Genomic DNA, 71,732 nt, shown 5'->3' with positions numbered 1-71,732 from the left:
TGAATGAATCTTTAGCTTTAAAAAAAAAAGATTTTATTTATTTATTTATTTATTAGACAGAGGGGAAGGGAGGGAGAAAGAAAGAGAGAGAAACATCAATGTGTGGTTGCCTCTTTTGCACTCCCCACTGGGGGCCTGGCCCTCAACCCAGGCAGGCATTTGCCCACCTGGGAATCAAAGATGCTGTGGTTCACAGGCTGGTGCTCAATCCCCTGAGCCACATCAGCCAAGGATGAATCTTTAGCTTTAAACCAGGGGTGTCAAATTCATTTTCACCAGGGGCTCATGGCTGCCTTCAAAGGGTCAAAATAATTTTAGGACTGTATAAATGTAACTACTCCTTAACTGCTAAGGAGTTGAAATTACATTTGGCCTTTCAAAGGCAACCATGAGGCTGATGTGGTCCCCAGTGAAAATGAGTTTGACACCTCTGCTCTAAACATAAAGGTATTGGGGAAGGATTATTTTTGCCCCAGAATTCTGAGTGGTAACACAGTTGGAATGTGAAAAATTAGGGAAGACCCACCTAGTTCTTGTTTCTGGGTATGGCCTAGGAAAGAATCTGTTTTTCTCCTTTTACCTCAATCCCCATCAGAACTTGTTCCTTTCAGGTACCCTGAGAAAGAAGCAATTTACTCCTGCCTCATTATTTCCTCTTTGATCTTGACAGCGGCAGTCAATACAAAGAAATGAAACTGCCCCAGGAAAAGACTCACATGTTCTCACCATGGAGGACTTGCAGTCAACAGCATTCTTCTTCCTGCCCCCAACACTTCCACCTCTTAAGTACAACCAGTGATTGGACGGTGACTCTGCCTCCACCTCTCTCACTAATAACAAACTACAGACCATTATTAGGTTAGCCACATCCCAAAATAGCTGCATGCCTCATTGAGGCACCTGCAAGATAAGAAGAACAGAGCACCTAGTTGAGTTGTATTGTATTTATCTCATATTAAGAGATGACAGAAGAAAGGCAGGATTATTCCTCTCCTCATGGAACTTGGCATTTCAGCTGAAAGAATGAACAAAATACAGGGAAGAGAAATCAAAGGCCAGAAAGGGGAATGAGAAAAGAAAGAGTGTTATTTTGCTTTAAATAGAAGTATTTGAAAAGGATGTCCAAATTTGATTGTTGAACATTGTTAATATTCTAAGAGTTATGGAGATTGGGAGACGTGACAGAAAATTAGAGCCATGATAATATTTTCTTATAAAAATTTGTGCTTCATTATTTTCTCTTAAATTCTAGAAAGATCATTAACAGATGGTTGACATGCTATAAAAGGAGAGAGCGGTGATTAGTTGGAAGCAGAATTAATTCATTAAATTTAAATAATGTAAATTTTTTCACACAAGACTTTACTCACTTTTTTTCAGTAAGGGTAGTAAACAAAATCAGAGAAATACAATAGTTCATGGTTTCTAAATCTAAGTACTATTGACATTTTGGGCCAGATGATTCTTATTGGGGCTTGTCCTTTGCATTGTAGGATGTTTAGCAGCATCCCTGGCCTCTACCCACAGATGCCAATAGCATTCTCTTTACCACAAGTCACAGCAACCAAAAATGTCTGCAGAAATTGCCAAAATTTCCCTGGAAAGCAAAATCAAGGTTCTCAATTATGCATGATTGAGAACCACTGCCTTAGATTGAGAAAATCTCCATATAAATTAGAAATACCAAAAGAAAGAAAGGAAGAAAGGAAGAAAGAAAGAAAGAAAGAAAGAAAGAAAGAAAGAAAGACCTCACCCATCTGGAACTCAAGTATTTGAAAAACTCACTTATTTTGTATATATATTAGAAAACCAGATTAAGATAAAAAGATTTTCTCATGAGAGTTCAAAGCTTTGCATAGGAGGGCTCTGTTGGCCCCTCTCAGAAAGCACATACTCTTTCTCCTTTAAATTATTGTAAACTAATGTAAACATACAAAGCCAAATGTTAACATATGATACAGAGCATAAGTTGGTTACTTGATTTCTAAACCAACAACAGATTAGATAAAAATAAGAAGAGATATTGTATGCCACAGGAAGGTACCCTAACTAACACACTGATGACAGTGAGAACCTCCCCCCCCACCCAAATTATAAAAAGTGAACATGTTTCTGAAAAAAAAAAAAATAATAATAATAATACATTGGGGGGCAATCATCATACATTTAGGTGTGTTATTCAGATCACTTTAGTCCTTGGTATCCTGCTTTGAAAAGAATATGACCAGGATGATGAAGTATCAGGTAACAAGGTATGACGGACAGCTGGGGAACTATGGTTATGAGCTTAGTGAAGAAAAGACAATGCGGAAAAACATGATAAATTTCTTCAAATACTTAATGTGTTTCCAAAAATGTGTATTTTTCAGTAACCCCAGATGGAAATGGGCATCACATTTATATTACATTTGTAAACATATCAATGTAGTAAAAATGAACTTTCTGGTGATTTGAAGTATCCAAAATATAATGGGCTACCTTGTAAAGCAGAAGGTTGCTCACTGCTGACTTATCTCCTGATTTCTAGTGTCATGTAGTATAGCCTGTGTGATACCTCCACTTGAGCACCAAAAGGCATCTCAAACTAAACAAAGAAGTCCCGATTTCTCTTTCAAACTGCACCCCCCCCCATTTATTTCTTTGTTTAGTCTTCTCCCTCTCAGTAAACATCACCATTCACCTTTGTGCAAAATGCTAGGAGCTATTCAGGATTTCTCTCTTTCCCACACCACATCCAGCAGCAACTACTGTCAACTTTACCTCCAAAATGTACCCAGATTCCTTCTATTCTCACATTTCCACTGCACCACTCAATTAGGTTCCCAGGACCAATTCCACTGTATGTTGGCGGGGGGAGTTCCCCCACACCAACAAATTCTCAGACACCAGCAGCATGTCAACTCAATTCTGACACTATCTGGAGATAGCATCAGATTCCACGAGTTAAGGGTTCAGTCCTACAAGACTGCTCCCTCCACCCACATATTTCAGATGCCAGATGCAAGCCCAGGTTACGTGCACTTCTGAACAACAGGCCTCAAACTGGAGATTCCAACGTCCCCCTTCAATTCAGAATGCCAATCACAAGTCCAGGCTGTCACCTGTACTTCTGAACGACCGACTATAAATCAGAGGTTCCCACAGCCCCCTCCTTGGGTTTGATTGATTTGCTAGAATGGCTCACAGAACTCAGAGAAACATGTTACTTACTAGATAACTGGTTTATTGCAAAAGGAGATAACTCAAGAACAGACAGATGAAAGACGTGCACAAGGCAAGGTATGTGGGAAGGGGCGGGGAGCTTCTCCAGGTGTGCCATTCTCAGGCATCTACACTGTTCACCAATCAGGAAGCTTTACCAAACCCCATCTTAAGTACTTTCCAGAAGTCTCCTCATTAACATAACAAAAGACACTTTTTTTTTTTACTTTCAGCACTTACCAAATTCCAAGAGTTCAGGGAGCTGTGAGTCAGAAATTGTGAAAGAAGGCCAAATATAATGAGAAATATATTTTGGTCAGATGAATCTGATCATAAATCACAATATCACAACCATCTTTGTCAAAACCATCATAATATGTCACATTATCTATTGCCACAGTCTTTTAATCAGGCTTAACGACTTCATCCTTATTCTTCTACAACTCCTTTTTTCACAGAGGTACGGAAACTGCATCTGGTCCCTGTTTCCTTTCCTGTTTTACTGTCTACCACTGTTCCCTTGTTTCACTAAGCTCCAGCCATATTTTTCTGTCTCTATTATATTAAGTTCATTTCTGACACAGAGCCTTCCTGGAGATGTCTGCACTAGATATTCAAATGCCTGATTCCTTTTTATAATTCAGGTCTGAGCTCAAAGCCACTTCCTCAGAGAGGCCTCCTTGTTAGGCTATCTCTGTTGCCTTTCTACGCATCCACCCTTTAGCTCAGCCTACACAGTGTGAGAAAACATATCTGATAAAAGACATATTCCAAATATATAAGAATTTACAACTCATAAAAAATGGGCAAAGGACTTGAATAGCCACATTTCCAAAGAACATATACAAATTGACCACTAAGCAAAAAATATGCTCCATATCTTTAGCCATTAAGAAAATGCAAATTGGCCCTGGCTGATGTGGCTCAGTGAATTGAACACTGACCCACCTGCAAACCAAAGTATTGCAGGTTCAATTCCCAGTCAGGGCAAATGCCTGGTTTGAGGGCCAGGTCCCCAGTAGGGGGTGTGAGAGAGGCAACCCCACATTGATGTTTCTCTCCCTTTCTTTCTCCTCTCTCTAAAACTAAAATACATTAAAAAAACTTTAAAAAAAGAAAATGCAAATTGAACACATAATGCAAAATACCAATTTAAACCCACTAGAATGACTATAATAAAAAATACGTAATAACAATTGTTGATGAGAATATGGAAAAATTAGGGCCCACAGATTGCTGGTGTGAAATGGTGCAGTGCTTTGGAAAGTAGTTCTGTAGTTTCTCATAAATTAAACAGAACTTATCATATGACCTAGCAATTTCACTGCAGTGTATATACCTAAGAAAGCTGAAAACCTATGCCCACACAAAAAGTTGGATGAGAATGTTCATAGCAGCATTACTAATAATAGCCCAAAACTAAAGAAACCCAAATGTCCATCAACTGATCAGTGGATAAACAAATGCAGTATAGTCATCATACAACGAAATATTTGTCCACAGAAAACCATGCAGTACCAATATATGTAACAACACATATAAATCATGAGACATCAGGTGAAAGAGGCTAGTTATAAAAGGTCACATATTTTTTAATTCCATTCATGAAATGTCCAGAATAGGCTAATCTCTCAATACAGAAAGTAGTTTAGTATTTGCCAAGGGCTGAGAGGCAGTTAAGGAGGAATGCAGAATGACTGCAAATGGTTATGGGGCGCCTTTTGGGGCTGATGAAATGTTCTAAAATTAATTCATGCTTGCATCTCTTTATGGATATAGTAAAAACCTTTGAATTGTAACACTTTAAGTGAATTGTATAGTATTTGAACTGTATTTTAATTTAACTGTTATATTTAAAAAACAGTCCCTCAAATCTGTCTTCTATTCCTTATGCTCATAGCTACCACCTCAATTTACAGTGAATAACTGGTCTCATTTTCTTCAGTTTCCTCAGCCCCACTTTCCCCATGGTATGCCTCTACATCACTGTGGTTGCCTGAATTATAAAGAATAAAATTTACAAATATGACCACGTAAAATTGTTTATTGTGCTAAAACATCAAAAAAATTTAAGGAACTGGAAAAGTACGTGCAATCCATATGAGGAAGGCTTAATTTTCATAACATGCAAATAATTCTTTTGAAGTGATAAGAAAAGTGAACAAGACAAAAATAGACCAAACACAGAAATAAGCATTCATATAGGAAAAAAATCAGTAATGGCCCAAATGAAGACATCCTAACTTACTAACAATAAAAGAAATCAAACTAAAAAGTTTTTTCTCCTTCCTATAGATTGGTAAACATTACAAAGACTGGCAATACTCAAGATTCATTAAAGTTTTAGAAAAAGACACGACCTTTTTGAAGGCAGTTTGACAATTTATTAAAATTTAAATATTCATACTTTTTGAGCCATAATTTCTACTGTACATGCATCCTACAAAATAACTACCACAGTATATACAAATAAAAAGTACAAAGACAGTCATCAGAAAATTATGTCACAGGAAAAATTTGGAAATGACACACATGTCTAAGGAGACTTGTTTTTTAGAATGTTATCTACAATCTCACTTTATCGTCACTCCCTCTTACTTACCAGTTGCAACCACATTCATTTTTTTTTTTTGATTCCTCAAGAAACACCAAGATCTTTTGTACTGTAGGACTCTAGCTTTCTCCTAACTTCAATGCTAATGCTGATAAAAAGCCTTTCCTAACCGCCTTTCCTAAACAAAGTCCTTCTCTGTTAATTTCTGTTTTAAGTACTTGTCCTTCCCTCCAATGCCTAGCCTGACACCAGCTGTACAGTGAGTGGACTCTCAACAGTGGAGCATAAATAAATGGTGCAGCCATACAATGAAATATTACGTAGCTATGAAAAAGAATGAAATATAACTATGTATTTTTAACTGAATCTTTATTGTATTTTCCATTACCATTTAGTTCCTGTATACTTCCCTACCCCTGCAATCACCACACTGTTATCCATGTCCCTGAGTCCTTTTTCCTTCTTGCTCAATCCCTTCACCCCTTACCCTCACCCCCAGCTGTCATCCTGCTCTCTACCTATGAGTCTGAAATATAACTATGTATTGACTTGAAAACATTTCTAGTATATATTTCTTTACTGTACATGCAAAAAATGATAAATGTTCATTGTAAAAAATGAAAAAAATACACAAATGCAAAAGGTTAAAGACAATCACTTCATTGCTATTTAATTTCAGGATGGACCATGGTTAAAACCTTTGAGGGTGTATACACATATATGAACATGTCTGTTATACTTACACACACTGGTACACACATTTAGATAAACACACACACATGCACTCTGCTTGTATGCCTATATAATTTTGTAAATGGCATCATATAAATATATATACCATTTTAGCATCATGATATTTTTTTCACTCAACAATAAGTCATGGACATTGTTTTATATCAGTGCTTTTAAATATGCTGCCCAGTGGTCGCCAATATGATAGGGATGCCATACTCATTGTCCATTTAGAGTTGCTTCACTATTACAAATCATGCTGCAATATACACTGTTTTGCATCTGTCCTTGTGAACTTCTGAGAGCATTTTATGGGAAAAATTCATAGATAAAGAGTTGCTGGTTCAAAGGTACATATATTTTAAATTTTGAAAAAAGTTGCAGATTTTACTCTCCTACCAAACTAATTTTTATCTTACCAGTAGTGCTTTTTTGTTATATCCTCACCAAACCTGAATCTTGATCATTCTTTTTAATTTGTCCAATCATAGGTAAAATAGGATATTATTTCTATGTTGATTATTAGTGAAGTAGAGTAGAGAAGATTCCATTACTTTAAAAAAGGCAATGGCAAAAGTATGGTTAGAATGACCTCATTCTTATAAATAAATGATTACATATAAACACATACACATGTACACAGAGAAAAATATGCAGCATTATACCAAATGGTTAACTCTAATGAGTAAATTATAGAGACTTTTCACTGTATATAATATATATTTTTCTGGAATAAGTTTTTCAAAAAAATAAGCATTATTTGTTTTATAATAAAAAATAACAGTTGAAATATTTTTAAATACAGATCTGATTATATCACTGTTATGCTCAAACTCTTCAATAACTTGCTGCCTACAGAGTAAAATTTGTTTTGACTAATAAAGGCATTACACTACCTTACTTGCCATCCTCCTCATTCACTCCTATCTAGTCTGGTCACACAGAGTACCTCTAGATGCTTTTTATTATGATTTCTTCTGCCTGAAAAATGGTTATTTACCTTTTTCTGCCAGTTGCCATACCTTCAAGGCCCAGTTCAAATGTCCCTCCACTTGCACTCTTTCCAGTCCTTAGAAACAATCATGTTCCCCTGAATGCTTGCACAGTAACTTGTTTTTTACAATTTTATGATAGGGCTAACCATAATCTTGTTATGTATTATAGTGGAATACAAACATTAATTCCTTTAGTTTTCCTTTGTGTTCTTCCAGTACTCAGTAAAGGGCCTAGAATTATAAAGGCTGCAGTTATACGGGGGAGAATGATAATAGGCAATGTCACTATAGAGTATCAGAGACAGAGCATATATGGGACTCATAAAGTCCAGTGGAGACACTGCATAACATTGTGTAGATGGCGTCTGCACACTCCAGGTTAACATTCACATCAGAGTTTATGTGAATGGTGCTCCCTGGTAACCTGGTGGCGCACAGCTTCCTGTCTTGCACAAGATGAGGGTGGGGACTTAGGGTAGAAACTAAATTCAGGCAGGAGGAACGGGTGTGGTAGTGCTCGAAAAGTCTTCCTCTTTGAGAAGGTAAATTGAGAAAGACCTGAAGGCATAGTAGTACTTGCCCTGACAAAGTAGGAGGTAGAGAGATAGGAGAAAATACTGCTCTAGGTAGCGTGAGAAAGGGCTTGATCCCGCAAAACTTTCAGCATAGTTGAAGGACAGAAGTGAGAAGAGGCCAGGAAGTATGCAGGGATCATATCACAAATGGCCTGTCCTGGCTGGTGTGGCTCAGCGGATTGAATGCTGGCCTGTGAACCAGAGGGTTGTGGGTTCAATTCACAGTTGGGGCACACGCCTGGGTTGTGGGCCAGGTCCCCAGTGGGGGGCACATGAGAGGCAACCACACATTGATGTTTCTCTCCCTCTCTTTCTCCCTCCTTTCCTTCTCTCTAAAGTAAATAAACAAAGTCTTTTAAAAAAATGGCCTAATATGCTAAGTTAAGAAGTTTGGACTTTATTCTGAGGACAACAGAGAACTAGTAGGTAATTTAAACATAAGCAGATTAGAATTTTCAAAAGATGACTGACTGTACTAAAACTAGTTAGAGGTTTTTATATTAACAAGTGACAATGACTTGAATTGTACTGGCAGTGAGCTGAGACTAGCAGGTATCAAAAGATCTTAAAAAATACATCTTATGTAAATCTATGTTTTCAAGTAAATTTCCTTGAGAAGCAGATGTTATGATTCCTTGTTTGATTTTTGTTTTTCCTAAGCTATGAATGGGAAAAAATGAGACACAGAAACGGTTGTGACAAAGCAGGAAAAAAAAATACAGAACCTAATCTTGGGGTCTCCATTCAATAAACATTTATTGATCAGCTACTCCACACTGCACCCTGTTGGCACAATTCTTTGTGTGTTCACAGAGAGATATGCTGTTATGGCTTAAAGCCATTGTTAAGCTCCTAGATATGTGCTATCTGACCATGGGTAAGTGCCTTTCTGTAAGCTGGTAGCCCTTCTAGTAGGAGAGTCATTTAGAAAGTAGTCCAGCTAATCTGTTTGTTTCTCCAGAACAAAAGCAAGGTTACATATTCATTAGAAGACCAGGTACTGACTAACTTGGCATTTGCTCCTCTTTAGCATTCTTGACCTTGAGTCTATTGGTTTTAGAAGAATAAGCTTATGTTTACCCACCACAGGAAGCCCGCGTGGTTGACCTTTCTTTCTCTTTCTCCCGTGCTGGAATGAACTCTTCTTCCTCAGGCCTGGCCCGGTTTTCTCTAAGGGGCTTTTTCTATGTTTGGGGCTGTTCATTTCCGTGTCTAATTTTGTTCCATATCACGTTCTCTCTCCTGCTTAACTTTTATCACTGCCAGTTTGGAGCCATAGACATAACATTTTATAACCTAAGAACAAAAGATATTTGAAATGATAGGTAGTCAGACAAGGAGAGGCGTCTGGGGCAGTACACAGGCAAGAAAAGGGGAAAGGTGAGAGAGGTTCACCCCATTCCCTCCTGCAGTTGGTACAGGAATCCCCATCTACAAAGTCCTCTCATTGCCTGGAGACCTCTGTTCTAGGTTAAGATTCAGAGTTAGATTCTGGAAACTCTAAGAGTTAGATAATCTCTAAGTTCCTTCTGGTTTTAAAATTTTACCATTCTCACACAATTTCACTACTGTATCTATTCACAAGTGAGGATTCCTGAACCAGAGGTCATGCAAGTAGCTCATCCTATGGGCAGGCTTTCCTCAAAGGCATTTCACTATATGTGCAGCTTGGGAAATCAGTGAGCATCATTTGTCCAGTAAAACGACTTCATCACTTCCCAAGGTAAGCTCTTAACGCCCATTCTGGACATTAGGCAACCTGTCTTTACATTCTCTTAAGATAGGTCCATTTCTGTTCCTATTTGTTTTCTGAAGACTGGCTCCCCTTGCTCCCCAAATGGCTATGTTAGCAATGTTGGGACCAGGGGCGGAAATCTAAATCTGAATCGGTCATTCAGTACACCGGCAGCTTCATATTCTCTTGCACCAGGCTGTGCTGCCTTCCTCACCCTAAACTTTTACCATTGTTCCTTCCAATCCACAAATGCTTTTCCTTAAAAGTACCAGCCTAATAACAGGAAGTAGAATTTAAATATATGTTAGCTGTACCACTTTGCACACAATTTTACATTTTTAGTGTAAAATCTAGCATGTAAAATTTGACTACTTTGGTCTCATGTTTTTAAATCCAATACCCCCCCTTTTTTTTTTGGAACCACTATCAACATCCCCCCACAGACTGGTACAGTTGTTAGTTGATGAATCTACATTGGCACATAATTACCACCCAAAATTCATATTTACATCATGGTTTACTTCTGGTGTTACACATTCTGTGGGTTTGGACAAAAGTATAATGACTTACATCTACCATTATAGTATCATACAGTGTAGTTTCACTGCCCTAACATTTTTTTATGTTCTACTTAGTCAGCTCCTCTGTTCCCCTGACCCATTTTTAATGAAGTAGTTTCAATATCTTAAACTTTCATGTGTTGCCCTGGCTGATGTGGCTCAGTGGATTGAGTGCTGGCTAGCAAACCGAAAGGTCTCCAACTGGATTCCCAGTCAGGGCCCATGCCTGGGTTGCAGGCCAGGTTCCAAGTTACGGGTGTGTGAGAGGCAACTGATAGATAGAAATTTCCTCTTACACACTGATATTTCTCTTTCTCCCTCCTTCCCCTCTCTAAAAAATAAGTAAAATAAAATAAACCTTTCATGTGTTTTCTTTCCTACAATTGTTTTTCTAATGAATACGCCTGGTTTTCACTTCCCCCTAACCCCACCTTTCTTTTTACTACATTCTCCTACTTCACACACACACACACACACACACACACACACACACACACAAAGCTGATTCCTAACCCACCTTACATTTTTGCTACAGTGCAACAGGCACAATTGGAGAGTGCATAACTGAGGGAGCATGCTGTGAAAATCAACACAGCACTGATGGGCAATGTGAAAGAGCAGTGCCTTTGTATCTAGTGCTGCTCAGAGTGTGATTATCCATGGATGGGTGACAGCAGCATCTCTTGGGAGCTTGTTAGGCAAATTTTCAGCTCTGCCCCAGATATGTTGAGTCAGAATCTCTGCAGGGGGGGGACCAAGAAATCTATATTAACAAGCTTCCAAGTGACTCTTTATTGTTCTAAACTCTCACAGTTTTAAAAGCATCAACTGGTGCTTTTAAGACATCCTAAGCATCTGTATGTCTTAGAATTAATAAGTAGGATAGTCTGGGATGGGGATATATATTAACATTTTCATTTGAAGTAAAAAGAAAGTTAGACTTTTTCTGATAGAAAAGAAGTCTGATTCAAGCTTAATGGTTTGTCCGTGAATAGTGGCTTTGTCATTTCATTTATACTTCCGAAAATTGAATGAGCTATATCTGTATTCAAAGTTTTTTATATATACACATACACACACAAAACACACGAAGTCTACAAGAGTTTTGTGTGTGGTTGTGCAGCTTAAGGGCCAAATGAAGGCTGAAATCTAGTTGCATAGTTTCTTGGCATAAGTAGAGGCTAAAATATAGGCTGCATGCAACCCACTTGCCAGGCCTGCTACTCAGCTAGAAGGGGCTCCTTTTTGTTTGCAGTGGGTACGGAGGGGAAGCAGGGTTTGCTACCCCAAAATATGCCTTTTTGGGTTATTTAACCTGGTTGTTGTTATTATTATTCCTTAATTGTTTATTTATCAAGAGAAACTATTCCTTAGCTCAAATATTCATGTTTATGCCCTGGCTACTGTAGTTCAGTGGATTGAGTGCTGGCCTGCAAACCAGAAGGTCACCAGTTCGATTTCCAGTGAGGGCACATGCCCGGGTTGCAGGCCAGGTCCTCAGTTGGGGGAGTGTGAGAGGCACCTGGTAGATGTATCTCTTGCACATTGATGTTTCTCTACCTCTCTCTCTCATTCCCTCCCCCCCGCCACAAGAGGTACATAAATAAAATCTTTTTAAAAAATGATGTTTCATAGATCAGGAACACAGGTCAGTGACAAACTTCCATGGAATCCAACCCAAAGAAACTGTTTATATTTCAGATCATTTTGCATTCTGAAAGATACTAGTCTTCCTCATCTCCTCAAATTCTTCCATGGAATCATAATTTCTGTAGAAATCTGCAAATGCTTTCTTTCTTGGTTCAGCCACAGCAAACTCATAAAAAGCTGCAACCCCTAGGGATATGACGATGGTTCCAACATGACATCGCAGATGTGTGGCCAGAAGCCCAGGCATCTGAAGTTTTGTCAAAGCACTGGAAGCTACGGTAGTTATATTCTCCTCAACACCAACACCCTTCCTGTTGGAGAAATGGACTTAAGCTGGTTATTTTTAGGAAGCGAAGAACTCAGAACAAAACCTTTGACCATCCTCCCTTAACTGCCTAAAAGAATGTAATCTCTTCCTTTCTCTGCAGTTCCTACTTTCCGCCTTTACTTAAACCCTATCATACCCATAACGTGCAACAGCTTCTCTTTTATCTTCTTCATTTTTTGCCTCAATATTCTGAAGCTTATTCTCTTCATTTGAGGGTTATGCCACTTCATTGCTGGGACCAGGACAACACTTCTGGCCTAACTAAACATATCAATCCACACCTCACTTGCCGAACCTCAAATGAGAGCTATGGCAGTCTTATTTCCAGCTACAGCAAACCCACAGTACTAGGAAGGACGCCTCGAATACATGCACTGCCACCTGGTGGCCTACTGCTAAAGAGCTCTGGCTACACCAGGATGTTACTAGCATCAGCAACAGCAGGCCTGTAGGTGGAATTGCACAAGCACTAGATGTGGGCAGAACCCACAGCGTTAGCTTCCTTTTCTTTGGTAATAGCATTTTCTCTGGTTGAAAGTATCTTCCCAAATCTATTTCTCTTAAAATTCTTTTTGTCTTTCTGACTCCAGTGTAAATGTGACTTTTCCCATGATCCCATTTCTTTTTCTTTTTTAAATTTGATTTGATTTATTTTTAGAGAGAGAGGAAGGGAGGAAGAAAGACAGGGAGAGAAGCATCAGTGTGTGGTTGCCTCTTGCACACTCCCTACTGGGGACCTGGCCTGCAACCCAGGCATGTGCCCTGACCTGACAGGGAACTGAATTGGCCACCCTTTGGTTTGCAGACTGGCACTCAATCCACTGAGTTACACCAGCCAGGGCCTTCCCTGATCCCCTGTCTGATCTTCCTTAGGGTATATCACTTCTCTAAAAGTACCATAGTATGTAGGTTCAGTATTTCATTTTACCTCTTACAGAGCTTTTCACTGACTATTCCAAACTATTTCTCATCCTCTAGTTCCTCAAAAACTCAGCTCCTTTGAAGTATATGTCATCAGAATCCTGCAATCATCTGCTGCTGATCTCTTGGGTCACTTACTCTCACTCTCATTCCCTGGAAATTTAAAAACCTGATTAATTCTCTTAGTCATACCACTCCTACTGTTATCATCCATTGTGACTTCATCATTCATGGAAACAATTTGTCCCATATGCTGGCCTCTCAGTTTCTTGTCCATTCATTTCCAAACATCTTGCTTTTCAGTGTGTTCAGTAACTTATTTCCATGGTGACACCCTTACCCTGATCATTAATAATAAAGGTACTCCTTCTAAAACATCTTTTTCTTGCATCTCATACTGACCATCACCTCCTTTCCAACAACATGATAGCAGAAGTAGAATCTCTAAGCTATTAGCCATAAAAATTTTTCACTGCCCATCAACCTTCTTCAGTTTTTACTTTTCACATCACCCATCTTAAATTCTATGATTCGTCACTCTAAGCACTCATTTGCAAAAATTTGCAACTCTGTGGCATTTCTTTCCCTCTTGTTGCATTCCTTGATAAAATCCAACCCTTGGTTAGACCTAACCCTACTTACTCGGCTTGCACTCACTAACTATATAATTAAATAAACATAGCTGGAGAAAAATCAACAAATGTGCTAACTGATCTCATTAAATTTATTCATTTATTTATTTATTCCTTAAGGTTTTATTTATTTTTTAAATTATATTTTATTGATTATGCTATTACAGTTGTCCTGATTTTTCCCCTTTTGCTCCCTTTCACCCAGCACTGCGTCAGGGAATTCCCCCACCACTGTTCTTGTCCAGGAGTCAGGCATTAAGTCCTTTGGCTACTCCATTTTCTATACTGTACTTTACATCCCTGTGGCTATTCTGTAACTACCTATTTGTACTTCTTAATTCCCTTACCTCTTCATCCATTCTCTGCCTCCCCCCTCCCATCTGGCAACCTTCCAGCAACTTACTTCTTTACTCTTGTTTTTAAGAGTCTCTCTCTATCTTCAACCTTTGGCCTTTTAATAATAACGTGTCTTGGAGTGGGCCTCTTGGTGTCTATCATAATTGGGACTGTCTGTGCTTCCTGGACTTGCATGTCTATTTCTTTCACCAAATTAAGGGAGCTTTCTTTCATTATTTTTCAAATAGATTTCCAATTTCTTGGTCTTTCTTTTCTTCTGGCACCCCTACACTGAGAATGTTGGACTTCTTAAAGTTGTCCCAGAGGCTGCTTATGTTGTCCTCATTGTTTTGTATTCTTTCTTCTTGTCATTCAGCATGATTGTTTTTTGCTTCTTTATGTTCCAAATCATTGATTTGATTCTTGGCTTCATCCATTCTACTGTTGTTTCCCTGTAAATTGTTCTTTATTTCAATCAGTGTATCCTTTGCTTCTGACTGAGTTTTTTTATGTCTTTGAGGTCCTCACTAAGTTCCTTGAGCATTCTTGTAACCAATGTTTTGAACTCTGCATCTACTAGATTACTTATCTCTATTTCATTTAGCTCTTTTTCTAGAGTATTGACCTGGTCTTTCATTTGGGTCATGTTTCCTTGTCTCCTCATATTGGCAGCTTCCCTGTGTTTGTTTCTATCAGTTAGGTAGAGTAGCTTTTACTCTGTGTCTTGGTAGTGTAGCCTAATATAGTAGGTGTCCTTTAGGGTCCAGTGGCACAGCCTGCCCTATCACTCAAGCTGGGTACTTCAGGTTTGCCCTTCATGTAGGCTGAGTATACCCTCCTCTTGTAGTTGAGTCTTGGTTGCTGTTGGCAGATCAATGGGAAGGATTTACCCAGGCCAGTCAGCTGCAAGGATTAGCTGTGACCACTTACCACCAACCTCCGCCCTCCATGGAGGATCAGGTATGCAGGGACAGGGTGCTCCAACAGGGTCCGTAGCTGTTCATTGAGCATGTTGTTCCTGGGGTTTGCTAGGTGGTACAGGCCAAGTTCAGTGCCCATCTGAGTTTTGCCTGGGGCACCCTGCCTGAACTTTAAAGCTTTCTGAGATGTCTGCTACTTGTGCTGGGTTTGGAGATTCCCAGGTGAAGTCAACCTACGACTCTAAACTGTCTGCCCCTAGGGCTCACTGAAGCCAGTTGTTGCTTGTTTGATATGATTTAGGAGTCATTCATATGGAAAAGCAGGTTGGGTGGCCCCTTAAGTTGGTGGGGTAGAGCCTCTTTGGATCTCCAGTCTTAGCCAGGTTGATGGAGTCTCAGATATGGTACCAGCCTATTGGCTCTGTGGGGGAGGGCTCAGCACAGGGCAATGGTCTCTGCTCGCCCCAATGCCAGACACTTCAGTTTCTCCCTGTATACCACTGGTGCCCTTCAAGCTGTCACCCTAGTGCTAGAGCTCAGAGGGAGAGTGTCCTAGTAGGTGAATCTGTGTATGGGTTCCCCAGGATGAACTGCTGGGGCCCCAGCAGCCAGCCTCCTCCACCAACTCAATCCCCACTGGTTTTTGCAGTCAGAGTTGTGGGGTCTCATCTTCCTGGCACTGGAACCCTGGGCTGGGGGGCCTAATGTGGGTCCAGGGCTCCTTGCTCCCAAGATAACCCTCATGAATTTTTATCCACCTGGGTGTAGGGCCAGCCCATTCCACATCTGTGCCCCTCCTACCAGTCTGGATGGATGTGGTTTCTTCAATTCCATAGTTGTCAGACTTCCATAACATTGATTTCTGACGGTCCTGATGATGGCTGTTCTACATTTTAGCTATAATTTCGATGTGGCTGTGTGAAGAGGTGAGCCATGTCCTCCTAGGTAACCATCCTGACCAGACATCTTATTAAATTTAGGTGATAGTCTCAAGTGGGCTGTCAACACTGCCCTGCAAAGCTCTGTTTTCCCAAATCAATTCACTCCTTATTCTCCAAGAAAAAATTTCATACCTTTCCTCCCAAATTTCCAAGATCTCCTCTTCCTTTTTCACTCTTAGATGACATTCTCATTTCTTATTTCACTGAAAACCCTGAGAAATTTCTCTTCTTCCTTTTGTAATTTGACTCTCAGTATCCACACATTCCTGTCCCTATTGCTGAAGTGTATAACCTGTCTCCTATGTCCTGCTCACCCCAACTTGAGGCCAGCCCCTCCACTAGAGAACTGGATCCCTTTCCCTCTCACCTTCCTCAAGAATTTTGTCCTACAAATCACTGCAAGAGCATACTTCATAAGCAAAATACAGGGAAGCTCATGGGCAAGCAAAGAAAGGAAAAGGAGCAGAATGAAATTGAAGAAAGAAGCTCTAGGTGATTGGGGTATAGGGGAAAAACATTCATTAGAAATTTGTTGAGGGTCCAGTTGATTTGTGTATTTGTGATATCACTTACTTTGTAATTTTTGTTTTAGAAGCAAATATTCATTTTGTGTAAATTTCTGATTGCCCTTGATGTAGAGACTGATGGGGAAAATATGATGGGTTTGATTTTTATATCAAATCATTAGGCATAGAGAAATATCTTTTAGAAGTGTTAAAATAAATGTTCCTACTGTATATTTAAAATAAAAAAATAGAAAGAGAATTTTGTCTTAAAAGTATTTTCTTTATACCATTAATGTTTCCCTTTCTGCCAGACACATACCATAATGTCTTCACAAGACCTTCCCCTAGATAAAGATAAAATGCAGAAAAGTGGATAGGTCTGGCATGGTAAGATTCTAGATGAGAATCTTGCCTGGCTGGTGTGGGTCAGTGGATTGAGTGCCAGTTTATGAACCACAGGGTTGCCTGTTCATTGTGGGCTAGGTCGCCAGCAGGGGGCGCTCGAGAGGCAACCACACATTGATGTTTCTCTTCCTCTTTCTCCCTCCCCTTCTCTCTAAAAAGAAATAAATTAAATCTTTTTTAAAAAATGAAAAGAATAAAAAAGATTCTAGAGGAGAATCTTACAACATCTAAAAGATTCTATTTTTTAAGTAGAATGGTAGGTATCAAGGAGTTCATTTTAAACATTCTTGCCTTTTTGACAAAAATGGTGCTAAAAACAAAGGAAGCCCTTTGCTTTTCCCCAAGTTGAAGCCAAAGCAAAGGCTTTGAAGGTCAAGAAAGCAGTACTGAAAGACGTCCACACACTGCGGCTCGGAAGGCAGCCTAAATCTCTTCAGAGGGGCGCCCCCAGGAGAAACAAGTTTGAGCACTATGCCATTATCAACTCCCCCTGACTACTGAGCCAGCCAGGAACACAGCTGTGCTCCTTGGAGGGGTCTAGACCAACAATCACCACATCAAACAGGCCGTGAGGCAGCTCCGTGACATTGATGTGGCGGGTGTCGACATCCTGATCAGGCCCGACGGAGAGAACAGGCATGTGTTCTACAGCTCCTGACTACGATGCTTCGGACGTTGCCAATAAAACTGGGACCATCTAAACTCAGCCCAGCTGGACAATTCTAAATGTACATTTTTCACCATAAAAAATTATTAGACACATATATATTCCTTCATAAAAATGAAAGAAATAATTCTTCTCTTGATCTTAAGTCCTTCTAAAAGTGAGCACCCCATAGCTGTACTTCCTGCAAAGAAAAATTCCCAGCCCTGGCTGGCGTAGCTCAGTGGATTGAGCGCAGGCTGCGAACCAAAGTGTTGCAGGTTCGATTCCCAGTCAGGGCACATGCTTGGGTTGCAGGCCACCTCCCCCAGCAACTGCATATTGATGTTTCTCTCTCTCTCTCTTTTCTCCTCCCTTCCCTCTCTAAAAATAAATAAATAAATAAAATCTGGAAAAAAAAATTCCTCAGCGAGCTCTCCCTCTCAGGAATACATGGTGCCTTTCCCTTCGCCCTCTCTTCCCCCCAGGTGTGCTTGATATTTCCTTTTCTCTCTCCTAAACCCTAAGGGCATTTTTTTTTTTTTGCCTCTCTAACTTGTTTCCCTAGCCCATTTCTTTCTTTTCTTTTTAAAAAGATTTTATTTTCAGATTGAGGGGAAGAAGAAGAGGGAAACATCAACGTGAGAGAAAAACATCAGTTGGCTGCTTCTCGCACACCCCCACCCAGGGGCCTGGCCCGCACTCCAGGCATGTGCCCTGACTGGGAATCAAATCAGTGACCTTTCAGTTTACAGGCTGGTGCTCAATCCACTGAGCCACAGCAGCCAGGGCTCCTTAGCCCATTTCTTCTACGGCTTACTTTTATTACCTTTGTAACTTTCTAAGTAAACTTCCTTTTATAGTTTGAAAAAAAATGAAGTAAATTTCTTCCAGTTCCTTAAATCATTCTCTATTAAACTTTCTCCAGTTGTGCTTTTGTACCACCTGGTATGTTTGAACTACTTCCGTTAAAATAATCAACAAACTTTATCTTTCCAAAGCCAGTGATTAATTCTCGATTCCTTTTTAAATCAAGCACTCAAAAACATATGATAAACTGATCACCCCCTCCTTATACAAATACATTTCTTCCCTTGATTTTGACATACCCATCTGTTTATCTCACTGCATTTTCTCAGCATTCCTAAATGCTTAGTGTCCCCAAGGATCAATCCTTAAAGCTCTTCTATATATACTCACTTCCTGGGCTCCTCTCCAGGCCCATGGCTTTAATACCATCTGTCTCCAATTTGGACCAGCTCTCTTAGCTGCAGACTTGGATGTCTCCCCATGGGGATTAATGGGAATTTCAAACCCAGGAGCACTCTAGGCTTCTGGTCCCCTCATCCACTAACTTGTTTTTCCTCCTCACTTGCATAGACCAAAAACCGAGAACTAGTATTAATTTCTGTATTGCCTTCAAACTCCATGCTTAATTCATTAGCAAGCCCAGCCTGCTGAATCTGACTGCTTCTACTACCCCTGTTACTACCATATTTGCCCAAGTCACCATTACCTCTAAAAATATAATAGCTAGTAACTAATTTCTCTGCTTCTACATTTATCCCCATAGAGTGTTTCTTTAACCCACAAGGACAAGGATCTTCTAAAAACATAAATCTGCTCTTATTTCTTTTCAGGTCAAAACCTTTCTAGCCCTTCCATCATAGTTAGAAAACAATGTAAACATCTCATCATGGACTACTAGGCCATATATGACCTGGCTCTGGGTTGCCTGCCCAACCTCATTTCCTACCACTTTTCTCGATGCACCATACTTCATCTTTGCTGTTGTATGAATGGTCCATTGTTGGGAGCAGCCCTGCTTAGTTTCAGGAGCTGTAACACACATCCCCACCCCCACCCCTGGTTGGCTAAGGCTGAGTGAGTGACCTTGGGATCATAAGCGACTAAGAGGACAAAGCTTATTTCCCTGGCAGGGGCACTGCCTCTGCTCCTTTTACCTCACCCTGCCTGGTCCCCAATGCTTGATCAGTTAGCCAGTGACAGGTAAGATTCCTCAAGGGAGGGACAACCTAAGACAGGCACAATCACGGGGCCCCCAGAGAAGGACTTGGGGGGTTACGGAAAAATGGGTTATGGACCCTCGCCCCTCGGCTTTGACACAGCCTGAAACAATCACTTAAGCCTGAAACAATGCCAGTAGTGGGTGCTGCCCTGTGCTGTCAAGAGTGGGTTCCCTAGGGCAATCAGGCCTAAGAAAGAATGAATAAAATCCTAAGATACCTACTTTGCTAATACCCTCAATTTAAATGATAAGGATCCAAGTAGGAAGTGAGTTTGTTCCCTAGAGTTTTATGACCCTTTAGCCATCTGACCCTGGCTCAAAATAGGCCCTCAGAGTTCTTTGAATGTTATCTATTGTTTAATCATTTCTAACTGACAATGATTTCTGAGCTTTACATATATACCGTGTATTCCTATGCAAATTGAATCCAGTAAAAGCTTGTCAAGGTAAGGGTCGGGGCACTCTCCCCTTGAGAGAGAAGCCACACCATCCCTTTTCCTCCACAGGACTTGGTAGTTCATGTGAATTTGTCTCATATCTCACCCATAATGCTTCGGACACTGTGGGCTGGTACCCGCATCAGTCCATCAGCCAAATGCAGCCTACCATTTGTTTTATGTTGTTTTAACTTTTTATTATGAGGTAATTACAGATCCACATGTATTTATAAGAAATAATCTAGCCCTGGCTGGTGTGGCTCACTGGATTGAGTGCTGGCCTGCAAACCAAAGAGTCACTAGTTTGATTCCTGGTTGTGGCACATGTCTGCATTTTGGGCCAGGTCCCCAATAGGGGGCACACAAGAGGCAACCACACATTGATGTTTTTCTCCTTCACTTTCTCCCTCCTTTCTCCTCTCTCTAAAAATAAATAAACTCTTTTAAAAAAGAAATAATTTAGAAATATTACATATACAGAGATCCCATATACTCTGCACCTAGTTTTCCGATGGCAATGTGTTACCAATTTTATATGCACTCATTTGTGTGTGTGTTTAGTTCTATGCAGTTTTATCACATGTGTAGATACATTCATATACCACCATCACAGTCAAGATACAAAACTTCTATCAGAAAGATCCTTCCAAAAAGGATCCCTCGAGTTTTCCCTTGCATTTTTTATCATTTAAAAATATTTCATTTATTTTTATTTTCAGAGAGAGGAGGGAGAAAGAGAAGGAAAAACATCAAGGTGTGAAAAAAACATTGATGCTTGGTTGCCTCTCGCGTGCCTCCAACCAGGGACCTGTCCTGCAACCCAGGCATGTGCCCTAACCAATTCACAGACTGGTACTCAATCCACAGAAATACATTAGCCAGGACGTCAAGTTTCCCTTTTGTAACCAGTCCCATCCCCATCCCAGCCCATGGCAATCATTAATCTTTTCTCCATCTCTATAATTTTGTCATGAAAGAAAATGTTATATAAATGAAACCTATCTTAGTCTGGGCTGTGGTAACAGAATACCGTAGACTGGGGACATAAACAACCAGTTCTCATGGTTATGAAGGCTGGAAGTCTAAGGTCAGGTGCCAGCACAGTTGGGTTTGGTGAAGGTGCTCCTCCTGGTTTACAGACAGTCATCTTGTTGTGCCTTCCCAAGGTGGAGAGACAGCAGACTAGCTCTCCGGCCTCTTCCTATAAAGGCACTAATCTAGTTTATGAGGGCTGCACCACATGATCTAATCAATCACCTTCTGAAGGCCCCACCTCCAAATGCTACCACACTGGGGGTTAGATTTAAATATGTGAATTTTGGGGGATACAAACATTCAGTCCATAACAATATCACATAATATTGCCTTTTTTCCCACTCAGCTTAATTCCCTTGAGATCTATCCAAGTTGTTGTATGTATTAATAGTTTGTTCCTTTTTATTGCTGAATAGTATTCCATGGTACGAATGTACTATAGTTTGTTTTACCATTTATCTGGTAAAGGACAATGGGGTTGTTTCTAGTTAGTTCTTTGCTATGACAAAGAAAGCTGGTATGAACTCTCAAGTAACGGTTTTTGTATGATTATGTTTTTATATCTCTGGGAGTGCCATTGCTGAGTCATAAGGTAAATGCATGTTTTATAAGAAACTTCATAATTTTTACCAGAATAACTGTACCATTTTACATTTTATCATTAATGTATGAATGATTCAGTTTCTCTACATCCTTGCCAGCAAATGGTGTTATTATTAATTTTCATTTTAGGAATTCTGATAGGTATATAGTTATAGTCAAATATCAGTTCTCAAATGTCTCCCATCTCGGACTATTTGGTCCTTGACCAAGTTGTTCACAGAAATAATTTTTTGGTTGTTGAACAAAACTTCGGTTCTTGACCTGTCATTTTCATGCTGATACCCGTATGACCAGTCACACATCTCTCAGGTGACAAAGGAGAGCATGCATAAGTTATGATTTGGTTTTTAAACAAATCACTTCTAGAACAGCTTTCCAGAATGAATTAAGGTTCTACTGTATATCTTACTGAGGTTTCACTTTGCATTTTCCTAGTAACTAACGACATTGAACATCTTTTCACATGCTTTTTTGTCATCTGTATATCCTGTTCAGTGAAATGTCTGTTCATGTCTTTTGCCCATTTTTTTAAACCATTGAGGTTTTTAAATAATAGTTTTATTGAGATGTAACTCACATACTATACAATTCACCATTTAAAGTGTATAATGTGGTAGTTTTTTTAGTATATTTACAATTATGCAACCACCATGCAACCACCAAAATTATGAAAGTTTGGAATACTTTCATACCATACCCATTAGCAGTCACTCTCCAATTTCCCCCAAACTCCCGGCCTTAGGCAACCACTAACCACTTTTTTCTTTATGGATTTGCCTACTCTAGACATTTCATATGAATGGCATCATATATGAGTGGTCTTTTGTGACTGGCTTATTTTACTGAGTATGTTTTCAAGGTTCATCTATGTTATAGCCTGTATCAGTACTCATTTCTTTTTATTGTTAAATGATATTCTATTATATGGATATACCACATTTTATTTATGCAAACATCAGATGCTTGGCATTTGGGTTGTTTCTACATTATGAATTAACATTTAAGTACAAGTTTCTGTGTGGACATATGTTTTCATTTCTCTTGAGTATACACCTATGACTGGAATTGCTGGGTCACATGGTAATTCTATGTTTAACCCTTTAAGGAATTGTCAGACTTATTTCCAAAGTGGCAGTACCATTTTACATTCCCATTAGTAGTGTATAGGGTTCCAATTTCTCCAAATCCTTGCCAAAACTTTAATTAAACTTTTTTTGTATTATTGATTTTAGAGAGAGAAAGGGAGAAAGAAACATCAATTTATTGTTCCACTTATTTATGCAATCATTGGTTGCTTCTTGTAGTATGTGCCCTTACTGGGGATCAAACCTGCAACATTGGTATATCAGGATGACACTCTGACCAACTGAGCTACCTGGCCAGGGCACCTTGCCAACACTTTTCAATGTCTGTATTTTCAATTACACACAACTTAGTGAGTATAAAGTAATATCTCACTGTGGTTGTGATTTGCATTTCCCTAATAGCTAGTGATATTGAACACCTTTCCGTGTGCTTATCAGACATTTGTATATCTGCTTCTGGGAAGTATCCACAGAGATCCTTTGCCCATTTTTTAATTGGGTTATTTGTCTTTTTATTATTGAATTCTAATAGTCTTTCTATATTCTAGATGCAAGTCCTTTATATACTTTACTTGCCAAAATTGTCTCCCATTTTGTGGGTTGTCTTTTCAGTTTCTTGATGGTGTCCTTTGAAACACAAGGGTTTTGCCCTGGCTGGTGTGGCTCAGTGGATTGGATTGAGCTCTGGCCTGCTAACCAGGGGGTTGCTGGTTTGATTCCCAGTCAGGGCACATGCCTGGGTTGCGGGCTGAGTCCCCAGTAGGGGACACACAAGAGGCAACCACACATTTATGTTTCTCTCTCTCCTTCCCTTCCCTTCTCTCTAGATGTGAATAAATAAAATCTTAAATAAAAAAAAGAAACACAAGGTTTTTTGGGGGGGCATTGTTTTGTTTCGTTTTACCATCATTGACATATTTTGCAAAAATAATGCAGACCAACACAATTACCTTAGCAGGTCATGGCAATGATTTAAGACTGGTTAAAAAAAGGGATCATATTATGTAATTCATTTTTAAAGTCTACAGGAAAAGGTTTGAAACACTGGAAAGTATTGAAATCTGCACTCTGGCAACAATCTCCCATGTTAACATAAATTATTATTTTGCATGTTACTAAGCTATGTAAAGTAGAAATAAAGACCAATTCTAATTTGGACCCAACTTGTACAAAAAACTCCACCAACGACAATGTTTGACTTCTGGATAGGAAATTCTACACATAGACAGCCCAGGGCCTTTGTTTTGGGTGGAAACACAAGTTCTTTGTTCATTTTTTTCCCCTTCACCCAAGGATTTTTTTAAAAACTGTTTTTAGAGAGAAAGGAAGGGAGAGAGGAAGGGAGAGAGAGAAACATTGATGCAAGAGAGAAGCATCCATTGGTTGTGTCCCATATATGCCCAGACTGGGGATCTTAAGTGCCCAGACCAGGGCTTGACCCTACAACCTAGGTATGTGCCCTGACCAGGGATGGAGCCTGCCATTTTTCAGTGCCATATACCAGTGAATTCTCAAAGAACAAGCTTATTTGAAATCTTTCTTGATGTGATCATGTTGGTGAGCCCTTGACTTCAGGCCATATGTGATTTGGTTGTCAGATGACGCCCACCTTACCCCATCTCATTCCAAAAACTCATCTAATACCTAAAAATACCTTTCTGAGGATCTTCATCCAAGTGTTTTGTAAGTTATATGACTGACACCCTGGACTCTGCCCTATAAGAACAGTTCTTATCATTGTGCACATTCATATATTACTTGATATTACTCTTCACAGTTATGTCATGGCTCTTTTCAAGGAGATTCCTCAAGACCACTGGTGTATATTTTAACTGAGGCCTGTTTGCAGTTACAATGCTGAACATGGGTATTTTGTCATTCTTGTAAACACTTGTCACACTTGTAAACAAAAGTTTACAAGTAATAGGTATTGTGATTATTGACATAACCATGACAAAACAGATTGATTTCAATCTTACATTCTTAATACTCACATCCTGTTTGCTGCTTTCCATCTTTCTTCTATACTAAGAATTGACTCTCCCTCCAATTCTTCTTCCAGGTACTGCTGCCTGTAAATTGTAATTGGCTAGTTATTTATTTGCTGTACTTAAGCTCTTTAAGAGGCTGTGACTTAGCAACCTAACCAATGGGCATGCCAATAAATACTTGTGGAAGAAGGTAAAACCTCATATAACGCTAATGTTGTCTTAGATTAACTTCATACTGGGGTCAACAAAGCTCTTTCTACTTGTTTAGTAGCCAGTGCAAGGGTTCTGGGGAAAGAAAAAGGAAAGAGCTGAATATGTTGAAAACAGAACCTCTATATTTTGAGTCATTGCTCTGTCATCAACTACCACAGTCTCCCCACGAGAAAAATGAGCAGGAAACAGGCTAGGTGATTGTGCTGTTATAAAATTCTGCAACTGAATGTGGCTTATTTGGCCATATAAAATTTTAAATATTTGCAATAAGCCACCTCCTCATAGCTTCCCCTTAGCCTATACTGTTTCAGTGAGCTGCAGTGGAACACACAATTGTGATTCTACTTAACCAGTTACCAAGTCTGAGTCTGTTTCCTCCCCTTCTGGCTCTCCTGGCTTGCATGAATAGTTCTGAGGATCAGATGAAATGTGCATGCTGAAGCACTAGTATTATTTGCTATGCTTATCTGAAGGAGGAGAATAAGGACAAGCTACTCCTTTGACAATTCCAAAGCCTCCTTATTATCTTTTCCTTTTCCTTTCTCTCGACAACCTTTCCGTTCCCAGTTTCATCTCTCTCCTTTCTTCTGCTTGCTACTTCTTGTCTTCTAGGTCATCCTCATTTAGGAAAACAAACAAACAAACAAACCCAACCTGCAACTCTTTTAATTCAAATAAATATACTTTTCTTAAACAGTGAGATACTACTTGTTTTTTTTTTTGTAAAATTAACTCAGATGAAGTCTTCGTGAAAACCAATGGAAATTCTAAATTTAGTCAATATATTAAATGGGGACAAAATGATTAACAATATTTTGTCAAAAGCACTTAGGCTTACTCCTCTTCTCTTACACTTCAGGAATGAAGAATGAATGAATGAATGAATTCAGCACTGAATGACTGAATGATGGCTAAATTTCTAAGAAAACTCCAGTTTCCAACTTGCAGAAACCTACAAAACCAGTCTCATCTGCATAGTGCTTTCCTGGTAGACATCTTTCAAGGCCAACACAATTCCCTCTTCCTTAGCCCAGCTCCCTCTTTCTGGATCATTCTTCTACGGCCTCCTCACTTCCTTCAGGTGTCTGGTCAGAAGGCCCTTCCTCAGAACGGCCTTCTCAGACCCATTTCTTCTCCTTCCCTCAAGTTAACACACCAGTCCCCCTCTCCCCCATTTCCTACTAGGTATTTCCTTGGCAAGATGTATCACTGCCTGGCGTATTATTTTCTGTCTATGCATTTTCTAGTCTGTCCCTTCCCTAGGAAGCTCCAGGACGGCAGCACCATCGCTCACCTCGCTCACTGTGGGATCCTCAGCACCTAGGGCAGGGCCTGACACACAGTAGGTGCTCGGGTAATAAATATTCTCTCTAATACCCTGAGGCCACTTGGCCAGCTTCTCCAGAGCCACAGGACCCCTGCTCCCTCAGCCCAGCCCCACACTCAGCCACCCCCGCCCGAGCCCACCTGCCGGCGCAGGGACGGCGCAGCGCACCCACCACCCAGACCCGGCAACGGCGGTTGGGCCCTGCGACTCCACTCAACCGCCCATCTCCGGGGCCACCCACACCTCTCCGCTGGTCCCCGGCCGCCGCGCCCGGGAGGGACAGTGACGGCGCCACTGCGCTTCAGCGCCCGCTGAGTAGCCGTTAGGCCCCGCGCCGCTCCGAAATGCCCAGGATTCTGTTTGGAACGATCCGTTGGCCGCGGGCAGGAAAATGTGACCCGGCTCCTCGGCTCCCTCCGAGGGCAGGACGCACGGCCCGGCGGCAGGAGCGAGCGAGCGAGCGGGCGGCTCGCGGGGCCCCGCCCACGGCCCCGCCGGATCTCTCACCTCCACACCAGACAGCCCCGCGGGGCGCCTCCTTCCGTGCCCCGCCCCGGTGCCCGCCGGCGCCCCTCTGGCGTCTCCGAGCAGCGAAAGGAGCCGGGAACCCTCAACGGGGAAGCGGTTCTGGGCCCCACCGCCCTTCAAGTGGCTCTCGGGACAGGACTGGCATTTCTGCCTTAAGAGATGCCTGCCTCCCTCCCCGCCGGCCGGAGCCCGCGCTCGCAGATACCGCTGCGGGGAGCCCCGAGTCGGGGCTGACGAGGCCAAGGGCACTTTCTGGGAGTCCTTTGGGTGCAGTAGCTCTTCTGTGCGGAAAGACCCAAGGCCTTTCCTCGCCCACTGGAAGGGACTCTGTCGAGTTTGGGGGTTAGAAGTGATAAAGGTCGTCCTCTGCTGCCTCGTTGGTGTTGTCCAGGGGAGGGGCAGGCCCCAGGACACCGACCACAAAAGACGTTTTTGAAGGGATTGTGCTCCTCTGAACCTAAATATTTGGAGCCTCACCATGAGAGCCTGGCCTTTTGGGTAAAAAGTTGAGTCAACCCAATAAGGGTTTGTTTGTTTGTTTGTTTGTTTGTTTGTTTGTTTGTTTGTTTTTACATCTACACTGCACTTCTCAAAAGAGAATATCCCAGTGAACAATTCACACATGAAAAGGTGTGCAACTGACTTGGTCATCAGGAAACTCTAAATTAAAGCCGCATGAGCTTCCATTCCACACCTTCCGGATGGGATAAAATGGGAGGAAAGAGGGAGAGAGAGAAATGCCAAACTTGGGAGGAGACATGGAGTATCCTAAGTATCCTATGGATATGGAATATATCCATAGTGTATCCATACACTACTTGTTTTTTTCAATTGATTTTCCGAGAGAGAGAGAGAGAAACATGGCTTTGTTCCATTTATTTATGCATTTATTAGTTGATTCTTGTTATGTATCCCGACAGGAAATGGAACCTGCAACCTTGGCGTATCTAGGCAACGCTGTAACCAAATGAGGTACCCAGCCAGGGCTCATACTCTGTTAATGGAGTGTAAACTGATAAATTGGTGCAATCACTTTGGAAAACTATTTAACAGTATTTACGAAAACAGAACATATGTCTATGACCCAACAATTCCATTCCTACATACTCAGCAGGAATGTATATACATATACTTCAAAAAATAGGTACTAAGAAAAAATATATAATAAAGATTACATATTTTTTAAATATTTTATTTATTTATTTTTAGAGAGGGGGAAGGGAAGGAGAAAGAGAGGAGAGAAACATCAATGTGTGGTTGCCTCTCACCAACACCCCCCTACTGGGGACCTGGACTGAAACCCAGGCATGGACTCTGACTGGGAATTCAACTGGCAACCCTTTGTTTCACAGGTGGGCACTCAATCCACTGAGTCACACCAGCCAGGGCAAGATTATATATTAAAAAAAACACACACAAAAACAAAAATAGGTCCTAGAATGTTCATCTCAGCAGTTTTCATAATAGATCCAAAATGGAAACATTCAAATTCAAATGATCATTAAGAGAAGGGTGGACAAATGTAATGTGTTACATGCACACAATGGATGTTATATTCACACAATGGAATATGACACAAAGAGAGTGAATGTAATACAGTGACATGCAACTATATGGATAAATTTCACAAAACTGAGTGAAAGAAACCAGGTGCAAAAGAGAACACAGTGAATGGTTTCATTTCTATAAAGGTCAAAAACAGGCAAAACTAATCTAGGTGTCATGAAGCTAGATTGTGGTTAGTCCTGGGTGTTGTCACTGGAAGGGGCATCAGGGCTCCTGGGGTGTGTTCTCTGGGCTGGTCTGGGTGCTGTCAGCTTTGTAAAAACAATCATCCAACTGAACTTTTTCCATATATCTTTTACTTTAAGAAGTTTTTAAGAAGAAACAAAGCCTGAAGTATACTAGTAGGCACTACAGAGTCCTGGAAAGGTGTTTCTACTTCCAGGAGTTCATAATTGAGGAGGTGACACAAACATAAAAGTCATTGCTTGGGAATAGTCTTTGATACTATGCTAATTTTTAAGGAGGTCCAAAATAATTACCTTGGAATAAAGTTGGGAAAGAGAATATGCATCTGGGCAGAGTTTCTGAGTAACAAAAGATCTTTTAAATTTATTTTTCAGAAGGAATCTTTTTTTTTAAAGATTTTTTTTACTTATCTTTTTAGAGAGGTAAGGGAGGGAGAAAGAGAGAGAGAGTGAGAAACATCAATGTGCAGTTGCTGGGGGCCATGGCCTGCAACCAGGCATGTGCCCCAACTGGGAATCGAACCTGCAACACTTTGCTTCACAGCCCATGCTCAATCCACTGAGCTATGCCAGCCAGGGCCAGAAGGAATCTTAAGATTACTTATGGTCAGGGTCTAGGGTTGTCAACTGTCTCAGTTTCCCAGGACTGAGGTGTTTCCCAGGACAGGTGACTTTCAGTGCTAAATCTAAGATAATACTGGGAATCCTAGGATGGATGGTCACTCTAGCAGGGGCTGAGCCTAACAAGTCTTTGAACTTGTGCAAGTATCTAAGAGAAAGTCTTACACATAGAAGTTGCTCAATAAGCTCAATGAATATTTGTTGGAATGAAATAGGGGAAATAATAACAGAAATAAGGGCATCTATTCAAATGATGCCAGTCACTTTAGGGGTGGGCAGAGAACTGTGAGAAGTGTGGGGTAGGACCAGTGAATGCTAGAATGAATAGTTTGGATTGTATTTTATTGACAGTTTGTAGCAATGGAATACTTTTGAACAAAAGGTGCAACATGAAAAAAAGAAGTGCTGCCCTGGTAGGGCAGCCCCGCTGGTGAGAGCATTGTCTGGATACACCAAGGTCGTGGGTTCAATCCCCAGTCAGGGCACGTATAAGAATCAACCAATGATGCACAAATAAGTGAACAAATAAATCAATGTTTCTCATATGCACTCTCTCTCCCTTCTTCTCTTTCTCTAAAATCAATGAAAAATTATTATATAAAAGTGTGCTTTTTCCTTATTAAATCTTGGAACAAGTTGATATAAGTAGGGCAATACAATTTGAAGTCCACCAAAAGAGTCATTATGAGTCCAGGAAAAAAAGTTAAATAATAGACTTTTAGAACCCTATGGGAAATAAGAGGTCTACTAATCTAATGTCTTTCTTATTTATTTTAAATTTTTAATTTATTGATTTTAGCGATAGGGAGAGAGAGATATGTTGTTCCACTTATTTATACACTCATCGGTCAATTCTTACATGTGTCTGGACCAGGAATCAAACCCACATCCTTGTATCGGGCTGACACTCTAACTAGCTGAACTACCAGGCTAGCACCTTCCCTCCTTCCTTCCTTCCTTCCTTCCTTCCTTTTTTTAAAGATTTTATTTATTTATTTTTAGAGAGAGGGGAAGGGAAGGAGAAAGAGAGGGTGAGAAACATCAATGTGTGGTTGCCTCCTGCATGCCCCCCACCAGGGACCTGGCCCACAATCCAGGCACATCCCCTGACTGGGAATTGAACCTGCAACCCTTTGCTTTAGCAGGCCCATGCTCAATCCACTGAGCTACACCAGCCAGGGCCGGTCCTTCCTTCCTTCCTTCCTTCCTTCCTTCCTTCCTTCCTTCCTTCCTTCCTTCCTTCCTTCCTTCCTCTCTCTTTCTCTTTCCCTTCCTCCCTCCCTTCCTTCTCTCCTTTCCCTCCCCCCCCTCTTTCTTTCCCTTTCTCTCTCTCTCTCTCCCTCTCTCTTTCTTTCTTTATTCTTCTTTCACATTTTTTTTTCCTTACTATATCCCTTTTAGAAACCATTTCTTCTATTCTGGCTGGTGTGGCTCAATGGATTGAGTGCTGGCCTGCAAACCGAAGAGTTGCAGGTTTGATTCCCAGTTAGGTCATGTGCCTTAATTGTGGGCCAGGTCCCTGGTGGTGGTGGTGGTGTGGGGCGGGGCGGGACGGGGCGGGGGGGGGGTGCGTGAGAGGCAACCCCACATTGATGTTTCCTTCTCTTGTCCCCTCCCTTCCCCTTTCTAAAAATAAATAAATAAAATCTTTTAAAAAAAGGAAACTATTTCTTCCAGTTTTCTCCTTTCTTTCTTTCTTTCTTTTTTTAAAGATTATACTTAACTTTTAGAGAGAGAGGGGAAGGGAGGGAGAAAGAGAGGGAGAAAACGTTGATGTGTGAGAGATATGTGATTGGTTGCCGCTTGCACGCCCCCAACCTGGGTCCTGGCCTGCAGCCCAGGCATATGCCTTGACTTCAAATCCAACCAGTGGGTGACCTTTCAGTTCACAGTCTGGCATTCAATCCACTGAGCCACACCAGCCAGGACTCTTCTCCTTTCTTAAATGTTAATGTTTGTTTATGATACTAATTACAGGTAGCAGTAAAGGAAGGTCCAGAGGTAACATCACTTGTTCAAGGTTATTCAGCAAGTCCTAAGCAGGGCTGGCCAAGGAACTAAGATTCTTCCATGTAAGGGCAGTGACCTTGTACTTCTTCAGTGGTTTCATAGCCCTGCCACACTGGAACAAAGTGTTGACTGAGAAAGAAAAGGACAAGGTAGTATTTTTATTGAAGTTAAATTTATCCACTTTTTAAATTCTGAGAGTATAACCTTCCCACATTTTTGGTGGTACAAATGGTAATTTTTTTTATGAAATGATGGTTATGGTAGAGAGTTGTTGGTAATGTCTTTTTTTTTAAGTTTGTTTTTTTTTAAATTTATTTTTAGAGAAAGGGGAAGGGAAGGAGAAAGAGAGGGAGAGAAACATCAATGTGTGGTTGCCTCTCCTGTACCCCCTGCTGGGCACCTGGCCTGCAACCCAGGCATGTGTCCTGGTTGGTAATTGAACCAGCAATCTTTTGGTTTGCAGGCCAGTGCTCAGTCCACTGAGCCACACCAGCCAGGGCTATAGTTGGTAATTTCTTTATGTGACATTATGAAAAGTTCTCTGCTCCCTGTTATGTCCCTATTGGTTTATAAAATGTGAAAGTTTGAAACAGACTTTTGCTTCATTCTTGTGCTGCTTCTGGTTCAGAACCCTTCCTTTCTACTTACTACCTAAAAAAATGTTTAAATGTAGCTATGGAAAAAAATATGGATACATATATACTTGTGATGGATATGGCTGACCTATATTCTATCTGCTTTTTTTATTTAATTTAATTTATTTATTTATTTATTTATTTTTAAAGGGGGAGAAACATCGATGTGCCAGAGAAACATCGATTGGTTGCCTCTTTTTTTAAAATAGATTTTATTTATTTATTTTTAGAGAGGGAAGGGAGGGAGAAAGAGAGAGACAGAGACAGAGAGGGGGAGAAACATCAATGTGCGGTTGCTGGGGATCATGGCCTGCAACCCAGGCATGTTCCCTGGCTGGGAATCGAACCTGCTATACTTTAGTTCGCAGCCCGCGCCCAATCCACTGAGCTACACCAGCTAGGGCTCACTTTTTTTATTTTTTAATGATATATTTTATTAATTATGTTATTACAGTTGTCCCATTTTCCCCCCTTTATCCCCCTCTGCCCTGCACAGCTCCTTCCACTCACACCCCGCCCCCCCGGCCCCCACTTTAGTTCATGTCCATGGGTCATACATATAAGTACTTTGGTTTCTACATTTCCTATACTATTCTTAACCTCCCCCTGTCTATTTTCTACCTATCATTTATGCTACTTATTCTCTGTACCTTTCCCCCCTCTCTCCCCCTCCCACTCTCCTGCTGATAACTCTCCATGTGCTCTCCATTTCTGTGGTTCTGTTTTTGTTCTAGCTGTTTGCTTAGTTTGTTTTTGTTTTAGGTGTGGTTGTTAATAACTGTGAGTTTGTTGTCATTTTCTCTGCTTTTTATATACTTTCCTAAACTGCAAAGGTTGGAAACCCAAAAACTGTATTTCCCAGATTTTTTGTTTAAACCTCACCGGAGGATATGTTTTTATTGATTTTAGAGAGAGGAAGGGAGAGAGAGAAACATCGATTTGAGAAACATCAATCGGTTGCCTCCCATAGGCACCCAGACCAGGGATCAAACCTGTAACCTTGGCATGTGCCCTGACAGGGAATCGAATCTGAAAACTTTTGGGGTATGGGATGATGTTCCAACTAACTGAGCCACCCGGACAGGGCAATTTCCCAGATTTTCTTGCACATAGGATTCTAGTTGTAAATTTTGATTATCAATAATCTGCCTACCCAAGAAATCTGAGAAGTGGAAGTGAGGCAGGGGCCATCATCTCCTGGCCGCTTTGGCTGTTGCTGGCCAGCACGGCCACGGGCCGTTGGGTGTTTCTGCGGCAGTGCTCCACATGCTTTTACCTGGCCACTGCAGGCTGTTGAGGCAGCATTACCTACAGTGGCTTTCTGATTCCTGGATCGCAAGTGGGGCACTGTGTTTTTATTTTTATTTTATTTTTTTAAAAATTTATTGATTTTTTTAGAAAGAGGAAGGTGAAGGGGTAGGGGAGAGGGAGACATATTGATTTGTTGTTCCATTTATTTATGCACTCATTGCTTGATTCTTGTATGTGCCCTGACTGGAGATTGAACCTGCAACTTGGACATACAGGGATGACACTGTAACAAATGGACTAGTAGGCCAGGGCTAGAAACTTGATTACTGTCTCACAAAGGGGTGGGAGGGTAGGGAGAGCAAGGAGAAGCTAGGCTCCAGAAGATTTTTCCAAGGTCCAAGATTCTACCTACTGTCTGACTCAATGTCCCATGTTCTCACTGTCAAGATGCCACTAGTTTATTTTGTCATGTAAGAAAGGCCCAAATCTTTAGAGAATGTTTATGAGTTTATTTGAGCCAAACTGACAACATATACTAGGGAGCAAGATTTTTTTAAAAAATGACGGTTTTGCAATTTCTTTCATGCATTTGAAATTAAGGAAGAAACTGTAAGGAAGATTACATGGAGGTGGAGGAAAAAGCAAGGCAGGGATTGGATGATAGGAAGCTAACAAGATTATGTGCTCTCTTAAGGATGGTTAAGGCTTATTTCAAAGGTATGTTAACCTGGATACACAGAAACAGGGGACAGGGCTTGCTGAAAGCAAAGGTAAACCTTTACAAAAAAGCTATATGCCTGGGGCATGACTACAATGACCTGCCCACTTACGTTACTTTACATAGGACCCCTTTTTACATTTTCAATGTTTACATGTTGGAGGGTTTGGATCCGTGATTAGGAACAATGACAGTTTTTTTTCTCCCTTCCTCAGACTTGGTGCTGGGCTTTAGGTTCCCTCAAAGACAATTTCTGCTTGACTTACTAGGCATCAGCAAAGGGAAAGTGATGATGCCATCAGTGTATGAATTATTAACCTAAAAATCATTTTGCATGTTTTCACATAAGTCATACAACATTAGGAATGTGGGTGAAAAATGGGGTTCTATGGAAGGTAACCTCACAGGGTAATCTGATCACAAAGTTTCTAACTGGACAGGTCAGGATGGATAGCCACACCCAGGCATGTAAATAGTCTTTAGTAAAAGACTTTATTGTCTTTTACAAAAGGCTTATCTTTGTCTTGAGCAAACCCTGTCCATTGTTTTTGTGCATCTAAACTGTAACAAACCTTTGAAATGCCTCTTCATCTCCTTCCTCCTAAAGCAGGAGCACTCTCAAGGGAGCACAATATCTTAAACTGTTATCGGATCCCCACCTTGTTTCTCCCACCTTCCTAAAATTGTCCTTACAGTTCCCTCCTTAACTTCAAATGCATAACAGAAACTTATTCTCCAGAGCGTTTGAGATCTTGCTATCCAGTATATGTTGTCAGTTTGGCTCAGATAAACTCTTGTAAAAATTCTCTATGGGTTTGGATGTTTCTTATGATGACAGGAACAAAATGCGCTTTTGTGAACATAATTCTTGAAAATTTTCTTAACATCTTCTTCCACCCATTGACATAAGTAACATATACCTTTTTATGCCAGAATTATGTATAGCCTAGTAATAATTTTCCTATGGTACTTTCATTATTGCAAATATAGCTGCCTCCTGTGCCTCCCCTTATTTCTAACCTATTGTCATAATGATAGTGAAGACCCAGTAGGATAGACTCTCTTGTAAATTCTCTGACCTAGAACATCCTAGAAAGTCATAAAAAGAAGGGATTGCTTTTCATAAACAGATGGTATGTGTTGCTGAATCTTGAGCGATAGCCCTTGCTAGGTCCTGCAGTTGGGTTATTATAATACTACTTGTCAACAAAACAAACATCCAAACCTGTAAAAAAATTTATGAGTTTATTTGAACCAAACTGACTACAATTGCCAGGAAGCAAAATCTCAATGGATTGAGCAATGCTCCATAGAATGGCAGTTGGTATTACCACTTACTTTGTACATTAGAATTTAAGGGGAAGACATAAAGGGGTTACAGTGAATGAATAATTCATTCACTGGTGGTAGATTAGGGAGGTGGGAGAAAGCAAAGTGGGGAAATCTCTGGGATTGGGTAAAAAGTAAAAGGAATAGACGCATACTTTTGTATAGGTGGGTACAGGATAATGAGCAAAGAAAGTGATAATCAGAACAATAAGGGTTCTTGCTCTGGTGGTGGATTGTACCTTGAGGAAGTCTGGAAAAAACTCTCTTATTCCAAAGGTATGATACATCAGATGCAAAAAGACAATAGGCAGGCTTGGTTACGGTAAACATTGACCTTTGTCAAGGAAGATAACTGTTCTAGGATAAGACTACATGCCATGAGTCACTTTTGGTTAAGAAGTTTTTTTTTAAAATAAAGATGTAAAGAGATTAAGACTATTTTTTAAAAGATGTTATTTATTTTTAGAGAGAGAGGGGAAGGGAGAAAGAGCGGGAAACATCAATGCGTGGTTGCCTCTCACATGCCCCCCACTGGGGACCTGGCCTGCAACCCAGGCATGTGCCCTGACTGGGAATGGAACCAGTGACCCTTTGTTTGGCAGCCCACACTCAGTCCACTGAGCTACACCAGCCAGGGCTTATTAAGAAGTTTTAATTTCAGACTATCCCTCCTGAGTTTGCCAGGTTTAGTATGTGGCCCTTTTTTGTCCATGTGCTAATGGGAGGTTCTCACACTGTTTGGTCAGTTTCAGTTTGCTCAGTTTCAGAGCAGTTTTTACATTATGCTTAAGTCTAGGTATAAGAAGCCTGGACTTGGAAAAACGTGTGTACATTTGTGCTGGGAAACAAGTGATTCTATAATTTATAGTGTAGATGGTATCTCTCAACACTCAAATAGTGAGATTCCTATTCTTGAATCTCAGACTGTGGGTTAAAGACTATTTTTCAGTTATTGCATGTAGAGGAGATCTTTTAATCCAATCCCATCTATCTTTTTAATTTTTCTAGGAAGGCAGATTGATGGGAAATCTGCTTTAAATTTTAAAGGCCTCAGGTGTTAAGGAGAAAATGGTAGTATTTTCACAGGTAGGACGCATATCTACATTTCAGTTTATAGCTGGATTAACTCAGGTGGTAAGTGTGGAATATTTTTCCAGGATCATAAAATTGGCAAAGGAAAGGTCTGGCATGTTTAGAATTAACCCAGCATACTTTGAAAGAGTCTGCTTATTCTGGTTTGGTTCAGATCACCTACTATGTATCAGACACTGCCAGGCACCAGAGATACAAAGATGAGTAAAATACACTCTACTCAAGCTTTTTGTATGAGATTAATGTCCTTCCTTCAGACAAATGTTTACAGTTCTCTTCATCTCCACCCACCCTCTCCAATTATTTTATGAAAGGTTTTTTTAGGAGCCCACCTGCTTGAATACTGTGATCCAGCGTCACCCTTAGCTTCCCACGTGAGAGCCTCAATTTCCCTATTCTTCCCTAAAGGAAGTGTTCAACTCCGTGCTTCGTGCTTTTCCTCTCCTCTGCCATTCATTCTTTTAAGTAACGGTAAGTAAATGAGAAGTCTGGAACCAAAGGTTCATCAGAATTTAATGATCACGTATATTCCAGAAAGCCAGGATAAACGCAGACTTCGCTGAGTAAACAGGAAACTATCGATCCCACGCAGGAAATGACCTTGTTTGAAGGCAAGAAAGGTGCCGCGGATTTTCCTTTTTCCTGCAGTTCCCTTCGAAACTCATTTCCGGGTTTCAACCATTTCGATCCTTCGCTGCAATAACAGAGCCCGGCAGCCTCCTCCCAGTCCCACCCTAGGAAACGTCCTTGCGAGGATGGCCAATAGGCCCTTCTCTTTGGTGGACATTTTCAGGCCTCGTTTCACACCGCTGCAAATTTCAACCAATCAGTAGTCGGGGCAGCAGGCACCAAAATAATCTTCACTTCCTCCCCAAATAGTTGCGTCATCCTGATAGATTACTTAGGTAGCCAATTAACAAGCAACCTTGGACCCAGCCTACCTTAAATCCAATCAATTAAAACGAAGAAGGGGAATTTGGGCGGGGGATGAAAAACTTGCCCCTCTTTTGGAAATGGTTTGAAGAGGTGCGTCCGGACCTCGAGAACTTACGATGTTTTAGTAGCGATCACTGCGTACTGTCTATGTCAAACGCCCCAGTTCTGTCCCCTTTCGACCCTACCCCAAGATGAGCCCCACCCCTCACATCCCCCTCCTCCCCAATTTAGTGGAGCACATCCCCACCCTGGAACCTCCGGGAAAGACCCACACCCCAATGCCCGGTGCTTTCCACACTCTTCCCCGGTGCGGGTAGAGTCATGGGAAAGAGAGACCCTGCAGCCCCTGGCGCCAATCTTTCCATTCAGTGCGTCTCTCCGGTCTTCCCCACGTTCCCGGGTCGGAGCTGACACGGGAGTGGGAGGAGCTGAGCGCTAGCTCGGCTACGGAGCGGCCAGAGCTCCTTAAGGTGGATCAGAACGGTAAGGCAGCTGGGCCTCCGAGCAACTGGGGTGTGATGTCCTGCTTCTCAACCTCGCTTCCCACACAGTTTCTCATCTCTGTGCCCCAGCCTTAGTTTTAGTCTTATTTTTAGCAACAACAAACAGGTTAGGTAGAAGAGATAGAGTTAAATTAATAAAAGTTAAAAGAAGACACAGTTACCGGTATGTAAAGGAAATAAAAACCTTGGCAAGGACTTTTCCCTTATGATTTAATCTCTTCTGCTGGGTTCTGTTCTTCTGAGATTGCCTTTTAAAGTAGTAGCTAGGGTTTTTCTGATGTGTAAATGTGAGCTCAAGTTTTGTCTTATAACTTTTTCTAAATGAATCATTTTGTATGTTCTGTTTATTTTCTCCCTACTAGATCTGACTAGAGCCATTTTAAAAACTTAAAAAATATAAATATATATATATTTATTTATATTTATTGATTCCAGAGGAAGCGAAAGGGAGAGAAAAGAGGGAAACTTCAAAACATCAATTGGTTACCTTCTGCAGGTGCCCCAATCACAGGACAGAACCCTGTAAGCTAGATATGTGCCCTGACTGGGAAGCGAACCCGCGACTTTTCCACGCTTGATGAGCCAAGGACCTTGTGCCAGTGGCCGGTGGTACCTACTATTCTTTTACCACGAGTCCCCTGTAGCTAGCTGAGTGGAGAGTATATTTCCCGGCCTTGAAGTCTTGTCTTTGGCTCAGTCTTCTCCTTTGCAAAATGGGTACATATATCTACCTCCTAGATTTGGCGTGAGTACCAGAAATCATAGTGTAAATGAAAACACGTTGTAATCTGAAAGATGTAAGCAAATATTAGATAATATTATATTGTACAAAGCATATAATAATAGTAAACACACTATCGTTCTTACTATGTTACAGCACTTTTAAAAAACAATTTACTTTGTAAAACTTCAGACACATATACAAGTACAGAAAATAGTATTAAAAAAAGCCACATGGTAATGAGCAACAATGGGCCAACCTTTTATCATCTATGCCTCTCTCCCCCATTGCTTGATTATTTTGAAGAAAATTTCAGGCATTTCATGATTAAATACTTCCATATACATCTTTAAAAGAAGATTCGTAAATCATAACACGATTTCACTATTGTGTTAATTTCATTGACAAAATATTGTTATATTTTAACATTTAAAATATAGCAATAATTCCTCAATATCACCACAGTCAGGATTTAAATTTCACCAACTGCCTCATAATATTTGTTCCAGCTGATTTGTTCAGTCAGGATTTCCCCCAAATGTCTACATACTATATTTGATGAATATGTATTTCTTGATCCACACATATTGCACTTGGTTGATATGTTTCAAGACTCTTTCAATCTCTAGGTGTCCCTTTCCTTATGCACTTATTAAATGCACTACATGCATGAAGTCACACAGTCCCTCCACGATACTATGAAGTAGGAATTATTATTATACCCACTTTACTGATGAGATAGAGTAACGGAGCAGTTTAATGACTTAAGTTATCAGTTATTGAGTGCTAAAGCTGGGATTTGAATACCCGACTCTTATCCGCTGTACAAGGTTTCATATAATACACAGGTCTTTAATGCTTCCAAAATGTGTATTGTGACATATTAGTCACCAGTATTATGAAGAAGCACCTTGCTAAAGGTCAACTAACACTCATGAAGAATTATATAATACATTCTGTTATATAGAAGGGGAGATCCTTCCTTTTTGACTCCTGTATTTTTACTCTGCTTCATATTATTCCTCCTAATAGAAAGTAAAGAGAAAATGAATGCCAAGTGCTTCCGCTGTCTCAGGACAAAAACAAAATAAAACCAGGTATATCCGTTTTTTAAAATTTAAAATCATATAAGCATAAAGCATACAACTGCTAATTATAAATATAGTAGAAATGAGATAAATTAAAATAACCTTTAAGCTCACATCTTTGGTGTATAACTATATGTTATACATATATAGTGTGCATGTACATACACATGTATATATTTTAAGGACCAACTATATTATCATATACAAACTTTTGAAAGTGATTTTCTCACTGAAATATATTTGTATATATTAAAAATTGGTTCTTTAAAATAATATATGCCTATTGCAAAATACCTAAATGGTAAAGATATAAAAAGAAAAACAATTCTTCACTAATTGTACCTTCCAGAGTTAAATACAATTGCTACTCTTTTAAAAGCTTAGTAGTATTCTATTATGTAGATGTACCGTAGTTTAACAGTTACACTGTTATGAATATTTAAGTAAAATCTTAAAAAATTAAAATTCAGTAAACATATTCTCGGTGAGGATTTAAAATATGTTTTAAAAGACGAGGAACCAGAACGACCAGGTTGTTTATAATATTTTAGTTACAAATAATGCCCCAACAAGTATCTTGTATATATCAAATAATTTCTTGAGCTTTTAATTTTTCTATATTTCCAGAAAAAGAATATAATCCTTCCCTAGTTTTCCTATTTTTAGTACTTTTACCTCTTTACCCCTGCCCCCCAAATTTCATATACATACATAGAAAATGTCAAACAGGGTTGGAGAAACATAATAAAACATCTAACAAGGAGTAAGAAATATTTGATGCCAAATTATCTGTGTGGGGAGAATGAGTTACTGTCTCAAAGGGGTGAGGGGACACCTGGATATTGGAAGGGTGGGAAGAAAGAAAAGGCTCCACAGGCCCTTACTTGCTTTAAATTTCAGGATGACTTTTAATTCTGACAGTTGTGAACAATGGAATAGAAAGTATAAGCTGGATATTTAGAGTTATTTGGAATTGTAAATTTAAGTCTTGACTTTGCTACTTACTAATCATGTAAACTTAAGACACAGGCAATATTTCTTTGTAAAGTTTATTGATCATGCTATTACAGTTGTTCCATTTTTTTCTCCCCTTTATCCTCCTCCACCCTGCACCCTTCCTCCCACCAACATTCCCCCCACCCTTAGTTCATGTCCATGGGTTGTACATATAAGTTCTTTGGCTTCTCAGTTTCCTATACTATTCTTAACTTCCCCCTACCTATTTTGTACCTACTAATTATGCTTTTATTTCCTGTTCCTTTTCCCTCATTCTCCTTCCTCCCCCTCCCCACCGATAACCCTCCATGTGATCTCCATTTCTGTGATTCTGTTCCTGTTCTAGTTGTTTGCATAGTTTGTTTTTATTTTTGTTTTTGTTTTAGGTTCAGTTGTTGATAGTTGTGAGTCTGTTGTCATTTTACTGTTCATAGCTTTGATCTTCTTTTTCTTAGATAAGTCCCTTTAATATTTCACATAATTTCCCTTCTTCCTCTATATTGCATCAGTGCTCAATCATTTCTGTGAGCACCCTGATCACCAGTGTTTTGAACTCTGAATCTGATAGGTGGCTATCTCCTTGATGCTTAGTTCTTTTTCTGGAGCTTTGATCTGTTATTTCATTTGGGCCGTATTTCTTTGTCTCAGCGCACCAGTCTGGATGACAAGAAACCAGTCTGGTTTCTTCTTCAGCTCCTTGTTTTTTGGACTTCCATACAGTTAGATTTTCTGGCAGTTTTGGTTGTTTTTAAATTGGTTGTTGTCCTTATTTTGGTTGTGCGAGGAAGCAAAGCGTACACACCTCCACCTTGGCTGGAGGTGGAGACACAGTCAATATTTCTCAGTCATAGTTTTCTTGTCTGTAAAATAGGTTTAAGAACAGTGCCTTATTGGGCTTCTAGAAGAATTAAATGTAATAATACATGCAGAGTGCTAAGCTCAATGCCTGACACATTGTAAATATAATGTAATTATATATATATGATTTAAATAAAATACAGTGTCATGTATTTAGTGAGAGCACATAAGACTAATATCTAAATGTGAAATGTAGTCATCAAGCTGTAATCTTGAGTATGTAGTCTTTTTTCAGCAATTCAAATACTTCATGGTTATTTTGCCTTCATATTATTTTATCTGATAGAAAGTAGAGCGTATTTAGAAAAGTTTAATGAGCCAGAAGGTGAAATATGTAAGAATCTAGAGAGAAATAATATGATTCCAGGAGGAAAAATGGCGGCAGAGTCCCTGGTGGCATTTACTATCTTCAGGTGGGGATTATTCTATATGTGGCACAGAATGAGAACATTCTACACTCTGTGATCAGTAAGATACATTATAGGATTTTCAAGGTAATTGAACAACAGTCATATTTTTGTATACTGTACAACTTAAAAAGCATTTCCACATACATTATCTCATTTGATCTTTAAAATGCCCTTATTGGGTATTTTAAACCCAAGGCAAGGTCCTCTCTTTGGTGACCAAGATTCCATAGAAGAAGGGCCTTGCACAAGCTTATAAAGCTAGACTTTCTTATGTTTAGTTCAGAGTTTTCTCAGTTGCATGCTCTTTTATCCCTTTATATAGTCATTTATTCAGCAAGCATTTACTGAACTCCAGGTGGATATCAGGGTAATTTACTAACTTCATCCTAATCCCCATAATTCTTTATAAACTATCTCAGGGGAAAGAGAAGCCCATCAAAGACATTCCTGGAAAAAAAATGGAGATGTTCTTCTGCATACAGAATCAACAGAATGGAAAAAAACGGTCAGCGTACCAGAATTAGTGTCAAGTCGGAATTGACAGTTCGTGTAGGGTGCGAACGACGGAATCTCCGGGTACAGAGCAGGAGGTTGGCACCTTGGGTGGATGGAGAGAAGCACGGAGCAAGGCGCCCAAGTGGCGGCTGGAGGGGACTGAGGGCGGCGCCAGTCCTCGTGGGCAGTGGCGGGGTCGCCAGGGAGCCGGAGTGCAGCGACACCGCTCCCCAGGCGCAGCGCCTCCCCGCGGTGAGGCCCACAGCTCCGCGCCACCCGCTCCTCCTTAACCCGAGCGGGGAGGCAGCGGCGGCGACCCGGCGGGCGGGGGAGGGGGAGGGGCTCGGAGTGCGGCGCGGAGGCCGGGGAGGAGCCGGGGCCTGCAGCGGAGCCGAGCCGAGCCCGAGCCCGAGCCGAGCCCTGACACTGTCCGTCCGCCTTCTGGCTCCCCAGGAGCCCGGACTGGCTGGAGCCCAAGAGGTGGCAGCGCGGGGAGCCCCACGCACGAAGTGAGCGGACCGGACGGGACGCGGCTAGAAGAGGCGCTGCCGCCACAGTAGCCAGTGACGGGGGCGCGGAGCCGCGGCCTCCCGGACCCTGCTGCCCAGGCCGGCGGGGAGAGCGGGGAGTACGCAAACCCCACCCTCTGGGGCACCCTAGGAGCGGAGGCGGGAGCGGGGACGGGAGCCACCTCTCTCCTTGTGGAAGAGAAGATCCTTACCATCCCGGCGAGAGAAAGAAGGGACCCCTACAGGGGACAAGTCCCTCCTTCCTGGAGGCGAGGAAAATCCCCATACTGGCCCGGGAATAGACCTCCAGAAGTAAAAGGGGGACGATCCTTTCTAAGGAAGCAGAGTGAGACCGCCCCGCGTGCCTCCACCCCTCCGAGCACACTCTCAGCACTTCGGGACTTTCGAGGCAAAGAGAAAAGGGGGTGAGCCTGTGGAATAGGCACCCTGCATCCTCTCCACTACTCACAGAGGCAGGGGACACTCCGGGGAAAGAAGAGGAATCTGCTTTCAGCCTTTCGGGAGTGGGGAAGAACTCCCCCTCAACTTCCTTGTACCTAGACAGTGGAACAGGGCAGAGCCCCTCCGCTCAGATCTCTAGCAAACCGAAGGAGCCCTCCACTCCCGAAAGATCCACTTTGGGGGGGAGGGGGACTCCCCCAAGGGGGAGGAGACAACTCCTGGTTGGGAGAGGCTCCTCCCCTCCTCCCCAGCGTGACTGGCAGGGTGTGGGGGGTGTGCCACCTTCCGCAGGTAGGACCTCCTTCTCCTCCTCCCCCTCCTCCTCCTCCTTCTCCTCCCTTCGCTCCTCATCCTCAGGGGACCCAGATCCCCTCCCCAGCTTGGAAGGCTCAGCCAAGTACAGGAAGAGCCACTGAGGATGAGACTCTTCATCTGCCTTTGAAGACGGGGATCCCTCCAATCCCAAACTCCAGTACCAGGTGGTTCCCTCACTTTGCTGGGGGAACCTTGGAGACAGGTTAGTGCATTCTTTTGTCTTCTTTCTCTCTGTCATCATTAGGGAATAGTGGGTGTAGGGGTCTGCGATGGTGTCTCTTGGGTTTCATTACTGGGGAAGGTAGAGTGATAACTCAGAATCCTCAGAGAAGTGTGTTCTGAAGGAGCTCCTGCATTCAAACCCACATTTTGTGGGAGAGACTCCGAGAAGTGGGTTTCTTGGTGTTTGGGGACTAAAGGATGGGATTCATCCGAGGTCCCTAGGGAGGTATATGCTTCCATACTGACAGTAAAGAGATATCAGAAAACGCCTGCTTTTTTGGAATCCATCTGTACGGTGTAACAATGATGGACACATCCCAGCCAGACTCCCTTACCACCCTCCCTCCTTGGCCTGTGTCACCTGGACAGTGGGTCTTCTCACCTGGTGGGTGGGCCCGCACTAAAGTCATGGTGACGTTTCATGGCCTGGCCTTGTTTACGGCTTCCATTGATGCTCCATTTTCTTATCTGTAACTCTAGGTCAGTTTTATGTCTACCAGAACTGCTCTCTCCTACCACTGTGATTGTTGCCCTCTTGAAAGAAAAGCAATCTGTCCCCACTCATTGTAGCTCAGACATCAAGAGGTCTCCTGTAGTGATATTCTCATGCCTGGCTGGAAGCAGGCCTCTACCAATGAAATCCAAAGGGAGGATGGGAACTCCACATGTCCTGAGACAAGAAGAAAGGGCATAGGGAAATGCCAACTCCTGGATTGAAGTTGTTCCCTAAGGTTGACCCTGTGCCACTGCCCCAGTCCCCTGTCCAGCTCTTGTCCTTTGCTGACAGTTAGTTCCTCAGGAAAAATCAGATCCTGCCTAGGGAGAGAGAAGTGTTCTGCTCAGCCTCTTTCCAGCCTTTTATTTGAATAAGTTGGCCACCAGGGAGATGTGATCTCTGAGGAATTCCCTTTCCTGAAAGCACCAGATAGTCTCATCTTCTCCCTTCCTGCTTCTCATTCAGTTCTGGGTCTTCGGAATCTTGCATTTAAGTTTTCCTTTGTAAGATAGGAGTAGGAATCATCAAAGTCCAGAATCTTTAGAAAATGCAGGAAAAAGGTGCCAGGAAATCCTTCTAGTTGAGCCCAGGCTGGTGTTTAGTAGAGTTCTGCCTTTCATCCTGCGGTCACTAAATGGGTGCCTGCCTTCCTGCCTTGCCATTAGAAAATATCTTCTGTAAGGGGTTTTACACCTCACAGCAAGGCCAAGTGGGAGGCTTTATCTCTTTGGGTTTTTATGTTTCTCCCTTCTCCCTTTGGCCCATTGATGGGTTGCCTAAGTCCCTAAGTACAACCACTTGGTCCTGGAAGCTATCTGTTAGTAGCAGTATAGGAGTATAGGAGGCGGCTGTAATCCAGGTTTATGTGGCTGTGCTTTAGAATGATGTGCATATGTTTCCTCTTTTTTGCCCTTTTTAAAAATTTTAATTGTTCAAGCACAGTTTTCTGCCTTTTACTCCCATCCTAGCCCCCCCCATCCCCCCAAGATGTGCACATGTTTCTTAATTCAGGTGAGTGTGGCTCCATGACTGTGTTTCGAGTAAGTATGTTTCTGGAGACGGGTGCATGTACGCTTTTCAGACCAGGCCTTTGATGACCTAGCATTGTATGTTTCTGGTAGGCCTCTAAAAGAGGGTGCCCCTGTGCAAGGACCTGGGGAAGGTCCTAGTAAGGATGCCCAGGCTGGGGGAAAGGCTTGGCCTTCCCTGGCCAGTGGGAGTCCTTATGAATGGCTGCATGCTAATCATCCCAAGCAGCAGGACAGCCCAGTCTCGGGCTGGGACTGCTTCTTCTGCAACATATTAATAAGAGAGCTTCATTTCTGGTATCTCTCATCTCAAAGGCATAAGAATCTTGGGTTCTTAATCCTAAAACTCCATTCTTAACTTTTTGTAAAAGACACAGCTCTGGTGTACCAGCAGTCTGTTTCCTACGAAGTACTCTCTACCAGATGCTGGGACGCAACCTGTTGATGGCTCAGAGCGGACGGCAGCACAGCGCCCCTAGGTGTACCACCGCCACACAGCCTCGTTGGCCCTGCTGGCTCTGAGTTTCCCCAATTCTTGCCTCTGTGATATCAGAAGCACATGGCTCTGGGGCTGAATCAACTGTGGTTTGAATAGGGCTGTTTTCCCGATCATGTCTTATGGCGAGACCTTGTGCCCCCTGAAAATTGAGAGATGATATTCCTCCATTTCTTCATCCTTGGAGTTTACTTGCTCAGCACTGGAGTGATGCTATCCCCAAAACAAAAGCTTGAGATTCTGATGTCCTGAAAATATCTCGAACTGAGCGCAGGCTTTGCAGTATGTAAACCATCACAGGCTTTCTGCTTCCAGTCTTACCTCTATAATCTGTTAGTTTTCTAATTTTTAATTTCTAATATTCTTTCCCCCATTCACAAATAGTAATAGTTACACTTACTAAGGGCTTTAAGAATATTAACCCAGAATAATTCTCACAACAACCCTCTGTAGGTACAGTTACCATCTCTGGTTTATAGGTGGAAACACTACAACACACAGTGGTTAAGTGATTTGCCTGAGATTGCACAGCCCGTAGGTAGTGGAGCCAGGACTGAAACCGAGGCAGCCTCACTAGTAATTGGTAATATGGTTAACTTAGCCACTGCTCTATTAGGTTTGGCATTATGTACAAAGCAGGAAGTTATCACTCTTAATACCTGACCTTGGCACCATCCAGAGAACAATTATTGGCCTTGCAGATAAAATGGGAAGAAAGCTGTGCCTATAATTTTGGATCTTACACGTCTCATCCGGGATCAGTCTTCTACACCAACAGAATGTCTTTCTGTTTTTCTCTGCCTTTCTCCCAGTACTGTAGTCTTCATTAGACGCCCTGTGGATGTGATGGAGCCTGCCCTTTGGCTGCCTTTCCCAGTTTCTGTGGGTATTTCCTTTCAGTCTTCCAGCACGCAGAGAAGAATGTGGCCTGACTCAGGTTCTGCCCAAGCCCAGTGGCACGAGGCCCACCTGGAGAGAGAGGTCTGGGTAACTAGGTTGGTTGGACTGAGAAATGGAAGTACCTCTTGTTTGCCTTTCTAATAATAGCCCCGAACATTAGCCTCATGCCATTATTTTGGGGAGCGTGGAATTTGTGGCAGCCACGAGGTCATTAAGCTTCATTCACTTCCCTTCAGGGATGAAGCTTTGGCAGTGTTTATGACCTCAGCCCTTTTATTGATAGGGGAAACTGAGGCATCAAAACTTTAGGGAGCAAGGGGTGGTTAGGGACATTGAGTGAGTCAGTGTCAAGGTTGGGAGTGGAACAGAGGAACCTCAATCTTCGAGCCTTTTCACACTGGGCTGCCCTTCAAGAATGGGGAAGTGACAGGAGTGAGGAAGTGGGATGGGTGGAAGGAGAATGGTGCTGAAAGATCAGAAGGACCTTTTGCTACAAGCGTCTTGTAGCTGGTAAGACTGGAATATATTTTGAGTGCTAGGGCGGTGTGTGGAGGGCTGACTGGGAGGGTGCTGGAGAAAGGTTAAATTTAACCTCAGTGTCCTAACCTGGTGCCGGGTTAAGGATACGGAACGGCATAGAACAACTAGCAAAAGGCTGAGAATGCTTCCCTGTCCAGAAGTCACAGCGACTGGCACTTGCCAAATGGGTTCTGGAAGCCCCCTCACCACTTTAAATCTACTCTCATGCTCTTGTCCAGTGTTGGGTGAGTTTCAAAATACCCCCTACAGGCTTCAGTGTTCTCAAAATGAGATTTCCTAGGGATCTTTAGCAGGAGATCGTAGGGAGTAGAGTAAAACTTCTTCATAGGCTTCCCCTTCTGGTCACCGAGACCCTGCTCACGTCTTACCGTTCAGCTGGGATAACCCAGCCCCCTGTTGCTGCCCAAAGAACCCCACTTTACCCCAGAGCCTGTGGTGTTTTGACTTAGTATAGTGCTAGGAGGTCTGAGACTTCCTGGAACCATTGAATATCCTTATTAGTCTCTAAGTTTCCATGGTGGTGGGATGAAAAGGAGGGTGGTGGGAGAGAAGATAAGGATAAAAGGAAAACCCCTTTATGAAGCTATTCATAAACGTGCCCCGCCCCCCATCTTCCGCCTTTCTCCTGTCAAGCAGTTCTTAGGTTACAATTGGGCTTCTGGATGCTCAGGCCCCTGAGGCATTAAGGTGTTTCCTTCAGCCTGTAGAGTGGGTGTGTTGCTGGTGACGAGCTCAGGGCAGGGTACTTGTATGTATGTGCACAGATCGTGTAGGTGGGGACCTGGGGAGAGAAAGAGATGAGCATGAATGTTGATCCTTAGGAGGAAGAGGTAAGTGTCAAGGGGAGAAGAGTCACTGACGACAAGAGTGACCGGTAGCCTGAAAGCTATGTTGGAGTCAGGAGAGAGTTAGGCAGCCGAAGTGGCAGAGAGCTTTGAATGGCAAAGTGAGTGGATTTGTGTGGAGTTGTATGTATATGCTTGTGCATAGTATCTGTGTGTGGGTTTAGAGTACATAATATTTTTCTGTCCAGGACTCTGAAATCTGAGGTGTGCTAGAGAAATGCCCCGGTGGGACTGTCTGCAGGGGTAAGAGGGAGAAATACCAGTTGGAATCTGGAGGCCGCGCAGGCACAAACCTGTTAGGCAGCAAGCGCTCAGTGGATCGCTGGCATCAGCTCTAGGGGAGTGCCAAATGGCTACCAAGCGGTTCCTGCCAGCCTTTCTAGACCCTGCAGTACAGATGTCACCCATCGTTCTAATCCTTCCCCCACCAAGACGTCACTCTAGCTACACCTCTCTGCCAGAAAGAGCGCCTAGGCTGTGTGGGTGGCAGCAGGGCGTGCAAACATCAGGCGTGGGCGGCTTGGCAGCGCCAGGAGTTTGCATGGAGGTGCAGCGAGCTTGCGTGCCTGGCTTGGAAGGAAGGAGAGAGGAGAGCGGGAGAAGGGGAGCCAGTTCTTAGCCCCAGAGTGGCTATTTTTAGCCAGGGTATCTGATTGTTACCGGTGCGCACTCAGCTGGGTGTCTCCTTGGCTCAGTGAAGCCCAGCAGGATGAGAGGTGGGAGGTCCTTGTTGATGACTTCTTCCTGGTGTAGGTGTCTGTGGGCGGGAGCTTGCAGAGGGGTAGCTTTCAAGGTGTGAGGGCAACCGTACTCAGGCTCTGTTACCTCTGTGTGTGACTCTGGGCTCTGTTGGTAATGTATGCGGTGTAGCTAATTGTAATCTCTCTTTGGGGGACCCTGTTTATGTGTCTGTCTTACATCTGTTCTTTGCTGCTACTCATATGTAACTTATGCTTGGTATATATCTAATATGCCTCACAGGCACATGTATGTGGGCTAAAAAGGGCAAGTGCTCAAATATATTTAATATGAAACATCTTTAAAGTGTTGGGGTATGTGCTTCATGAGTGCATTTTTCTGTTTATACTGTTTTTCTTTACATGTTCACTTGTGCTATCTATCTGTAGATGTTGTATGTAAATTATAACAAGTGTCACATAATTGAAGAATAAGCTTTGGCAGATTTCTCTTGCTATCTAAGTGTATTTAAAAAATTATATCTACATAGTTTTAAAATGTTATGCTGTGGGGCTTTCAGTAAGGACAATGGAAGGGGTAGCTCAGCTGGGTGGGAGGTTTGATTTCTCTCTTAGTGCTGCCTGAAGGGAGAGACCTCTTGGCCATCTTCCATATTAAGATGTAGAACAAGTACTAGTCTCTAATCTGATAGTTAATTGGTGATAGATCCATTGGAGGGTTCTAGGACCATGTGGTTGGGGGCTATCTCATAGAGAAGTCTACTAAGGGAATTATAGAAGAAAGAAATGCTGCTTCCCACTTCCCTTAAAGCACTAGCATTTGAGTATTACTTGCTACCATAACACTCATCTATTCTATTTTCCTGTTTCCTTTGTCTACTTTTCTGCAGAACCAAGAAGAACCATGGCTTCTGACCTTGAGAGTAGCCTCACTTCCATAGACTGGCTCCCCCAGCTGACTCTCCGGGCTACCATTGAGAAGCTTGGGAGTGCCTCCCAGGCTGGGACTCCAGGGGGCAGCCGCAAGTGTCCACCAGGCTCACCCACAGATCCTAATGCCACCCTGAGCAAAGATGAGGCAGCAGTCCACCAGGATGGTAAACCACGATACAGCTACGCCACCCTCATCACCTATGCCATCAACTCCTCTCCAGCCAAGAAGATGACCCTCAGTGAGATTTACCGCTGGATCTGTGATAACTTCCCGTATTACAAGAATGCTGGCATTGGTTGGAAGGTGGGATGGCTTCTATAACAAGGGCTCATTTTCAGCCTTTGACAGCCTTGTTCTCTGTTTTTTTTTTTCTTTGTGTAATCTGGCCCAGTGCACTCTGGCCTGTCTCAGACATGTGGTATACCCTTTCCTCAGGTATGTCAGGGAAACTCCAGTGATCCCAAGCCTCTAAGTATAGTTATGGGGATGATAGGATGCTGTTGCTCATCATGTACCCTCTGATGATTCCTCAAAAAGAAGATCTATTCATTTCACAAATATTTATTGCCACTCTACTATGTTCAAGTCACTGTGCAAGGCATGGCATTGCTCCTTCCTGCCTAGTGGTAGGAATTTCATCACATTTCCAAAGTTTCATTGCACATAGTCATTATCTTTTAAAAATTGGTATACCAAGAAAAAATAATATAATTAGGTCCTTTACCAACAACTCATTCAACAAGCAAATAATGAGAGGATGAGTTGTTTGGCTGGAGATAAAAAAAGAAGGAGACTCCTCTTCCAAACAAAGAAGGAAGACTGATGTTCCCGGTCTTTTGGAGTGCCCACTTATTTTCCAATTGCAGAGTAGAATGGGGATTTAATGCAGTTCTCTCACTCTATGAATCACCAGTTGACATACAAACCAGATGATGAGCTGAAGACTGTTGAAAGCATTCAGTTGTTTTGTTTTTTAATCCTCACCCAAGGGTATGTTTAGAGAGCAAGAGAGGGAGAGAGAGAAACATCGATCGTCTTGACCAAGAACGGAGCCCGCAACCTAGGTATGTGCCCTGCCCGGGAATCGAAACTGCAAACCTTTGGTGTACAGGATGATGCTCCAACCAACTGAGCCACCCGGCCTGGGCAAAAGCGTTCAGTTTTCTCCTTTATGAATATGTCCCTGCTAGCTCCCAAAACCCCCAGCACATTTACACAACAATATTTCTTTTCTCCTCATGTGACCATTCTATGGGCTGTTGAGAAAACAAAGGTGAAGTGTGCTTTTGTTTTTCTCATAATTTATACTTGTAATTATGTTTATAAATAGTTTTAAAATATTGTGCTTTTATGACAGAATGATATAAGAACTGGGCAGATGTGATTGTGAGGCATTTATGTACCTGTTGTCAGTGGGTGGGAAGATTGAAAAACTCTACACTGTAATCAGCTTTCCAGAAGCACCTGGTAGTGAAATTTATAGTCATTACCGCTCATCAATATAATTTCTGCATTTTTCTTAGTTCATTGCACTTGCTACCTGATAGGTACTTTCCTCCATCAGTAGAGTTGAGAGTTGATAAGTTTACCCTGATACTTGAACTTTATTTTTTGTTATGTCCTTTTGTGTCCCTTTTTGTTCTATTGTAAAATGTACTGCTTTGCACAATGCTCCACTCTAACTTGCTTCTGTGCTTCCCCAGAATTCAATTCGGCACAACCTCTCCCTCAACAAGTGTTTCCGGAAGGTGCCCAGACCTCGGGATGATCCTGGGAAGGTGAGATACTGCTTTCTGTAAGCACTGAAGGGAGGAACAGGAAGGAGAGAGAAGTAGTTGATAGCCCAGAGTCCTGAGGTTGTTTTAATTACCCAGAAGAGGAAACTATGCTAATTAGAGAAGCAGCTTTATTTTTTCTCAATGGAAGAGCTTGGTAATCAAGCTTTGGGGCCCCCACGAATACCAGTGACTAAGGAAGATTGTGAAATCTTTTTTAAAAAGTAGAAATATTGGTGTTAAGGTCGATTTTGCTGCCCTGTTTTTTGTGTGTGGCACACTTTCTAGATGTAAAGGTGTGGACTTAATAACCTCTGTGGGAACTTTTCTCTACACAAGTCTCGTGACTTTTATCTTCAAAGGGAAACAGGATAAATCATTCTCTTCATTTGACAGATGTGGACACTGAAGTCCAAGCCTTGCCTCAGATCACGAGCAAGGGCAGGGTCGTGTCTGGCATGCCCAGCTCTTTGAACTAGATACCATTGTTCTGTCTCTGCAGAAAAATCTAAGTCTGCGAGTGCACCACAGGGGGTGTGTTTGATGTACTTAGTGAACCTGTAGGACAGACAGATTTACTCTTCAAAAATAGCCAGCATCCTTAGGCTTCTGTGTGAATTTCCAGTTATTTTTCTTTTTTTCTTTTTCTTCCCAGTCATTTGTCTTAATATACTTCTTATTTGATGAGAAAATCCTCTAAAATATCTACTTTTCCAAAGATGAGAATTTTCAGCTATAATGATTTTGTTCTCTGTGGTGCTGGTTCTCCTTCCAGGGCTCTTATTGGACAATTGATACCTGTCCTGACATCTCCCGAAAGAGAAGACACCCTCCAGATGATGATGTAAGTCCTCACCTCATGGAGAAATGTCAGTTCTCTCTCAGCCATCTGCTCCTTCCACATTCTTTCCTGTGTTTTCAGTCCTTTGCTGGTATTTGCCCTTTCATATGCCTGGGGCAAAGGGCAAATACCAGCAAAGGTAAAACCATGGGTCTTGGGAGGAAAGCTTCTGCTTATGGATTTCTTTTCTTTCACAACCCTCAGCTCTCCCAGGACTCACCAGAACAGGAGGCAAGCAAGAGCCCCCGGGGAGGTGTTCCAGGGAGTGGAGAAGCCTCACTGCCTCCTGAGGGGAATCCTCAGATGTCACTTCAGAGCCCCACATCTCTCGCCAGCTACAGCCAGGTAGGAAGTAGAGGGGGCAGGGGGCAGAGGGGCAGATGAACGGACGGGTTTATGAGTTGGCTGGGTGAATGGACGGGTGAGTGGTTGAATAGAGTCATATATCTGTCTGTTCAAAATTATGTATTGAGTATCTGTGATACAGTAGGCAGATAAATTGGTTAAGAAGGGGAAAGGAAAAGGGGAAAGCTGAGCGAGAGAGAGAAGGGGTGGGGGGTAAGAAAGTGAAAGCAGGAATTTGAGAAAGATCACCGAAAAAGGGATTGGAAGAAGGGGCAAAAACGTATATAAGAGAAATAAATGCATGGGTGTAGCATAGGAAAAGAGCAAGGGGCTACAGCAAAATAAGAAGTATAAAGAAAGAAGAAAATGATGCTCTTTCGTTGAAAAGTTGGTGGAGGATGGAGACAGGCAGGAGAGCTTGGGCACCATTAAAGGGTAGTATTGGTTCCTCACGTAGGACGTGGATCAAGTCTTTCTTACTTCTGTTTGCAGGGCACAGGATCTGTGGATGGCGGAGCCGTGGCTGCGGGGGCTCCAGGCCGGGAAAGTGCTGAGGGTCCGCCTCCCTTATATAACACGAACCATGACTTCAAATTCTCCTACTCAGAGATCAATTTTCAGGATTTGAGTTGGTCCTTCCGCAACCTCTACAAGTCCATGCTGGAGAAGTCTTCTTCCTCCTCTCAGCATGGTGAGTCTGGAGTTGCAGTGGGAGCACTGTCGTCTTTATATTTTTGAACAGGTGGTGACATGTTCTTTTCTCCCTTCTTTCTTATTTTTAATATAAGGAGAGGTTGATCACTGGTCAGGGGAAGCATGTCATGAATGAAAACTGTTTGGAGTCGAGCTCTTCTGGCTTAGTTCTGAAGGACAGCTACCTCAACATGTGGTCTGGGTTATTAGCTCAGAAAGGGAGTTGGAAGAATCCCGTCTAGAAAGGCAGTGATTTGATTGCTTCAAGCAAGTCATTTAGGGAATGACCACTAGGGGACAGCAGTTCTCTTTCCTTAAGGGTCAGTCTTAAAAAAAAAAAAAGGTTGCATGTTTGTTTTTTTTTGTCAAAACAATTTAATTTTACTTTTAGCATATTTATATTAATATTTTATTAGGAAAAATTTCAAACAGATGCAAAAATAGTGAAAATAGTGTTATAAACCCTCATGTTTCTATATCCCAATTTAAACAATTACCAATATTGTGTTAGGTTTATTTTATTTACTACTCAGTTTTCTCCTTTTAAAAAAAAAGATTCTTATTTATTTATTTCTAGAGAGAGGGGAAGGGAGGGAGAAAGAGAGGGAGAGAAACATCAATGTATGGTTACCCCTCAGGTGCTCCCTATTGGAGACCTGGCCTGCAACCCAGGCATGTGCCCTGACTGGGAATTGAACTGGTGACTCTTTGGTCTGCAGGTTGGCACTCAATCCACTGAGCCATACCAGCCAGGGCTCTTTCTTTTTTTCTTTCTTCCTTTTTTTTCTTTTAACTGGAGTAATTTGATGCAATTCCCAGACATGTCCTCTACCTGTAAATATTACTTGAACACGCATCCTTAACGATAAAGACATTTTTTAGTTATTTATTTCAATTATTACTCCTAACACAATTAATGATTCTTCCTAATATTAGTTTATATCTTGTCCATACGCAACTTCCTGAATTATCAGTTGAGAATGATTTACAGTCCTTATTGGGAAGCTCTTTGGGAGAGGATCTGGTTCAACCCTCATAACCCCCCTTTTTTATCCTCACCCAAGGACATGCTTATTGATTTTAGAGAGAGAGATAGGGAGGGAGAGAGAGAGAGAGGAACATCAGTGCAAGAGAGAAACATCAATCATTGTCCTCTCGTACATGCCCCAGCGGGTACCAAACCTGCAGCCTAGGCATGTGCCCTGACGGAATTGAATCTGAAACCTTCCGGTTTCCAGGACAGTGCTCCAGCCAACCGAGCCATCTCAGCCAGGGCTGTTCTGTTTCATTTTTAAAGGAGTTAGAGGTAGGGATGCAGTCAAGACTTCAAGTGAATCGTCACATCTTCTTGTTCTGTACTGTGGCCCTGTATAGACAGCAGGAGATGAGTAGAATGATTAAAAGTAGTTAGGAGTCACTTTTAGAAAGTTTATTTTAATTGTCATTAATTTGTTCTTTTACATCCCGGGGGGATTCATATCTAGAGTTGTGTTCTGAGACTGTAGCATTTGCGTGAGAAACAAGTCCAACCCAGGTGGTTGATTGATTGATTGGAAGAGAGGAACATGGAGGGGCACTCAGAAACAAAGTAAAAAGTTCAGTGGGCGAGGGCAGCGGAATGAACTCCAATGTCCATTGGAGTTTAATGATGGCTGAAGACTACAGGCCTCAATCTCTAGTTCTTTCCTGTCCAGTCTGTTTGAGAAATACACCCATCCTTCCTCCACTCCTTACTGAAGTTGCATTTGTTGATAGTGAATACAAGAAAAGGTGGTGGGAGTAGAAGGTGAAGGGACAGTATGGAAGAGTAGAAAATAAACGCCCAATGGCTTCTTTATGATTTGCTTTTTAAACTTTACCTGATGTTGGTGTCTTTTGATATTGTGATTACAGGCCTACACCCAAATCTTGGTAAAATCGCATAAAAAGGGGCATGCCAACCTTTTGCTAAAATTTCAGTGCTCACCACAATCTCAAGGCTCTCCCTCTGTCTGTTTTACCTACCAATGGCATCCCTGCTGTCCCAGTACACCCTTACCCTTTGAAGTCTGTGGTTTCTGTCTGAGGTTACCCACCTCAAGTCAGTGGAAATCCTGTTGAGTGAAAAATGTATTGCCCAAGTGACTTGCCTGCTTCCTCCTACCCTGCAGGCTTTTCCTCTCTCCTGGGCGACATGGCGCCCTCTAACAACTACTACATGTACCAGCAGCAGCAGCCACCACCTCAGCAGCAGCAGTCACCACAGCCACAGCCCCAACAGTCACAGCCCCAGCAGCAGCAGACACCAGCCCAGGGCCCTTCAACTGTAGGGGGTGCTCCTTCACTGCACACCCCAAGCCCAGATGGTTGTACGCCACCAGGGGGGAAGCAAGCTGGGCCTGAAGGCTATGGGCCTCCCTCTTTGATGGCCATGCATCCACCCCCGCTGCAGCATGGAGGCTACCACCCTCATCAGCACCATCCCCACACCCACCCCGGCCAGCAGCCACCACCACCACAGCCACAAGGCCAGGCTTCTATCAACAGTACTGGTTTTGGTGAGTAAGGAGGGTAAAGGGAGATGCTGGAGCAGGGTGAATGACCCCCTTGTTCTGGCCTTGGCGTGGAGGTACAATTGGTGAGGAAGTTAATGCTGAGCCTTTTCGTCTCCCTCCTCCGTGAGAGCTCATCTGAGCTAAGTTGCTACTTTGAGCCCTGTATTATAGAAATTGTGGATATATGGGATTGTTTTACATATTCTCCTACCTGTGAGCTGGGCTGTCACTACCTAATGCATAGATAGCTTTACTAGTTACCTCAGTCTCCAGGGAGGGAGATCTCAAAACTATCTTGGTGATGTAATCGATGACCTGTGTAGATGCCAGAATCCTACATGTAGTCAGGCTGCTGTGAGTTGGCTGCCCTCTTACACTTGCCTCTCTCTTATTCCCCAATCTGCCTTCCTCTTTACAGCCTTTCCTCCTGACTGGTTCTCTAATATCGACTCCTTAAAGGAAAGCTTCAAGATGGTGAATCGGCTCAACTGGTCCAGCATCGAGCAGTCACAGTTCTCAGGTTAGTGATCACAGGAGAGGGGAGGGTCCAGTGTAAGTGCATGAACCCCAAAGAAACCAGGACCAGAAGTGGATGGTTAAGTAAAATTTGAGGATTGATGATTTCATTATTTTCCCTTCATATTTCACAAGGTGGATGATATTGACATGATTTGTAAGTTAAGCTTCGTAAATTTAGCCTTATTTCAAAATAGGACAGTGGTTCATCCTAGCCAGTTCTATCTCTGGGAGAGGGGAGGCTGTCAGGAATTCAGAAACCCTGGACCATTAATTTGTATGTTCGTCAACATTTACTGATGGTGTGGCCATGCTCATTCCCTCAGTTACTTTGAAATTTTGTTTCATTCATCAGTAAGATCAAAATTATGGAACGAGTTTAGTAACAAATAGAATGAGAGTTTGAAAATGTAGAGCCCTAATGGATACCAGTAACAATGGGTAATGCATTTAATCAGTGGTGTTGATTCATGATGTGGTCGGAACAGTGGGATGAGGTAGATCCTGTGGGGGCTCTGAGGCCTCTGTGAGGACAGCGCTTCTTGCTTCTCTGTTTGTAGAACTGATGGAGAGTCTGCGACAGGCAGAGCAGAAGAACTGGAGCCTGGACCAGCATCACATCGCCAATCTGTGCGACTCCCTCAACCACTTCCTCACTCAGACCGGTCACATGCCTTCCCAAGGGGGCTCCCACCGGCCATCAGCCCCTCCCCGTATTACTGACTCCTGTGCCCTCACGAGTGGCAAACAGGAGCCAGCCCTGACCCAAGGTACAAACAAAGCAAGTGGCCAAGGAGGTGGAGACTTTGGTGAAAAGGGATGGGGAGGAGAAGGGCAGAAGAGGATTGAGAAAAATCATCTAATGGGCAGTGACCCAAACTGAGCAGTGGGACTAGTTTGTCCACCACATTGACTGAACATTTGTCTGTAATGTGCTATACTGGCGAATGCCAAAGAAAGAGACCATATGACCCCTTCTTGTGGGAAATTAGAATTACATAAGAAAAGGGAGGAGAAAGTCTCTGGTCCTAATTTGTGTCTAAGCGAGCCCTATCTGAATTATGTCAGGTGAACTCTTGAATCTCGACCGTTACGTGATCATGTCAGCCCAGTGACATGAGGAGAGAGATTCAATGACCCTGTTTTCATATTTGTCATCTTTCTAATAGCTATGTTCTTTCACAATTCTAGTAGCCAGGTCTTCTCACCCTAAGAGGTGAGCGCTGATAGCTTCTGCAGAAAACCTTCATGCCCCAGGAGCTACAGAATGGAACAGAGCAGAGAGGGAGAAGTTAAGGCGAGGGGAAGAGGACTGTTTTTTCCTCTCTATGGCACCCTGCTTCAGTGAGTAGAATGATCCGTTCAAGTAACTCTTGTTTTGTTTGGCAGTGAACTCTTATGGGCACCCACAAGCCCCCCACCTCTACTCTGGCCCATCACCAATGTACCCAATCTCCACCCAGGACTCAGCAGGATACAATCGCCCAGGTAAGAGCCAGAAGGCTTGTTCCACCCTCCACTGAGCAGTCTCTTCCCCAACCAGTTGTTTCACTTTCTCCTGTCTCTTGGTCTGCATTCTCTGCACTTCCTGGCAGGGGTGAGCCTTCAAGATTCTGAAGGCCAGAGTGTGGGCCACTGACTAGTGAGGTATATGTCATGGGAGACTAAATAGGACAGCCTTACTTCAAAATTATCTGGTATACCCTGGTCAGTGTGGCTTTGGTTGAAGTGTCCTCCCGAAACCGAAAGGTTGAGGGATTAATTCCTAGTCAAGGTACATACCTGAGTTGTAGGTTCAGTTCCTGGTCTGGGTGCTTGCGATCCTCAGTCTGTGCATGTATGATCTCTGGTCTGGGAGTGTATAAAGGCAACCAGTCAATGCTTCTCTCTTGCATTGATGTTCTTCTCTCTCCCTTCTTCTCTCTCTAAAAAGCAATGAAAAATGTTCTCGAGTGAGAATAAAATAATTAATTAATAAAATATAATTATCTGGTACCTTCAATAATGAAAGCAAGTACATTCAAGAATGTAAACAAAAGATAGATACCTAGAACATTTATATCTAGCTTTAGAGGCTAGATGAGCTGTGGCTTGTGTGGCTAAGGATTGAGTGCCAGCCTGTGAACCAAAGTGTCACGGGTTCTATTCCTAGTTAGGGCACATGCCTGGGTTGCGGGCCAAGTCCTCAGTAGCGGGCGCACGAGAGGCAACCACACATTGATGTTTTCCCCCCTCTCTTTCTCCCTCCCTTCCCTTCTCTCTAAAAATAAAGAAAGAAAGAAAGAAAAGAAGCTAGATGAGAGATATATGCAGGCAAATAAAATGAACATAGTATGCAAAACATAAAACGTACCTGCTTTGCGCCCATGTCTGCTTTCCTATTGCCTGACTTCTATTATCATGGGTCTGGGATCGAACTATCTCTGATGGTGGTAGTGCCAGGGGAGACCCAAAATTATCTTAAATAGTACAAAATGAACAGACCTTTCACCTTTAAATACATTTTAGAAAAATTACTAATATCCTGCGAAACCACCAGTGTTTTCAGTTTTGGAGGTGACATCTGAATCTTTGTCCTTGTATTCCTTATCCATGTAATACATACACACATTTCTGTGCTGCTATTTCAAAACAGTACATCTGGATGTTGTTTGCTACTGTTACATAGTCTTCATAAGTCTAAGTGTTAATGGCTGTAAACTATCATATTGGCATGGGACCTATTCCAGTTTATTTCCTAGGGCTTCACTGAAGTAGTGGCTAGCAACCAAAAAATTTCTCGGGGCTGATAAGGACAGTGGTTTCACCAGGCGTTCCTCGTGGTAATTGGGGGGCTGAGCACTGTCCAGCTAACTGACAGAATAGCTTCCCATCCACCCTTCTTTTAATCTCTTTCTCTCTCCCTGACAGCACATCACATGGTCCCTCGGCCACCGGTTCCACCTCCTGGTGCCAATGAGGAGATCCCTGATGACTTCGACTGGGACTTGATCACTTAGTGCATCACCGAGTGTGACTGTCATCCCAGGGCTGGGTGGTGAAGTCTGGCAGTGGGGAAAGAGCAGCCCCAGCCCATCCTTTCCCCCCTTGCCTGTATATAGATATATATTCTGTTTTTTTCCTTTCTCTGTCAGAGAAGCCACCGCAAGATGCTGCCGAAGATAACCCCTCTTTCCTGCCTCATTCTTCCTCTTCGTCTTGTTTTTTTCCTAATTCTTTTATTATTATTCTTATTATGTTGTTATTATTATTATTGGTTATATGCAACCCCCTGTCTCCTATTCCTATGCCATTGACCATGTGCACCCCTTGCTAATTTAAAGTCATCTGGCTGGAAGGTGAGGCCATGATGGCTACAGACAAAGGTTTCATACTTGGATTTATACCTTTCTATCTGAGAAATTCAATGCTAATCCCACCTTTCAGCCCTAAATTTTTTTTCTGTTCTTGTCAATTCAGTTCAGGACTGGAGAGGCCACATTTTCAAGTAGAAGGGATCTCTAACACTGCTTGGCAGTCATGACTTAGCAGGTTTTACTCAATGGTGCTAATTTTGTCCTTTGAGCTCTTCCTTGTCCCTTTATGTCTTCAATTCTTACTTCTGGCGATCCTCATTCCCCATCAGGGACAGGCATAATGGTGGTGGTGCCGGAAGGGGACAATAAAACCCTAGTGGAATAAGAGGCTGGACTGGATGGAGTAGAATACTGCAGCAGGGTGATGGAATTGAAAACATTTGGGAATTGGTAAATGATACTATGTCAAATCGAAGTCCGCTGGCTCATCCCTAGGCCATACCCTGTGGGAGATACCGTGGGTTTGAGCCAGGCCTCTGCTGCTGTGGTGAGCGGAGGACAGCTGTTCAGCACAGGTTCAGCTTTTTTGAGATGTTTTCAGTTTAACCCTTTTGGCTTTTTAAACATAACGTTCTCTGAAAATTAACTGTGGCTCTTACCTGCATTTACCAATTATTCTTCAGTCCCCATTTCCCATTCAGCAGATACTATTTTGTCCTCTTTTGGTTGTTTGCTCCAGTCTTCTACTCACCTTATTTTCTTGCCTTATTTTCTAGCACTCTTGGTTTCATCATGTTTTAAGACAGGATGGGAGTCTCTTTCCCACCTGTCATAGAGAACCAAACGGAATTGGTGATAGGAGGGTGGGGAAAGCAAAATGCTGCCGGCATTGACATGGGAAGGGAATATTTCAGTTACTTAGCTATGTAAGCAAATGCTTCTGTTGGAATCCAGATCATTGGAGCTGAAACTTTTGCAATAGTCTTTTGAGGGGTGAAGGCATTGGTAGTGTGGGGTAAATAATCTAGAGTGAAGTATCACTGGGGGCCAAGGGAAACCCCCAGAAAAAGGTATAGGGATAACTTATCTCCTTTGACAAGGAGTGGCCATGATTTATTGCTGCAAAGTACTTAGTGTATATGTAAGGTTAATTACTGAATTTTACTCATGGGGGGAAAGAGCAGTTTTACTTCTGTTTTTCTGTTTCTGAAAACTACAGGACAAATGTATGGATTGGACAGGGCAACTCTCTTTGGTTTCTACTTTATTATCATGTTCTTTTATTTACTGAGGATTTCTGAGAGATTTATCTTTCTACTCTCCTGCTTTTTCCTTCTTCCACCCCTTTTTCTCTCTGTAAGGGGTTATATATGGGAGTTTGTTGAAGAAGTCTAGTGAGGCTGAAGTAAAGGGGCAAGAAAGGGCAGTTGACTAAAGAGCACTTTATTTCTTCGAAGTTCTTTGTAAGAGGTGGGGGTGTGCGTGGCTTGAGTTCCCCCTGTTGTATTAGAGGGCAGTTAGTGGGGTTGAAGAATGATGTCATATTCCCACTGGGGAAAGGAGAATTTCTCTTAGAGGGCAGCACAATGCCTTTGCCCAGCGTTCCTATTTTGGGCATCTCTTCCTTATTCCTTCCAATCAAGGTGCCTCTTGCACACAACTTCCATCTATTCTCCCTAAGATGTCCCCTTTACCTATTATCACTCCTCTTTTGTAAATCACTTTTCTACTCAGATCCAGACAGGGTTTGCAAGGGTAGACTAAATCATACATGTGAGTAGCCCTTGTTTCTAATTCATCAGTGTCTTAAAGAAAAACTAGCCCCATTAAGAACTCTGGTGGGCTGCCAGAGTAACTGAAGTTTGGGGCTAGGGCTGGAGATTGGCCATCAGGACTCCTGGGACTTTTGGTCCCCTCCACTAAATTCAGCCTTGCTCAGTGGCACAGGACAAACCTGACCCTCTTTGGGCCTCAGTTCCCTGCCCCTCCATGAAATGGAAGAATACTACTTTTTCTTGTTGGTTCAGCATTGCTGGACCTGAAGTATAGTCATTGTATTGTATTGGGTGATGTGTGCAAAGCTGCAGGAGCTCACTGCCTGCAAGAGGAAATAAGGGAGAAGGTGAGGAGAGGGACAGAAGGAGCAATTGCTTGGTGTAGATTCACCCATCCCTGCCTTCCTCTCTTCAACCCCTATGTCTCTGGTTTGGTGAGTCCTTCCTACCACCCATAATGCTTTGCATCGGTGCAGGCTGGGAAGGGGATATGGTCTCACAATTGTTGTTGTTGTTTTTTTGCATGCTTTCTTAATAAAAACGAAAAAGAATGTTTATGGTTTTATCTTATTTGTGCTGGTCTCAAATTTCTTTTTACCAGGATAGGAAGAGAGAAATGTGAGACATTTGTTTTCAGTTGGTCTTTTGCTCTACTCTGACCTCACACCACAGGGTTTGATTAGTTGACTATTTGTGGGGAAGAGTGATGAGAGAGAAGAATTTGAAGCATGCCTTTAACATTCCCCTTTTCAAATGCTATTAAAGATAGTGAAATATCATTGGGAGAGTCATCCTTTGCAGCTTGGTGTGTGGACAAGGCCACCTAGCTTGCATCCTTGGGTATTTTAAAGATTAAAGGCACTGCAGTTTGGGGGGAATTGTGTTCCCATCTGGGACTTCCTGTGAGTACTTACAGGTACTTGCCAGAAATTTTCATCAGAAATGAGGGAATTCCTGTCATAGAAATTGTTTTCAGGATACATTTCCAAGGTAACTGGCACTCTACAAGGAGCCCAGCAATGCCAATTATTGAATCTTTGTAACTATGCTAAGTTTATTCATCTAATATACTATATATTAACCTCAGGAGTTTGGGACTTACACCCAGGGTCTTGAGAGATGTGTTAGCCCATTGCTATTAGAAGCCTAGCCCGTTGCTATTAGAACAAACCTACAGCTACTCACAGTAAGATTTATTTCTTGCCTATCTAGATATTATGATATATTCTGAGTATCATACAATTAAAAGGATCCATGAATCTCTGAGCCTTGCAAGAAACCATTTATTTGCATCAAATATATACGCAGCTTAAAATAAAAGGTAGCTTGCAAATGTACATCATATTAGGCATTACCTCACAGGGTGAAAGAATCCCTAGTTATTTGAAATTTCCTGTATAGCGCTTTATAACAGATTTGTAGTCCAGACCCTCACATCAAAGCAAGTCAAGAGCTTCTCATTTTCTATCTTTAGATTAAGTCATTGTATTCAGCATAGAAGAAGCTACGTTGACGTACAAGGAAACCTGAAATTTTAGTGGTTTAACACATGGGTTTGTATACAGAGAAAATGAGAAGGTGACAGGGAGTTGAACAATGTTTTTATAAAATGAAAGAAGGACAGAAGGAAAGTTATATATCTATACAGTTGGAATGGAGAGAGGAAGTGGAAGAAAATGTGACAAATGAATTAAAGTAGGATGGTTAGTGAATATTTGGACTCTGGATAAAGAAAAAAATATAAATGTGCTTGGATAAAGTTCTTCATCTTGCAAAAAACGAGTCATTTTTATCTGTCTACAAAAACGATTGGCATAAGCCTATGACTTAGAAATATTGTGGCAGATATCAGAAGAAACATCTCAAATCGTTACAAGGGTTATCTCTGCAAAATGGGAGTGGGAGGAGGGAGCAGTTGGGCAGAGTGGGGCAGGAAACATCTCGTATTTCATTATAAACCTTGAATATCTTTAAACTATGAATGTATATGAGTATGTATTATTTTGATGAAGTTTAATGAAAAAACCTAAAGATACATCTGGTAATTACAGCGTGAAAGATACATACCTATAGTCATGGATTAATAAGTTTTATAGTGTTTGGGAGGGTACTGAGTCATTTTCCAGTGATTTTTAACTTTTGAAATGAGAGGTTAGTATAGGTACAAAGTGTAGTGTGAAAGAAGACTTAGAGGCAGGGGAGGAATAAGGAATTGATGAATTCAAGATCAGGAGAAGTTAGATGGCACTATCAATGGGTAGCATAAACAAATTGACAAGAGACCTCCTCAAAGGGCAGCATACATTCCAGTCCATGAGTAAGTTGTTATATATCTTAGTTGTTTGTGTTTGCACAGCAGATGATTATTTAGTTGAAATAATGGAAGCTTGGAATTGTGTCCTGTATCCATGAGTCTTCGAAATAAGTGTTTGTCATTGTACTCTGCCCCAGACTCATTCTCATAAATCCTTATTTTCATTGGCAATTTCTTCTTGCACTTTCTCTTTATTTACAACCATCCCACCACCACCAGCAGTACAACAATAAAGACATAGAATAAATAATCACCTTTCACTCAAAGCTGGGAGAATTGGTTTTAAAATGAATCTGGAAGGGAATTTAGATATATAAATTGTAACTTTAATGATGGAAACGTCATTTTACAGCAGACTAGGTTTTCATTTATTTCAGTAGGCTTAGTTTGGGATAGGCATAGACTAAGCTTTGCATTGACTCTCAACTTTAGCATTCATCAGAAACAAGGGACCTTGTCATTGTCAGGTGGAGCCAGAGAGCTTCCAGGTGATGCCAATGTAACTAGTACAGGACCCACTCTGAAGACCTCTAGACTGAGTCTTTGATGTTTCTTGAAATCCCTGCTCACCATGCCCCTTGTTCTTTTAGAAACATATCACACTTGGTGAATACCTAAGAAGCTCTGCTTGGGCCAAGTGCTCCATAGTTTCAAACAGCTCTACTACTGTTTCTTTCTGAAAAGGTGTTGTTTTGGGTACAGTTCGTAGAATGTGTCCGATCCTCACTGAAAGCTGCCTCCAGAATGCCCTGCACGGACTGCTTTGCTGTCTTCCTAAAATCTTTTCCCATGAAGGCATATAGGAAGGGATTCAAGCAACTATTGGCAGATGCTAGAGCAATGGACACATGGTCCAGGAAGCGCAGAACTTCCCCAAAGGGAGTATCTGGGTCAATAAACAATGAGAGGACTCCAACAATGTGGTATGGGGCCCAGCAGACAAGAAAGACAACTACCACCACCATGGACACTCGCAAGGCTTTGTTCCGAGACTTGGTGAAGCGCCCTCGTCGCATTCGGAAGATAATGAGGCCGTAACAGGTCAGCATGGCAAACAAGGGCATCAGGAAACCCATCACTAGCCTAGAGATGGCCATTACTATCAGAGGTGTTGGGACTTGATTGTCATATGCAAAGAAGTCTTCACCATCATCCAGGAAATCTTGTGATAGCTCAGGCCTATAGAAGGTGTTACTAGAGGCAGTAGAGAAAAGCTCTAAACCGGTGGAGAGGAAAGTATTTAAGTTACTCATTGGGTTAGTTCTGTGATCATCAGTGGGAAGGCCAATGGGGGTTGTGGGTAAGATTTCAGCATCAGGTTTAATTAATTTATAATATGGATGTTGATTAGATAATCTAGCTGAGTCCACAGGGAGTGAATCTCCAGGAAGTCTTTGAAATGTTTGAGAAGGAAGGAGAGTCGTAGCTGTCCAAGGATGATCATTAGTTTGTAAAGGGAAAGCATCTGGGCTATGATTAATTTCTCCAGACAGCTGAATGATGGAGTCGTCAAAAGATCCATTTTCTGGTCCATCAAAGGTGAAGTTCAAATAGTCAAAGGAGCTATCGCCACCAAAATAGTAGCTACAGATATTATGGTCGTCTATAGTGAATGTTTCACGGTATATGAACACAGGTATACACATTATAAGAGCCACCGCCCAGATACATACACAGATAATGAAGGCTGCCCTCACATTGCGGTGATTCTGGCACCAGATCGGCTTGAGCACCAAAAGACAGCGGTCCAGGCTGATGGCAGTTAGCAAGAAGACACTGGCAAACATGTTGAGGATGATGATGGAGGGAATGAGCTTGCATAGGGGCCGACCATAAGGCCAGTGTCCTTGGAGAGCCAAGTGAGCCAGGGAGAAGGGCAAGGAGAGGCAGCAGAGGAAGTCTGCCAGCGTGAGATGGAGAAACCAAACGGTGCTCACTGTCCATTTCATCTTTACGCCAGCCACCCACAGCACCAGCCCGTTGCCTGGCAATCCCAATAAGAAAGTGAGGCTGAGGATGACCACGGAGAGAATTAGTTGGGGTTCACTCCAGGGCAGTGCCTGTAGGTCAGTTGAATCAGTCTCATTAAGGAAAGACTCCATTGCTAGACTTCTGCAAAAAGATGAACAGACCTGTTGAAAGTAACATTATCTTTTTAAAAAATCAGTACTCTTAGAAATCCAGCCTTCCCACATAATGATGTAGAACCACACAAGCCCCCTCACACTGTTTCAATTTGTATTCCTTGACTTCATATTGGATCACACAAAACACTCTCTGATAGACCATTTAAATTTACTGTACCAATTTAAATGTGTATCAAAATAGTAACCTCATTTGGAAGTTTATATCAATGTATATTCCTCCTTTTTCTTGCACTTTCAATCTCCCATTCTCCACTGGTTCCTTTCCTTACCCCACATTTTCTATTAAAAACAAACAAATGAGTCTAATGGACAAACAATAACTTCTATATCAGGGGTTTCCAACTTTAGATCCATGAAAGGGCTTTGAGGAACTCCATTACCACCTCAAATGATATAGAATATTTTAACTTTACATATTTTTATTTCCTTGAGAGCAAAAGAGTCATCTATTGCCTGCACCAGATTTTCAAAGTACTCATTCATCACTACAGAAGAAGGTGTTCTAGACTGAGCTATATCTTTAGATACAAGCTCAGCTTTTTCTTCTGCTGTCCAATTTCTCAAGAAATTGTTTACACTCTTGGCATTGATTTTCTCATCACCCACCATTTCTTTCTTATTTATCTATTTGGTATTGAATATAACAGGAATAATCACTTTATTTATAGAAGCAGAAAATATGCATGAAAAAATTTGGAAAATATAGACAAGTAAGAATAAGAAAATAAACATGTCATATTCCACCAGTCAGATTACTACTTTAGCATCTTAATTTACATTCTCTGGATCTTTCATGTTATACTATACTATATTATATTATATTACATTACATTAATATACACACTTGTATATATGTATGTATACTTTTCATTAAGCAAAGTTTAACAAACTTATTATATCATATATGTATATTTGATCTTAATAATTTTCAATTGTGGTAAAATACATGTAAATAAAATTTATCATCTTAGCTATTTTTAAGTGTTCAGTTCAGTAGTGTTAGATATACTCACATTATTGTGCAAAATCCAGGACTTTTTCACCTTGCAAAACTGAAACTCTATGTCTATTAGACAACTTCCTACTTGCCTCCCCACCAGCCCCGGCCACCACCCTTCTATTTTCTGTTTATGTTTATATTTAGAATTGTATAGCCTTCTCCTTTGTTGTGTGACTAGCTTCTTTCACTTAGCATAATGTCCTTAAGATTCATCCATGTTGTAGCGTGTGTCAGAATTTCCAACAGTGTGGTGATTGCTGGAGGAAGGCGGTATAGGGGGGCTAAAGGGTAATGGGAAAAAATACCATAAAAAGAATTTTCTTTGTTATTAAGGCTGAAAAACATTCTATTGTCTGTATAGACCACATTTTGTTTATCCACTCATCTCTCAATGGACATTTGAGCTGCTTCCAGCTTCTAGCTGTTGGGAACGACATTGCTGTGGACATGGGTGCAAATGCATATTGTTTTATGAATGGCTTTCTTTTTTTCGGTCAGCAGTCTCCCCATGATACAGCACAATTCACTGCAAGGAATACTCAATCTTTATTTAATTTTCCAAATGTCCCCAAGGTATCTTTGATAGACAATTTGTCCACAGTTTTATCCAATGCAGGATCATGCTTGCATCAGGATGTTATGTTTTTTAAGTCTGAATTTAACCTAGTTTCTGTTTTTCTTTTTTTAAATTTTATTTTAATTGTTGTTAAAGTACAGTTTTCTGTCCTTTACTCTCATCCCAGCCCACTCACCCATCTCTCCCCACCTCCCTCCCATTTCCAATCCCCTAGTTTTACAAAAACATGTGTCCTTTATATTTGTTCCTGTAAACCCTTCCCCTTTTGCTCTGAAATTCCCTCCCCTCTCCCCTCTGGCCACTGTCAGCCTGTTCTCTATTTCAGTGTCTTTGGTTATATTTTGCTTGTTTGTTTTGTTTTTTAGGTTCCTGTTAAAGGTGAGATTACATGGTATTTGTCTTTCACCACCTGGCTTATTTCACTTAGCATAATGCTTTCCTGTTCCATCCATGCTGTTGCAAAGGGTAGGAACTCCTTCTTTCTTTCTGCTGCATAGAATTCCATTGTGTAAATGTACCATAGTTTTTTGATCCATTCATTTACTGATGGGTGCCTAGGTTGCTTCTAGCACTTGGCTGTTATAAATTTGGTGCTATGAACAGTGGGGTGCATAGGTTCTTTTGGACCTAGTTTCTGTTTTTCAAAGATACTGGCTTGTTTGGGGGCTTGTTGTTTTTACCAGTCACTTCTCAAATCATGAATTTGCCTTCTACTTGGATCACTTTGCTGAAATTACCTCTAAGTAAAATATCCAAGCATCTTTTTTTCTGTTTCCATCCTCCAGAATATAATACACATCATTCGATATATTAACCTCTCAACACTCTCTTCTCTTGACCTCTGTGACATTAGCCTCCCCTAATTCTCATCATTTCTAAAAACATCCCTTCCTTTGTAGTTTTCCTGAAGAGCTCAATGTTCCAAGTTAATGCCATTTTCTGTTCCTTGGCTTCTATCTGCACCTGTTTCCTTTATCTTAACCTCCTCTCCTCTCCATCTTTAATCTCTGCCTGTTAAAGTCTAGCTATTCTTCAAGATCCAATTCAAATATCATGTTTTCCCTGGAACCTCCTCTAATAATCACAATCAGAAGTTAGTTCTTCAGCCTCTTATATTTTTTTGAGTGTGTTGTTTGAACCTCTTTTCTTTTTTTTTTAAAAGATTTTATTTTATTTATTTTTAGAGAGAAGGGAGAAAGAGAGGGACACAAACCTTAATGTGTGGTCACCTCTCACATACCCGCAACTGGGAACCTGGGCAGCAACCCAGGCATGTGCCCTGGCTGGAAATGGAACCAGCGACCTTTTGGTTTGCAGGCCAGTGCTCAACCACTGAGCCACACCAGCCAGGGCTGAACCTCTTTTTTGAATTCTCTGTGAAATGATACGTTTTATCTTGTATTGTAATTATTGTGGTGGCTGTTCTATTTATCATTGGCCTTAAATTTCATGGTGGAAAAAAAATGAGTCTTGTCCCTAAATGCTTGTTCCACAGAATTTAGCACAATGCCTTATATGACATAAAGATTAAATATTACTTGAATGGATGGATGTTCATTTGGGGGAGGATATTACTTTTTCTTTTAACTAAGATTAAACATCTAACTTTATCTACTTTAATACAGTCAGAATGCTCTTTTCTAACTTCCTTTTTACTTTCTAGTTCCCAGTTCCTAGGGGCTATAATAACATTTTATCTTTTCCTTCCAGAGGCCACAAATATTTTTGCAACAAGGAAATAGTTCTGCTGAGTTAATAAAATGTCCTCAGAGGGTTTTGAATAATTAGCAGAAGCTAAAATAATTGAGTCAGCAACGTAATAATTTTAAAATGTTATTCTCATTCCCTTCTCTGTAGCCTCACCTACTCAAATATTCAAGTGCCACCTTGTTGTGCCTGGCAGAGACCCTGACCCTCATCCCTCTCCAGCACACACATCCATGCACAGATCCTGACCCTGACCCCCGTCCCTCTCCAGCACACACATCCATACACAGATCCATAAAATACTGAGGTGAGGATAGAGTTACAGAATGCTAGGACTGAAAGCAAACTTAGCAATCCTTTCGCCTTGTCTCTACTTTTATTTTGCAGTTTTTGAAATTGATACTCAGCAACTTAGTTGACTTTTACACATACACCCAGAAGGGCTCTCAGATGCTGAGTCCAACGACTGCAGGCTGATACTGTTTTCATTCTGAAGAAGCATCTAACTGACAAGCCTTTGGTACCATTAACAAGGGGAAAGGCACCGAGAACCATACAAATTGAAGTATTAAAGACTGACAAAAGCAAAATTCCAATATAAAGCAATTGAATAATCCAATAGGAGATATTTTAAATATTACATAGTATCTGCCTTGAAATGAAAGTATGTATAAATCAGAGTTTTAGAGTCTTTCAGAACATGATCTCTTTTTTTGACTCTCCAAGTATTTTGACTAAAATATATCTCTACATTTAAGAAAAATAGAGAATTTTTAGTTTTATTTTGAATACTAGTTTGACTGACAATAACTTAAAATGTAAGTAAAATTTGAAACTAAAATTCAACTATGACAGGAAAAGCAAATTCCAGAATCAAATTCTAATTATAGGACAACAGTCAGTAGCAAGAAGGAATAAGTAAAGTGACAAATACAAATAAGACAGAGATATAATAAGAATATATATACATACATATATATAGTAGGTAATCAATGATTTGGAAAACAAAACTATTGGAGGAGACTATATACATATATATAGTAGGTAATCAATGATTTGGAAAACAAAACTATTGGGGGAGACTGTAATCAAAGGTCAGAAGGAGAAACATAACCAACCTCTTTAAGAGAGGGGAAAATGACATAAAAATTCACTATTAGTTTAGAATGAATGTATTAAGAATAAAGATAAATAGAGAGTGGAATATTTAGAAGAAGAAAGGCACATGTGGGGAGAAAACAAAAGAAATATAAGTTGGGAAGGAATAAGTAGAAATAGAAGAGAATGATCCTCCAACCATGAAGTATAATAAGGAAAATAAGCTACCTGCTAGTCTTTGGGGATGCAGGGTTTCTTACCAGAGACTTGGGACAGGAGCTGAAGACTTCAGCACCAATCTGGGGGCCTCCACAAGTCCCGTTCTGTCTTCACACTTAACCACAATCAAGTCATGAAGTATATTTAGGAAATTTGCTGAGATGTTTTTTTTTCGTCTCTCTTCGTTTGTGTTACTAAGTGAAATGCCACACATTTGACTACTCTTTGACTTCACAGGAAGAGTTTCGAAATGAGTCATTTCTAAACATACCGGGTAAAAAAGTAAGAAACAGAAGTGGGCAAGCATCCTTCTCATAAAGTTTTTGCAGGACAGAGCATGGTTAGAAAGAGCTTCTTTATGTAAGCTACTCACTTTGTAAATGTTTTTTCCTGTTTTTGTTTGTTTGTTTGTTTTAGAAATGCATCAAAATGACCTATGATATACAAGGGTCGTGGACAGGAATGGGGGCGATGACCTGCACAATCCCATGTAATTAATCTCAAGTAACATCTCTTAAATGCTTAACATGTTTAAAGAAATATGCCATGCCAAAATCAAATAAATTAAACTATGTTCTTATCTGCTGAGACTCACAATCTTGTAGAAATATGCACCCATACACGCACACACAAACAGTAATGAAACCCAGACAAGGATGACATAAATACCAATAGAAGTAAAACTGTAGAATATAATAGTAAAACCAAAACACTGGTCTGGCTCCCTGCAGCACGAAAGCCAATACTCAAGGGGCAGATGCTGATGTAAAAGAAAAAGTGGTTTATTTTCAGGTGCCAACATCCTGGAAGATGAGGGAACTCGTGTCTCAAAGCCCATCTCCTGGGCAGAGTTCTTTTTCTTTTTTTTAGATTTTATTTATTTATTTTCAGAGAGAGGGGAAGGGAAGGAGAAAGAGAGGGAGAGAAGCATCAGTGTGTGGTTGCCTCTCACGTGTCCCTGACTGGGGACCTGGCATGCAACCCAGGTATGTGCCCTGACTGAAAGTGGAACTGGCAACCCTTTGGTTCACAGGCTGGTGCTCAATCCACTGAGCCACACCAGCCAGGGCCAGGCAGAGGTTTGTATAAGGAGTAAGAAGAGGAGCAGAACAAAGAGATCAAGGGGGGCAGGGGTTGAAAAGTTCTCTCTGTGC

General features: G+C 41.7%; 2 protein-coding genes across 7 annotated transcripts; one reads left to right on the top strand and one right to left on the bottom strand.

The window, feature by feature from the left end:
• The first annotated feature begins 37,585 nt into the window (after nucleotides 1-37,585).
• On the top strand, nucleotides 37,586-62,081 carry FOXJ2 (forkhead box J2). Of its 3 annotated transcripts, XM_045839660.1 has the most exons (12): nucleotides 43,648-43,784; nucleotides 46,637-46,819; nucleotides 49,698-50,044; nucleotides 51,445-51,519; nucleotides 52,292-52,360; nucleotides 52,562-52,702; nucleotides 53,195-53,393; nucleotides 55,546-55,932; nucleotides 56,348-56,449; nucleotides 57,006-57,215; nucleotides 57,835-57,933; nucleotides 59,356-62,081. In XM_045839660.1, the coding sequence occupies exons 3-12, from the start codon at nucleotides 49,712-49,714 to the stop codon at nucleotides 59,442-59,444; spliced, it is 1,704 nt and encodes a 567-aa protein (XP_045695616.1). In that variant the 5' UTR covers nucleotides 43,648-43,784; nucleotides 46,637-46,819; nucleotides 49,698-49,711; the 3' UTR covers nucleotides 59,445-62,081. The 3 variants fall into 3 exon arrangements, with proteins under 3 accessions (XP_045695617.1, XP_045695616.1, XP_045695615.1); XM_045839661.1 differs by lacking the exons at nucleotides 43,648-43,784; nucleotides 46,637-46,819 and adding an exon at nucleotides 37,586-37,708; XM_045839659.1 differs by lacking the exon at nucleotides 46,637-46,819 and having other exon boundaries at nucleotides 43,654-43,784.
• Nucleotides 62,082-62,784: 703 nt separating this feature from the next.
• C3AR1 (complement C3a receptor 1) lies at nucleotides 62,785-70,760 on the bottom strand. 4 transcript variants are annotated; one of them, XM_045839663.1, is made up of 2 exons: nucleotides 70,588-70,760; nucleotides 62,785-65,962 (listed from the first exon to the last, which is right to left on the bottom strand). In XM_045839663.1, the coding sequence occupies exon 2, from the start codon at nucleotides 65,930-65,932 to the stop codon at nucleotides 64,481-64,483; it is 1,452 nt and encodes a 483-aa protein (XP_045695619.1). In that variant the 5' UTR covers nucleotides 65,933-65,962; nucleotides 70,588-70,760; the 3' UTR covers nucleotides 62,785-64,480. The 4 variants fall into 4 exon arrangements, with proteins under 4 accessions (XP_045695619.1, XP_045695621.1, XP_045695618.1 ...); XM_045839665.1 differs by having other exon boundaries at nucleotides 62,785-65,942; XM_045839662.1 differs by having other exon boundaries at nucleotides 70,620-70,757.
• Between the last annotated feature and the right edge of the window lie 972 nt (nucleotides 70,761-71,732).

The sequence above is a fragment of the Phyllostomus hastatus genome, unplaced genomic scaffold, assembly GCF_019186645.2.
Source record: "Phyllostomus hastatus isolate PE091 unplaced genomic scaffold, TTU_PhHast_1.1 phas_contig_308, whole genome shotgun sequence".
Lineage (NCBI taxonomy): Eukaryota > Metazoa > Chordata > Mammalia > Chiroptera > Phyllostomidae > Phyllostomus > Phyllostomus hastatus.
This window is presented reverse-complemented; position numbering and strand designations above follow the sequence as displayed.

What these genes read in the sequence shown, in the direction of transcription:
- FOXJ2 (XM_045839661.1), top strand. Translation starts at nt 49,712, where the DNA reads ATGGCTTCTGACCTTGAGAGTAGCCTCACTTCCATAGACTGGCTCCCC. An exon ending in ATGCTGGCATTGGTTGGAAG is followed by an intron (nt 50,045 to 51,444) that starts GTGGGATGGCTT and finishes GTGCTTCCCCAG; the next exon opens with AATTCAATTCGGCACAACCT. An exon ending in CTCGGGATGATCCTGGGAAG is followed by an intron (nt 51,520 to 52,291) that starts GTGAGATACTGC and finishes TTCTCCTTCCAG; the next exon opens with GGCTCTTATTGGACAATTGA.
- C3AR1 (XM_045839663.1), bottom strand. Translation starts at nt 65,932, where the DNA reads ATGGAGTCTTTCCTTAATGAGACTGATTCAACTGACCTACAGGCACTG.